At 42.9% G+C, this 72089-nt stretch overlaps 2 protein-coding genes and 1 pseudogene across 2 annotated transcripts; 2 read left to right on the top strand and 1 right to left on the bottom strand.

Annotated features, from left to right (window-relative positions):
- Positions 1 to 35563: 35563 nt before the first annotated feature.
- LOC135636368 (UDP-glycosyltransferase 73D1-like) lies at positions 35564 to 37042 on the top strand. Its single transcript, XM_065148056.1, has one exon. The coding sequence runs from the start codon at positions 35564 to 35566 to the stop codon at positions 37040 to 37042; it is 1479 nt and encodes a 492-aa protein (XP_065004128.1).
- Positions 37043 to 37291: 249 nt separating this feature from the next.
- On the bottom strand, positions 37292 to 48814 carry LOC135636648 (uncharacterized). The gene is made up of 8 exons (XM_065148523.1): positions 48607 to 48814; positions 48331 to 48508; positions 45065 to 45194; positions 44947 to 44975; positions 40711 to 43749; positions 39458 to 39562; positions 39193 to 39367; positions 37292 to 37763 (listed from the first exon to the last, which is right to left on the bottom strand). The coding sequence occupies exons 3-8, from the start codon at positions 45176 to 45178 to the stop codon at positions 37551 to 37553; spliced, it is 3675 nt and encodes a 1224-aa protein (XP_065004595.1). The 5' UTR covers positions 45179 to 45194; positions 48331 to 48508; positions 48607 to 48814; the 3' UTR covers positions 37292 to 37550.
- Positions 48815 to 49000: 186 nt separating this feature from the next.
- Positions 49001 to 50517, top strand: LOC135636367 (serine carboxypeptidase-like 34; annotated as a pseudogene).
- Positions 50518 to 72089: the final 21572 nt, after the last annotated feature.

Raw genomic sequence — 72089 nt, 5'->3', positions numbered from 1 at the left:
TATAATAATTCACTCGACTCATCGACTACGAACGTACTAGACCACTACGCCATAGTCCCCAGACGATACAGGGGAATCCACTCTGTTAGGATCAAGAGCACTAAGAGGGGGGGGGGGGTGAATTAGTGCAGCGGAAAACTTTCAATGATTAAAATTATGTTCATACGTTGAAATCTGATTCCGACGTAAAAGTCGTTTTGTGCAGATAATAACTTTGAAAGCTTAAGGAAACGTATTTGAAGTAAAGTAAGGAAGGTAGTTTGCAGTTAAGATAGAAATTAGAATGTAAGCGCAAACTGAAATATGATGTTCGTACGATAAAACCGATTTCCGTCTTAACGCCGATTCGGAAAATACTTAACTAAGAAACACGTTCGTAAATGAGCAGAAGGTAGTAAGCTACTGAGGAGGTTTACAGTAAAGATAAGATGCTCAAAGTAAATGCAAACCGAGATTTAGAGTGGTTCGGTCAGTCTTGACCTACATCCACTTTCGGCTTCCTCCTTCGACGAGATCACCGACGTCCACTAGAGGCCTTCCTTCAATAGGCGAAGGCCAACCACCCTTTTATAGTTTCACTCCTTTTGACGGGCTTAGGAGACAACCCTTATAGAATTTCTCTCCTCTCTTGAAAGATCAAAACTTGGAAGAAAAGAGGGAGGAGAACTTTTATACTTTACAACACTTTTGAGCTCTAAAATCATAGAGAAATATCAAGCTTTAGGTGGTTTGGGTTACCCTTTCATTGCTGAAAGGGTGGGGTATTTATAGGCCCCAACCAGTTTGAATTCCGAGCTCAAAACTATCATCTCCCAGAATTTCGAGCGGTTGCACTACCTGACTAGGGCGGTTGCACCGCCTAGTCTCGCTCGGAGACTGAGCCTAGGCGGTGCCACCGCCTGACTGGGGCGGTTGCACTGCTTGGCAGAGCTCGGAGACCGAGCTCAGGCGGTTCCACCGCTTGTCAGGGGCGGTTGCACCGGCCAGCCTAGCTCGGAGATTGAGCCCTGGGAGGTGCCACTGCCGACCCAGGTAGTGCCACCGTTGGCCAAGAAATCTGGGTCCGAATAGGCTGATCCATTCGGCCCAATTTGGGTCTGTCAAGGGCTCAATTGCCCCAAGATTAAGTCAATGGGATCACCTCCCATTTCTAACTTAATCATAGTGCTAACTACGATATTTCTTAAGACATTTACTGCAACTTGCTCCGGTGCGTCAATCGCTTCTTCCGGCGAGCTTCCGGCGAACTTCCGTCGATCATCCGATGAACCCTCGGTGATGCTCCTGCGGACTTCCGGCAAACTCCTGGACTTGCGACAATCCACTTGGCGAGTTTCGACGAGCTACTTTTGGCAAGCTCCTGGACTTCTCGGATTTGTTCCCGTAGAACCTTCGACGACCGTCCGGACTTCTATCGAACTCTCGAACTCCCAACGTGATCATAGTCTTAACTCCAGTGTAACTCCTATTGTATGTCTTACATCCATCGTAGTTAATCTTGCACACATAAAACAAAACTTCGATCGAGATAATTAATCCTAAGCAATTAACCAAGTTGTCCGGCATGTCATTGGTCCCTCGACGATTCGTCCGATTCTTCGGCGCATCATCCTCTTCTGCGACCTATTGCCCAATCGGCCAGTTGACTCTGAAACTCCGATATCCTTGGCGCAATACTCGCTCTTTTTGGCCCGATGCCCGAGTCCACGACCTGAAGCCTTCTATCGATACGTCGATCGATCCACCAGCTCGACGTCCAATCTTCTAACATGTTCCTCCGGCACAACATGATTTTTCCTGCTTTAATTGTCTCATCCTGATCGAAGCATCCTGCATCACTCAAAATGCAGATTAAAACATAAACACATATCAAGTGGTTTCATCATCAAAATACGAGATTCAACAATCTCCCCCTTTTTGATGATGATAGCCACTTGATGACGGAGTTAACCTGAACCGTCGGAGTTTAAACAAACTCCCCATGTCAATATGACATATTGATAGAACATTGAATTTAAACTGAATTCAAATCATTGCAATATTCATCATGAATACTTGCAACACGTCATCATGAACTTATACTTCTCCCTCTCCCCCTTTGTCATCAACAAAAAAGAACATCATACTTCTCCCCCTTTGTCATCAACAAAAAAGAGAAGTCCAACTATTCTTGTGTTTGGAATATAGGTTCAACTTATTGCATGACAAGCATAATTTCAGGTTTTATCATCATGAAATCTAGCAATTAAAGATGTGCAAGTTTGACATGTTTGCTTTTCATGCGATAGCAACTGTTTGCTTCTCTTTAGACTACAAGCTAGCAATTTTTACGATATGCAAGTTTTACTAAATACAAGCTAGCAAAGATTTTGAAAGCTAATGCAAGATAGTTTTCTTGTGTAAACTCATGATTCTTGCTTCCTTTGCAATGTTTGAGCTCGCAATTTTGCTTTCGTTGCAAAGTGCAAGTTTAGCATGTTTAGCATCTTGAGATAGGCAAAATAGAACATTTTTGCATTTTCTTGAGATTTCAAGCTAGCAATTATCGGTGATGTTCAAGATAGCAATTTCTTCTCTTTTGAGAAGTGGAATTTTTTCTTTCGTCTTGAATTGTGCAAGCTAGCTAGTTTGCCTCTTTTCATGATGTCCACGCTAGAAATTCTTGCTCCCCCTTTGTCATTGTCAAAAAGAAGGGAAGACCCTTATATCAATTTTCATATTATGACAAAGGTGAGTAATCATTCTTATTTCAAAATTTTATAATTGAGATAAACCTTAAATTCAAATTAAGGCAATTTTAATCATAATTCACATCATATGCAATACATCACATACATCATAATAAAAGGCATAAGTATTGCATGCATCATTTTAGCAACAAATCATAGCATTTCATCACATGGCGAGATATCAGCAAATAAAATTACGTTGCAAGTTCTTGATATCTTAACATAATTCAAATTCAAATATGACACTAATAGTATCAATTCATATATTTCTCCCCCTTTGTTATCAACAAAAAGGAGAACGATATAAACAAATTTTAAACATAAGTGCGGTAATGATTCATGCCATAACTAGGTTTATGTCATTTTTCAACAATGAGTGATAGGATATCAATTATACAAACATCTCAAGAAAAACATGACATGGAGATAGCTTTCATTAATTCTTCCTCTTTATTTGTTATTATCTTTTTACATGGAGGAAAGTCACTTGTGAGCTTACTCGAATGAAGTTAAAATTGATAAGATATTAAAGCACACTTCATTTTTACAAGGATCAAGATATGTGTGTGAATCAAATCCTTGCATGTAAAACTATTTCTCTAAAGATATAAGAAGGAATCATCAAATCCATTTCTCGAAAGATATTTTTCACATGATAAATCTATGAGAGATGCATTTGCTAGTTGATTCCATATTTCAAAAATCAATGATATAAATCAAACTCGATATGACATTTGTTTATTAAGTCTAGAAGAGAATAATGTATCGAGAAAATCTGATTGTTAGGATCAAGAAGATCCGAAAATGAAATTTAACACTTTCATGCATTCGGACAAGGTTTTGCTATAGATTTTCTAGTTCAATCATGAAAATAAAACATACTCATGATCATGAAAATTTTTGTATCCAAAACACATAATTTTCAACATGTTATTAAGGCATGTAATAGTGTAAAATCATCATGGCAATTAAGTGATTTGATCATTGAATCAAGAAAGTCCGAAAAATAATCTTAACAAGTTCATGCATTCAAGCACATTTTTGCCATAGTTTTTCAAATACACTCATGAAAATAACACATGCTTATCATCATGTATAACTTAAAATCTCATGCATAAAATTGTCAATCAAAATATTTAATATTACATCATTATGCATTTCTTCAAATCAGACATGATTTTATTTAATTGAAATCGAGAAATAACAATGGAAATCAACGTGATACACATTATTACTTCTTAGCATGATATTAAACTTCTTAATATTTTCATTAAGACATCAAGCATGGTTTTAATCAAAATCGAAAATAATCAAGATACACATTTTTTCTTCTTAAGAAAAAACATACATATGATCATCATTACATTTTGTTGTCTTTTCATAAGATATGCAATTTTCATGATTATTTTTAAAATTACTAGCATGATCATAATTTTATATTTTTATTTTTAAATATGTAATTTTCAAGAAAATTAATTCTAAACTAAATAAAAAAGAAAAATGCATCATGAAAAATATCATGTAATTTTGAAATAAATTAAAGGCATTTTAATTACCTCATCATTGAATGTCGTTAAGGCGTAGTTTGCCACTTCGCCATTCTTGATTTTCTCCTCATCTTCGGAGGAGCTCGATTCATCCCAATTTTTGTTCTTCTTCTTACGTTCAAAGCAAGTAGTTCTATTCTTTTTGCTTTTTAATTTTTATTTCATTTGTAGTTTAAGTTCACCATGACTTGAGCTTATGCTCGAGTGGTCTTCAAATGTTCTATGTGTTAGGATCGAGAGCACTAAGAGGGGGGGGTGAATTAGTGCAGCGGAAATCTTACAGCGATTAAAAACCAAAAGCTGCGTTCGTTCAAAAACTATTATGATGCAAAAGCAAATTCTCAGTTTGTATCTAAGTGCAGTTTGCGTCTAAGCGCAGATTGCGTCTAAGCGCAGTTTTGCGTCTAAGCGCAGTTTACGTCTAAACTCAGATTTACGTCTAAACGCAATTTTACGTCTAAACGCAGATTTACGTCTAAACGCAGTTTTACGTCTAAACGCAGATTTACGTCTAAACTCAGATTTACGTCTTAAACTCAGATTTACGTCTAAACGCAGATTTACGTCTAAACGCAGTTTTACGTCTAGACGCAGATTTACGTCTAAACTTTGAAACTTGTTTGTATACTCGCAGAAGGCAGTATGCAGTTGAAATCAAGATGTAAACGTGAACTGAAATCTGATGATTGAGCGAGGAAAGCCAATTTACGTCTGAATGCAGTTTTACGTCTAAATGTTGAAACTCGTTCGTAAAATCGTAGAGGAAAGTTTGCAGTTATCAATAGGATCAAAATGTAAGTGTAAACTGCAAAGAAGCTCGTTCGTAAAAGCACGGAAGACAGTTCTGCAGAATCAAACGTAAACGTAAACAGTAATGTATGAAAATACGAATTTACGTCTGAATGCAGATTCGGAAGAACAGCACTTAGAACTTGTTCGTGAAAGCGCAGAGAGCAATAGCAATGGAGGAGGTTTGCAGTAATGATAAAGTGCTCGAAAATAAACGCAAACCAGAGATTTAGAGTGGTTCGGTCAGCCTTGACCTACTCCACTTTTGGCTCCCTCCACCGACGAGGTTGCCGACGTCAACTAGGTGCCTTCCTTCAATGGGCGAAGGCTAACTGCCCTTTTACAGTTTCTCTCCTTTTGACAGGCTCAGGAGACAACCTTTACAGACCTTTCTCTCCTCACTTTACAACTGAAAACTTGAAGAACAGAAGGAGGAGACTTAAAGGATTTACAACACTTTTGAGCTCTTAGAATCACAGAAAAGATCAAGATTTCGGTGTAGGTCTGTATCTTTTCAGTGCTGAATGGGTGGGGTATTTATAGGCCCCAACCCAATTCAAAATTCGAGCTCAAAACGATCAAATCGATCAAATCCCAGAATTCTGGGATCAGGCGGTTGCACCTCTCGACTGGAGAGGTGGCACCGCCTGGCAGAGCTCGAAGACTGAGCTCTGCCGATTGCTTCTCTCTGCCAGAGCTCGAAGACTGAGCTCGATGGTTGCATCACCTGGCAGAGCTCGAAGACTGAGCTTGGTGGTTGCATCACCTGGCAAAGCTCGAAATCTGAGCTCGGTGGTTGCATCACCTGGCAGAGCTCGAAACTGAGCTCAGGCTGATGCACCTCTCTGCCAGAGCTCGAAGACTGAGCTTGGTGAATGCATCACCTGGCAGAGCTCGAGACTGAGCTCAGGCTGATGCACCTATCTACCAGAGCTCGAAGACTGAGCTCGGTGGTTGCATCGCCTGGCAGAGCTCGGAACTTGAGCTCTGGCGGTGCAACCTCTTGGCTGGGGCGGTTGCACCTCCCAGCCTCGCAGCCCTGGCGGTTGCACCTCCTGGCTGGGGCGGTTGCACCTCCCAACCCCACAGCCCAGGCGGTTGCACCTCCTGGCTGGGGCGGTTGCACCTCCCAACCCCACAGCCCAGGCGGTTGCACCTCCTGGCTGGGGCGGTTGCACCTCCTGGTGCAATCAGGGTCCGAATGGTTCACTCCATTCGGCCCACTTTGAATCTTTTCAGGGGCCCAATTGCCCCAAGATTAAGCTAATGGGATCACCTCCCATTTTCATGCTTAATCATCATGCTAACTACGATTAACTCTAAGACAACTTCTGCAGCTTTGCTCCGATGCGTCAATCGCTTCTTCCGGCGAGTTTCCTGCCAACTTCCGTCGATCAACCGATAACCCTCGGTGATCCTTCTGCGGACATCCGGCATACTCCTAGACTTTGCGACGATCCACTTGGCGAGTTCCGACGAGCTTCGCTTGGCAAGCTTCTGGACTTCTCGGATCTGTTCTCTCTGAACCTCCGACGACCGTCCGAACTTCCGTCGAACTCCCAACGTGATCATGATCTTGACTCCGGCGCAACTCCTGCTGCTTGTCTTACTCTCATCGTAGTTAATCCTGCACACCAAATCAAAACTTCGATCGAGACAATTAATCCTAAGCAATTAACCAAGTTGTCCGACATGTCATTGGTCCCTCGACGCTTCGTCCGATTCTTCGGCGCATCGTCCTCTCGTGCAGCCTATTGCCCAATCGGCCAGTTGACTCCGCAACTCCGATATCCTTGGCACAATACCCGCTCTTCTTGGCCCGATGCCCGAGTCCACGGCCCGAAGCCTTCTGTCGATACGTCGACCGATCCACCGGCCCGACGTCCAATCTTCTGACATGTTCCTTCGGCACAACATGATTTTCCTGCTTTAATTGTCTCATCCTGATCGAAGCATCCTGCGTCACTCAAAACGCAGATTAAATCATAAACATATATCAAGTAGTTTCATCATCAAAATACGAGATTCAACAATCTCCCCCTTTTTGATGATGATAACTACTTGATGACAGAGTTAACCTTAACTCCCGGAGTTTAAACAAACTCCCCCTATCAATATGCCATATTGATATAACCTTGAATTCAAACTGAATTCAAGTCATTGCAATATTCATCATGAATACTTGCAACACGTCAACATGAACTTATGCATAAACTTATGCATCACATGTCATGTCATCAACATACTTCTCCCCCTTTGTCATCAACAAAAAGGAGAAGTACTATAATCAAGTGTTTGTGTGTGATATTGGTTCTTCTCTTTGCATGAAAAACATAGTATCAAGTTTTATAACATATAAGATAGCACTTTTGGTAATGTTCAAGATAGCAAGTTCTATATCATGCAAGCTAGCAAACTAGAGATGTTCAAGAAAGCAACTCTTGCTTCTTGATATATGCAAATTTGTCAAGTTTTGCTAGAAGTGCAAGTTAGCATTTTTGCCTCTTGAGATAGGCAAGATAGCACATTTGCTTCTTTTGAGATAGCAGCTTTTCGCTTCTCTTTAGACTATGAGCTAGCAATTTTTACGATGTACAAGTTTCACAATATACAAGCTAGCAAAAAACTTCGAAAGCAAATGCAAGATAACTTTCTTGTGTAGGCTCATGATTATTGCTTCCTATTGTAATGTGCAAGTTGCAAGTCTTGCTTCTTGAGATAAGCAAGTTAGCAATCTTTGCTACTTACGATAGGCAAGCTGGCAATCAAGTTTTTGCATCTTCTTGACTTGTGCAAACTAGCTATCTCCCCCTTTGTCATTGTCAACAAGGGAAAAACCCTTTACATCAATTTCTAAATCATGACAAAGGTAAGTAATCATTCTTATTTGTGCATCATTATAGTTTCAATGCACAAATTCATTAACATTACATTTCAAAAAATTTATGCATGATACTGAAAAATCAATCATCATCATGAGCATATCAAACATGATATTCAAGCATTCATGATATATCATTTTGGCAGCATGATCATAGATATTCAAATGATGGTATCTAGAATTCATTACATCCTATTATGCATGATCATTAACTCCTCATTTGTATTTCATGCATTATTTCATTTCATCTCATAAGGAATATCAAGAAGAGTTATTGGATGATGAGATAAATATTTTATGAATACACAGAATATCATAAGTGTTTCATGTATTCATATTATCACATGAAGCATATTATCATTTTTAAGATTCATAACATGAATAACGTTATTACTATTTCATCAAAATCAGTTTCGAGATTCACATAATATCATGAAATCATTAATCTCGATAAAATGGAAAAAACATTTTCTTTTTAAGTGATTCTTTTAACACATCATAAAAAAGAAAAACTCATTCATAATTCAAGTGATTTACAAGATATCATAAATGAATTTATCACTTGTATTTCACCAAAATCGAGAACTCTTAGAGATAGAAAATGATTGAAGCATTTAATCTGATTGAAGAATGATTCATATTTAAAGTGTAGCATTTGTCAAATCTGAAATTATCAAGTATAACTTTAATATTTTCATTGCAACATTAAGCAAGGTTTCATTGAACATAATTTTGAATGATTCTTATAGATGCCTAAAACTTCTTTAATTTTAATTTATGATTGACTTTATAATAGCATGCTCAAATCTTTATTCTTATGTCAAAACCATACATTATATTTAATAAACAAAGATAATGAAAAATATCAAGCCTTCCAGACAAAAGCCATGTATCGTCATTGAAAAGCAATATGAAAATCATCAAAATATACATTCTTGCTTACATAAGATTAATCTCACTAGGTGTAAAATCATTAGATTTCTATCTTGCATTAACATAAGACATGCAATTTTCATTATCATTTTCAAGATTACAAGAATGATCATATTTTTGCATTTTCATTGTTAAATTATTAAAAACATAATTTTCAACAAAATTTAAAGAAAAAGAAAAGTGCATCATGAAAAGCATCATGTAATTTCGAAGTAAATTAGGGGGATTTCGATTACCTCATCATTGTAGGCTGTTAAGGCGTAGTTTGCCGCCTTGCTTTTGTTGACTTTCTCTTCTTCGGAGGAGCTCGATTCATCCCAATTTTTGTTCTTCTTTTTGCGTTTAAAGCAAGTAGTTCCATTCTTTTTGCTTTTTAATTTTCGTTTCATTTTAAGTTCACCATAACTTGAGCTTATGCTCGAGTGGTCTTCAAATGTTCTATGTCCCAAATCCTTCCTGTTCTTTGGAAGGTTGGTTTGTTCATCATTGTCCTCATCACTTGAGTCATCGCTCAAGTGGCATTCATTTGTCCAGAGTTCCAAATCCTTCCTGTTCTTTGGAAGGTGGTTCTCAAGTTCTTCACGTGCATTGCACGTCATTTCATATGTGATCAATGAACCAATTAGTTCTTCAAGTGGAAAATGGTTCAAGTTTTTCGATTCTTGAATAGCAGTTACTTTTGAATCCCAAGTTTTAGAAAGTGAGCGCAAAACTTTGTTAACGAGTTCAAAATCCGAAAAGCTTTTACCAAGTGATTTTAAACCATTGACGACATCCGTAAAACGGGTGTACATGTCAACAACGGTTTCGCTTGGTTTCATATGAAAAAGCTCGAAATCAAGCAGTAGAATATTAACTTTCGAGTCTTTGACTCTACTAGTTCCCTCGTGCGTGATTTCAAGAGTGCGCCAAATATCGAAAGCCGTTTCACACGTAGAAATCCGATTGAACTCATTTTTGTCCAATGCGCAAAATAAGGCATTCATAGCCTTTGCGTTTAAAGAAAAATTCTTCTTCTCCAAAACCGACCATTCGTTCATCGGTTTGGAGGGAAGTTGAAAACCGTTTTCAATGATATTCCATAAATCCAGATTTAGAGAAATTAAGAAAACTCTCATTCGAGTTTTCCAATAAGTGTAGTCCAATCCGTTAAAGAACGGTGGACGAAAGACCGAACAGCCCTCTTGAAAAGTCATTTCTCTCGGGTGTAAATCCGAAATGAGAAAAACCCCGCTCTGATACCAATTGTTAGGATCGAGAGCACTAAGAGGGAGGGGGGTGAATTAGTGCAGCGGAAATCTTACAGCGATTAAAAACCAAAAGCTGCGTTCGTTCAAAAACTATTATGATGCAAAAGCAAATTCTCAGTTTGTATCTAAGTGCAGTTTGCGTCTAAGCGCAGATTGCGTCTAAGCGCAGTTTTGCGTCTAAGCGCAGTTTACGTCTAAACTCAGATTTACGTCTAAACGCAGTTTTACGTCTAAACGCAGATTTACGTCTAAACGCAGATTTACGTCTAAACGCAGATTTACGTCTAAACGCAGATTTACGTCTAAACGCAGTTTTACGTCTAAACGCAGATTTACGTCTAAACGCAGATTTACGTCTTAAACTCAGATTTACGTCTAAACGCAGATTTACGTCTAAACGCAGTTTTACGTCTAGACGCAGATTTACGTCTAAACTTTGAAACTTGTTTGTATACTCGCAGAAGGCAGTATGCAGTTGAAATCAAGACGTAAACGTGAACTGAAATCTGATGATTGAGCGAGGAAAGCCAATTTACGTCTGAATGCAGTTTTACGTCTAAATGTTGAAACTCGTTCGTAAAATCGTAGAGGAAAGTTTGCAGTTATCAATAGGATCAAAATGTAAGTGTAAACTGCAAAGAAGCTCGTTCGTAAAAGCACGGAAGACAGTTCTGCAGAATCAAACGTAAACGTAAACAGTAATGTATGAAAATACGAATTTACGTCTGAATGCAGATTCGGAAGAACAGCACTTAGAACTTGTTCGTGAAAGCGCAGAGAGCAGTAGCAATGGAGGAGGTTTGCAGTAATGATAAAGTGCTCGAAAATAAACGCAAACCAGAGATTTAGAGTGGTTCGGTCAGCCTTGACCTACTCCACTTTTGGCTCCCTCCACCGACGAGGTTGCCGACGTCAACTAGGTGCATTCCTTCAATGGGCGAAGGCTAACTGCCCTTTTACAGTTTCTCTCCTTTTGACAGGCTCAGGAGACAACCTTTACAGACCTTTCTCTCCTCACTTTACAACTGAAAACTTGAAGAACAGAAGGAGGAGACTTAAAGGATTTACAACACTTTTGAGCTCTTAGAATCACAGAAAAGATCAAGATTTCGGTGTAGGTCTGTATCTTTTCAGTGCTGAATGGGTGGGGTATTTATAGGCCCCAACCCAATTCAAAATTCGAGCTCAAAACGATCAAATCGATCAAATCCCAGAATTCTGGGATCAGGCGGTTGCACCTCTCGACTGGAGAGGTGGCACCGCCTGGCAGAGCTCGAAGACTGAGCTCTGCCGATTGCTTCTCTCTGCCAGAGCTCGAAGACTGAGCTCGATGGTTGCATCACCTGGCAGAGCTCGAAGACTGAGCTTGGTGGTTGCATCACCTGGCAAAGCTCGAAATCTGAGCTCGGTGGTTGCATCACCTGGCAGAGCTCGAAACTGAGCTCAGGCTGATGCACCTCTCTGCCAGAGCTCGAAGACTGAGCTTGGTGAATGCATCACCTGGCAGAGCTCGAGACTGAGCTCAGGCTGATGCACCTATCTACCAGAGCTCGAAGACTGAGCTCGGTGGTTGCATCGCCTGGCAGAGCTCGGAACTTGAGCTCTGGCGGTGCAACCTCTTGGCTGGGGCGGTTGCACCTCCCAGCCTCGCAGCCCTGGCGGTTGCACCTCCTGGCTGGGGCGGTTGCACCTCCCAACCCCACAGCCCAGGCGGTTGCACCTCCTGGCTGGGGCGGTTGCACCTCCCAACCCCACAGCCCAGGCGGTTGCACCTCCTGGCTGGGGCGGTTGCACCTCCTGGTGCAATCAGGGTCCGAATGGTTCACTCCATTCGGCCCACTTTGAATCTTTTCAGGGGCCCAATTGCCCCAAGATTAAGCTAATGGGATCACCTCCCATTTTCATGCTTAATCATCATGCTAACTACGATTAACTCTAAGACAACTTCTGCAGCTTTGCTCCGATGCGTCAATCGCTTCTTCCGGCGAGTTTCCTGCCAACTTCCGTCGATCAACCGATAACCCTCGGTGATCCTTCTGCGGACATCCGGCATACTCCTGGACTTTGCGACGATCCACTTGGCGAGTTCCGACGAGCTTCGCTTGGCAAGCTTCTGGACTTCTCGGATCTGTTCTCTCTGAACCTCCGACGACCGTCCGAACTTCCGTCGAACTCTCGAACTCCCAACGTGATCATGATCTTGACTCCGGCGCAACACCTGCTGCTTGTCTTACTCTCATCGTAGTTAATCCTGCACACCAAATCAAAACTTCGATCGAGACAATTAATCCTAAGCAATTAACCAAGTTGTCCGACATGTCATTGGTCCCTCGACGCTTCGTCCGATTCTTCGGCGCATCGTCCTCTCGTGCAGCCTATTGCCCAATCGGCCAGTTGACTCCGCAACTCCGATATCCTTGGCACAATACCCGCTCTTCTTGGCCCGATGCCCGAGTCCACGGCCCGAAGCCTTCTGTCGATACGTCGACCGATCCACCGGCCCGACGTCCAATCTTCTGACATGTTCCTTCGGCACAACATGATTTTCCTGCTTTAATTGTCTCATCCTGATCGAAGCATCCTGCGTCACTCAAAACGCAGATTAAATCATAAACATATATCAAGTAGTTTCATTATCAAAATACGAGATTCAACACTATGTCCCAAATCCTTCCTGTTCTTTGGAAGGTTGTTTTGTTCATCATGTGCATTGCGCACCATTTCATATGTCATCAATGAACCGATAAGTTCTTCAAGTGGAAAAATATTTAAATCTTTTGTTTCTTGTATTGCCGTTACTTTTGATTCCCAAGCTTTAGAAAGTAATTGTAAAACTTTACTAACAAGTTCAAAATTTGAGAAACATTTGCCAAGAGCTTTTAAACAATTGATGACATCCGTGAAACGGGTGTACATGTCAACAATGGTTTCGCTCGGCTTTATTTGAAAAAGCTCGAAATCATGCATCAAAAAATTTACTTTAGAATCTTTTATGTTAGGGTCAAGAGCACTAAGAGGGGGGGGTGAATTAGTGCAGCGGAAATCTTTCGACGATAAGAAAACGTTCGAACGATAAAAACGATTTCGGTGTGAAAGCTGATTCTAAGATTACTTTAACTTAAGATCAAGTGAGATGACGTTAAAGTCAATCTATGAAGGCAGTTTGCAGTTATGATGAAAATCAGAATATAAGCGCAAACTGAAATACGACGTTCGTACGAAGAAACTGATTTACGTCTAAATACTGATTTGTAAATCACTTGATTAGGCGAGATGCAGGTTAAGCAAGGATATAAAGGCAGTTTGCAGTTAAGATAGAAATCAAAACGTAAACGCAAACTGAAATATGATGATCGTACGAGAAAACTTATTTACGTCTAAACGATGATTCGGAAAGTGCAAAGCTTAAAACCCGATCGTATATACGCAGAAAGCAGTAAGCTTTAGAGGAGGTTTGCAGTAAAGATAATATGCTCAAAGTAAATGCAAACCGAGATTTAGAGTGGTTCGGTCAATCTTGACCTACTCCACTTTTGGCTTCCTCCACCGACGAGGTCACCGACGTCAACTAGAGGCCTTCCTTCAATAGGCGAAGGCCAACCACCATTTTACAGTTTCACTCCTTTTGACAGGCTTAGGAGACAACCCTTACAGAATTTTCTCTCCTCTCTTTACAGCTCGGAACTTGGAAGAAAAGAGGGAGAAGAACTTTTGGCCTTTACAACAATTTTGAGCTCTAAAAATAACAGAACAAGATCAAGATTTCGGTGTTAGTTCGTTGCCCTTTCAGTGCTGAATGGGTGGGGTATTTATAGGCCCCAACCCAGTTCAAATTTGGAGCTCAAAACTGTCAATTCTCGGAATTCCAGGATCAAGCTGTTGCACCTCCTGATTGGAGCGGTTGCACCGCCTGGCAGAGCTCGAAGACTAAGCCTCTGGGCTGTGCCACCTCCTGTCAGGGGCGGTTGCACCTCCTGCCAGAGCTCGAAGACCGAGCTCAAGCAGTTGCACCTCCTGACTGAGGCGGTTGCACCGCTCAGCCAGTGCTCGGAGACCAAGCCCAAGCGGTGCCACCTCCTGTCAGGGGAGGTTGCACCGCCCAGTCTCGCTCGGAGACTGAGCCCAGGCGGTGCCACCGCTTGGCTGGAGTGGTTGCACCACCCAGTCTCGCTCGAAGACTTAGCCCAGGCGGTGCTACCTCCTGGCTTGGGCGGTTGCACCTCCTACCAGAAATCAGGGTCCGAATGGGTTGATCCATTCGGCCCAATTTGGGTTTTTCAAGGGCCCAATTGCCCCAAGATTAAGTTAATGGGATCACCTCCCATTTCCAACTTAATCATTGTGCTAACTACGATTTTTCCTAAGACATTTACTGCAACTTGCTTCGGTGCGTCAATCGCTTCTTCCGGCGAGCTTCCGGCGAACTTCCGTCGATCATCCGATGAACCCTTAGTGATGTTCCTGCGGACTTCCGGCAAACTCCTGGACTTGCGACGATCCACTTGGCGAGTTCCGACAAGCTTCTTTGGCAAGCTCATGGACTTCTCGGATTTGTTCCCGCAGAACCTCCGACGACTGTCCGAACTTCCGTCGAACTCTCGAACTCTCAACGTGATCATTGTCTTGACTCCGGCGCAACTCCTGCTGCATGTCTTTCTTCCATCGTAGTTAATCCTGCACACTTAAAACAAAAATTTGATCTAGACAATTAATTCTAAGCAATTAACCAAGTTGTCTGGCATGTCATCTGTCCCTCGACGCTTCGTCTGATTCTTCGGCGCATCGTCCTCTCTTGCAGCCTATTGCCGAATAGGCCTGTTGACTCCGCAACTCCGATATCCTTGGCATAATACCCGCTCTTTTTGGCCCGATGCCCGAGTCCACGGCCCGAAGCCTTCTGTCGATACGTCGACCGATCCACCGGCCCGACGTCCAATCTTCTAACATGTTCCTTCGGCACAACATGATTTTCCTACTTTAATTGTCTCATCCTGATCGAAGCATCCTGCGTCACTCAAAACGCAGATTAAATCATAAACATATATCAAGTGGTTTCATCATCAAAATACGAGATTCAACATTTTACACTACTTGTGCCTTCGTGTGTGATTTCAAGAGTGTGTCAAATATCAAAAGTCATTTTGCACGTAGAAATCAGATTGAACTCATTTTTGTCCAAATCGCAAAATAAGGCATTCATAGCCTTTGCGTTTAAAGAAAAATACTTCTTCTCCAAATCCGATCATTCGTTCATCAGTTTAGAGCGAAGTTGAAAACCGTTTTCAATAATATTCCATAAATCCAAATTCACAGAAATCAAGAAAACTCTCATTCGAGTTTTCCAATAAGTGTAGTCCAATCCGAACGGTAGACGAACAACCAATAAGCCCTCTTGAAAGCCATGAAGAGCCATTTCTCTTTGTTGAATCTCGGATTTTGATGCTGAAACTAATTGATTGTGTTTAGATATTTAACTGCATTTTGAGTGATGTAGGTCTACTCGATCAGGATTAGACAGTTAACGTAGGAGGAATTGACGTTGCGTCGGAGGAGATCACGTTAGGATATTGGATTGCAGAAGGCTTCGGACGTTGGGCATCGGGCCAAGAGGAGAATTGCGCCAAGGATATCGGGGTTGCGGAGGTCAACCACCGATTGGGCAACAAGCCGTAAGAGAGGACGATGCGCCAAAGAATCGGACGAAGCGCCAACCAATGACGTGCCGGGCAACAGAATGTCAATTCGCTTTGTAATAATTGTCTAGATCGGAGTAGAGTTTTGGCTTGTGTGTGCAGGATTAACTATGATAACGACGAAGACATAAAGCGAAACAAAGTGTCGGAGTCAAGCACGAAGGATTTGTTGTGAGTTCAAGAGTTCGACGAAAGTCCGAAGGTTTGTCGGGAATGCTGCCGGAACTAGTCGAGAATGAGTAGGGAGCTTGCCGAATGGTTTTTCGAAAGCTTGCCGGAAGGTTCGTTGGAAGTTCGCGGAGCTCGCCGAGAAAGATCGGAGCTTGCCGAAGAAGCTCATTGGAACTCGCCAAGATCAAATCGTGAAGTCTAGGAGCTTGCCGGGAGTCTGTAGAATGGTTTCCGAGAGTTTGTCGGAAGACCGTCGGAAGTTCGCCGGAAGCTCACCGGAAAAAGTCTTGACTTGCGGACCTTGTAATAGCTTAGAAAATATCTTTAAATTCGTAGTTAGCACGTTAATTAGGGTTAGGATTAGGTGTTAATCCTATAACTCAAGTAGGGGCCAATTGGTTCCGAGTTCGAACTGGTTTGGGCCTAGTTTGGAGCCCAACAAGTGAGCTGAAATAGTGTAGGCGGTGGCACCGCCAGATTAGGCGGTGGCACAGCCTAGAACCTGAGAACCAAGCGGTGCCACCGCTTGGCTGGGCGGTGGCACCGCCAGTACACTATCAGTGTCAGACACTGACAGGCGATGGTACTGCCGGCATTGGGAACCAAAGAGAATTCAAATTTTGGAGCCCAAATTTGAATCCTCTTGAGGCCTATAAATACCCCTCAAATGTCAGCTGAGATCACAACTTTTTTAGAAGCAATAGATTAAGAAAAAGGTCTTAGAAAAGTCTTAGCAAGTCTTGTTTTCAATTTGCTTGAGTGTTCACCTCCTTCTTTCTTACTGAAAATTTGTAAGAGGGTGAACCGCTTTTAAAGGTTGTAAGAGGGGTATTTGTCCTTCCCCTTCAAGAGATTTGCTAGTGGAAGGTGGGAGCCTCATCGAAGAGGGCCTCGCAAGTGGATGTAGGTCATTTGATCGAACCACTTTAAAATTGGCGTGATCTCTGGTTTGCATTTTCTTATTGCTATTTACATTACTGCAAACCTTCTTACGTGCTTTATTTCCTCATTACCTTTACTGCACACCTTTACGAATACACTTTCAAGTTAATTACTTTCGAGTTTGATTTTTATCGTATGAAAGATTTTTCGAAACCAACGTTTTAATCCGCTGCACTAATTCACCCCCCCCCTCTTAGTGCCCCTCCGATCCTAACAATTGGTATCAGAGCTCGGTATTTCTCATTTCGGATTTACACCCGAGAGAAATGGCTCTTCATGGCTTTTAAGAGAGCTTATCGGTTTTTCGTCCACCGTTGTTTAACGGATTGGACTACACTTATTGGAAAACTTGAATTTGGATTTATGGAATATCGTTGATTTCTATGAATTTGGATTTATGGAATATCGTTGAAAATGGTTTTCAACTTCCCTCTAAACCGATGAACGAATTGTTAGATTTGGAGAAGAAGTATTTTTCTTTAAACGCAAAGGCTATGAATGCCTTATTTTGCGCTTTGGACAAAAATGAGTTCAATCGGATTTCTATGTGCAAAACGGCTTTTGATATTTGGCGAACACTTGAAATCACACACGAAGGAACTAGTAGAGTCAAAGACTCGAAAGTTAACATTTTATTGCATGATTTTGAGCTTTTTCAAATGCAACCAAGCGAGACTATAGGCGACATGTACACCCGTTTCACGGATGTCATCAATAATCTAAGAGTACTTGGTAAATCTTTTTCGAATTTTGATCTCGTAAGCAAGATCTTAAGATCCCTTCCAAAATGGTGGGATCCTAAAATAACCGCAATACAAGAAACAAAAGATTTAAATATTTTTTCACTTGAAGAACTAATTGGTTCGTTGATGACATATGAAATGGTGCACAATGCACATGATGAACATGATGAACAAAATCACCTTCCAAAGAATAGGAAGAATTTGGAATTCCGGACAAATGAATACCACTTGAGCAATGACTCAAGTGATGAGGACAATGATGAACTTGAACTTCGAACACTAAATCTTAATAAGTTTATTAAACAAAAATCTAAAATAAACAATGAACTTGAACAGAGGAAGAGGCCAAAGAAGAGGAAGGCAACCAAGGATGAATCAAAAACTTCCAAAGGTGAAACGGCGAATTGGGCTTCGATGAGCTTCGACTACAAGGTAAGTAACTCAACTCTCCTGAATTATTTAGAAATTACATAATACTTTTCATGAGTTATTTTTAATTTAGTTTAGGATTAATTACATGAAAATAAAAACATTAGAAATAATGCTTATCATTCAAGTAATTTTGAAAATAATCATGAAAATTGTATGTTTATGATAAACAAAATGATTTTGATTAAAAATGCCTTATGAAATATGATATCATGCCTAATAAATTTAATTTTTAAGCTATGCATGATGATGATGAGTTTTGGGTAATTTATAGTTTATTGATTATTGATGATTTACACAATGATCTTTTACAATTTATGGATTATCGATTTATATCATGATGAAAGTTGCTTTCGAAAATGATGCCGGGCTTTTGTATGCAAACTAAGCATGAAAAGATAGATTCACCTAAAAAGAAAAATGTATGACTACAACAAATAACAAATGATTTTGATTGAAAATACTTTATACTCAATGAAACCATCATAGATGAATATGCTTTATGTTTAATAGTTTCTTTGGCTTATATGCTCTATCATGATAAATATTTTGAAAATAAATTAAATCATGTTTGATTTGAAGTAATGCATAATGATCATGCTTAATGATGCATTTTTTGATTTGACATAAAAGTGACTTTAAAAAATGATGTATGTTTTGATTTGACATAAATAAAATAGGCATGCTTATATGAAATAGTGAAGTGTCATGCTTGACAATTGTATACTTAATGATGCATAAAGTTGTAATGAAAATATTAATATTTTAATACTATGATTTGATGATTTTATGCATGATATTGTAAAGTTATATATAATGATGCATAATGATGAAATTGTGTAATAAAAATATTAAACATTTTGAAACCATGTTTTAGTGAAATGCATATTGATCATGCTTAATAAATCTCGAAATTATGCATGATGAATCTTACGATTTATGGATTATTGATTTTTACCATAATGAAAGTACCTTATTGATATTTGTTGAAATAAAACTCTTTCAGTTTTAAACATGATACATGTTTTTATTTGGCATAAATGAAACAAAATCATATATTTTGAAACAATCGAAAAGAGGAAACCATTCTTGAAAATTATTTTGCTCAATCTTATTGATTTTGATGAATCCATTTGTATCATCTTTGTGAATCTCTTGGATTTTGATAATGATTTTGATGATTTAAATTTGAATAAATTTTTATCGAAATCACGATCTTGATCTCTTGAAATTTATAACATAAAATCCTTTATGAATCAAGATTGTTTTCTATTTAAAAGGAGATTTGTCGAAATGTTTCATAGTCTTTTAGTATTCATGATCTTGATAATTATGTTTTGAAACTTTATGTAAACCAAGAATATTCATCATGATTCTCTCTTTGAATATTTAAAGAGGAGAATGTTCTAGATGAATCATGATTTTGATGATTGAATATTTGATGTGCATGAATTGAGATCTTGCTCTCCTACTGTTCTTTTTGCTATTCACCAAAAGGAAAACTAATTCTAATAAACCATGATATGCTATATGAATTTTATTATATTCATGAAGTAATATCTCATCACTAATTTTTGTTTTTATTCCTTCATGTGATGATATGAATGTATGAAACACTTATGATATGATTTTTTATACAATTCCATGTATTCGCGAAATATTTATCTCATCACCCAATTAATTCCTCTTGATACTCCTAATGTGATGAAGTGAAATTATGCATGAAATACAAATGGGGAGAAGTTTTGATCATACATGATAGGAAACATTTATGATTTGCAATGATATGTATGCAATACTTGTGCTTTCTAATTATGATGTGATGTATTACATATGATGTAAATCATGATTTAAAATACTATGAGTTGTTGCTAAAATGATGTATTATAAATATTGATTTAATGTTTTGTATTATAAATACTCTAAATGATGAATGTTTGGTATCATGATCAAAATGTTGACAAATAGTTAAAAATTTTAGTATCATGTATGATATCCTCATAATGTTGATCGATTTATTCAATGTCGTGCATGAATGAATATAAGGTTTTTGAAAATGTGCATATTCTAATTTGAAAATATGATGATGCACAAATAAGATTGATACTTACCTTTGTCATAATTGATGTAAAGGGTCTTCTCTTCTTTTTGACAATGACAAAGGGGGAGATAGCTAGCTTGCACAAGTCAAGAAGATGCAAAAACTTAATTGCTAGCTTGCCTATCTTAAGTAGCAAAGATTGCTAACTTGCTTATTTCAAGAAGCAAAAGTTGTCTTCTTGAACATCACTATCTTGCCTATCTCAAGACGCAAGACTTACAACCTGCACATTACAATAGGAAGCAAGAATCAATAGCTTACACACTTCAACAAGAAAGCTATCTTGTATTTGCTTTCAAAATTTTTGCTAGCTTGTATGTTGCAAAACTTTGTCACTTTTTCAAACACTTTGCTAGCTTGCACTTTGTAAAGGAAGCAAAAATAGCACTTCTCAAAAGAGAAGAAAGAACTTACTATCTTGAACATCACAAAAATTTGCTACCTTGCATGATGTAAAATTTGCTAAGATCACTATCTCAAAAAAAAAAAAAACAAATGTACTATCTTGCCTATCTCAAAATACAAAACATGCTAACTTGTTACAGAAGCAAAATTGCTAGCTCAAACATTGCAAAGGAAGCAAAAATTTGCTAGCTTGCAACTTGCATATCATAAAAATTGCTAGCTTGTAGTCTAAAGAGAAGCAATTAGTTGTTATATCAAAAAAAGCAAACATGCTAAACTTACACATCTTTAATTGCTAGATTGCATGACGATAAAATTTATGTTTTTCATGCAATGTATGGAACTTTTTATCTCTAAACACATAAGAGTAGGAACTTCTCCTTTTTGTTGATGACAAAGGGGGAGAAGTATATTGATGACTTCATGCATTGAATTGAATATTTTATATATATTTGCATGATGGTTTAAATATTTTTCATAACATGTGAATAATGTTACTTGGATTTGGGATAATCTAAGTGTTCTATCAATGGCATATTGATAGGGGGAGTTTGGTTAAACTCCGGAGACTTAAGGTTAACTCCGTTAGTCATCAATTAGTTGTCATCATAAAAAAGGGGGAGATTGTTGAATCTCGGATTTTGATGATGAAACTAATTGATTGTGTTTAGATGTTTAACTCCATTTTGAGTGATGCGGGTCTACTCGATCAAGATTAGACAGTTAACGCAGGAGGAATTGACGTTGCGCCGGAGGAGATCACGTTAGGATATTGGATGGCAGAAGGCTTCGGATGTCGGGCATCGGGCCAAGAGCGGAATTGCGCCAAGGATATCGGGGTTGTGGAGGTCAACCGCCGATTGGGAAACAAGCCGTAAGAGAGGACGATGCGCCGAAGAATCGGACGAAGTACCAACCAATGACGTGTCGGGCAAGAGAATGTCAATTCACTTTGTAATAATTGTCTAGATCGGAGTAGAGTTTTGGCTTGTGTGTGCAGGATTAACTACGATAACGACGAAGACATAAAGTGAAACAAACTGTCAGAGTCAAGCGCGAAGGATTTGTTGTGAGTTCGAGAGTTCGACGAAAGTCCAAAGGTTCATCGGGAATGCTGCCGGAACTAGCCGAGAATGAGTAGGGAGCTTGCCGAAGGGTTTTTCGGAAGCTCGCCGGAAGGTTCGTTGGAAGTTCGCGGAGCTCACCGAGAAAGATCAAAGCTTGTTGAAGAAGCTCATTGGAACTCGCCAAGATCAAATCGTGAAGTCTAGGAGCTTGTTGGGAGTCCGTAGAATGGTATCTGAGAGTTCGTCGGAAGACCGTCGGAAGTTTGCCGTAAGCTCGCCGGAAAAAGTCTTGACTTGCGGACCTTGTAATATCTTAGAAAATGTCTTTAAATTCGTAGTTAGCACATTAATTAGGGTTAGGATTAGGTGTTAATCCTATAACTCAAGTAAGGGCCAATTGGGCCCGAGTTCGGACTGGTTTGGGATAAGTTTGGAGCCCAACCAGTGAGTTGAAATAGTGTAGGCGGTGGCACCGCCAGATTAGGCGGTGGCACCACCTAGAATCCGAGAACCAAGCGGTGGCACCGCCCAGCACCCGAGAGCCAGGCAATGGCACCGCCAGTACACTATCAGCGTTAGACACTGACAGGCGGTGGCACCGTCGGCATCGGGAACCAAAGAGAATTCAAATTTTGGAGCCCAAATTTGAATCCTCTTGAGGCTTATAAATACCCCTCAAATCTCAGCTAGATCACAACTTTTTGAGAAGCAATAGATTGAGAAAATGGTCTTAGAAAAGTCTTAGCAAGTCTTGTTTTCAATTTGCTAGAGTGTTCACCTCCTTCTTTCTTGCTGAAAATTTGTAAGAGGGTGAACCGCTTTTAAAAGGTTGTAAGAGGGGTATTTGTCCTTCCCCTTCAAGAGATTTGCTAGTGGAAGGTGGGAGCCTCATCGAAGAGAGCCTTGCAAGTGGATGTAGGTCATTTGACCGAACCACTTTAAAATTGGCGTGATCTCTGGTTTGCATTTTCTTATTGCTATTTACATTACTGTAAACCTTCTTACGTGTTTTATTTCCTCATTACCTTTGCTGCACACCTTTACGAATACGCTTTCAAGTTAAGCACTTCCGAGTTCGATTTTTATCATACGAAAGATTTTCCAAAACCGACGTTTTAATCCACTGCACTAATTCACCCCCCCCCTCTTAGTGCCGCTCCAATCCTAACACTCTCGGGTGTAAATCCAAAATGAGAAATACCGGGCTCTGATACCAATTGTTAGGATCAAGAGCACTAAGAGGGGGGGGGGGGGTGAATTAGTGCAACAGAAAACTTTCGACGATTAAAACTGCGTTCGTATAACGGTTAGCTCATATGATTTCTACACGAGTCTTGCTCTAATCGGATTCTCTCAAAGAACTCTTTCTCTCTCAATCCGAATGACCTTGGCCAAGGATTTGCCTGAGCAAGAACACATGAGATATTTCTCTTATGACACCAAGAGTAGATGATCCTCTATCGATACTTAATTGCCCTCATAAGGTTAGCTGCTACTCTCGATAACCGGTTGTGCTAGATCTAGAACTTCCAAACCTATAAGTCCAATATCAAAGAATGAAGTATTCATATAAGACATCCTTGGTGTCTCAAGTCTAAGGACCAAATACACCACTAGGATGACGAAATTATTGTCTAATAACGAGATATCATCAACCATCCAGTATTCCGTGAGCGGATCAATTAGTGAACTTATTCTCTAATAAGCACCTACATTTAACCGATGCTCCCTTTGTTTGCAACAAGAAGAAACTGTTGACCACCTCTATTTTGCTTGTGATTATACAAAATGGATATGGAAGGAGATTCTCCAGCGATTTGAACTCAATAGACTGCCGCAACCAAACTTGCACCAAGAACTAGGCGACCTTATGCAATGTTTCTCAAGAAAAGGGCCTCTTACACAACTGGCAAAGGTTATTTTCAGATGTGCTATTTGGTGGATGTGGAAGGAGAGATGTAATAGAATCTTTGAATGTCAACACACAAACAATGCTCAGCTCTTGAAAGAGATTATTAGAGACTCAAGATCCTGTATGGAGCATGAACTCAAAACCGAGCACTTCACCCGAAGAGAAAAAGATATTTTTATCAAATTTAATTTTGCTATTAGCTAAAGATCTTGGGAATGATGCCAAATAATGTACCCACAGATAGTTATAGTCTACAGCATGTGTAGTCATAACTATCGCATTAGCACTCTATGAGTTACTTGGCTTTGTCTATGACTTGTATAGATAAAGCTATTTGTAGAAACTTTACACATAATGAATTTTACTTTTACTTAAAAAAAAAATAATAAGCACCTACATTGTATTCTTAGTGTCCCTACATGAATAACTATGAGACCAGTCACCTCTATCATATGGATGGCTATATAGCACACTATTCTATCTAGTTATCTCAATGTCCCTCTTAAGTAACCTATGATCGGGATTATTAGGGTCTGTGTTTAAAGGCGAATCGATCTTATTATCATGATCTCATCACAATCCGATTCTCATTGCACAAATCCATGTACATTACAATATATGTAACAAGAAATATAAAGTGAGAAAAATATCAAATAAATAATAAGTAAAAAGGGTATGTATCATATCACATGTGTCATCACTCACATGACGGGCTTGTAGGGCACCTATGACTAGCACCTAGGCTGAGCCCATGCACTCCCTAGTCATGCATCTCGATATGAAGACCTAAGGGTTGCACCTAGGTTGAGCCCAAGCAATCTCTAACCGTGCACTAGGAGTGAAGACCCAAAGCCTGCCCCTTGGCTAAGCCTATGCGCTCTTGAGCCATGCACCTCAGTGTGAAGAATCGAGGTTTGCACCTTAGGCGAGCTAACATGTTTTTTCAACAATAAGCAAGGAAGCCACTAAAAGATGTTGGAAAATCTTGGGGCAACATCAAATGCATAGCGAAAGAACAAAAAATAAAATCTTCAATTTCCCAAAGATTTGTTCGTTATTGTGCGAAGATTGGTGTGCAAAATCCATAAAACTTAAAACTACGTATAGAGTAGATTGTATTACCTAAGGAGATCGTATATCCCTGAATCCTTGCAGATCTCTAGGAGAGGGTGAAGGAGGTCAAGCGCCCTCCTCTCTAGCGGTGATCCACACAATAGGGCTACGACGACGCTTCTCAAAACTCCAGGCCTTAAGGTGGAGAGGGGGGAGGAGAATAAGAGAGGCAAGCAAAGGCTCTATAGCCTATGAACCACTGAATCCCTCCTATTTATAAAGGTCCCCTATCAACTTAACCCTAATGGATCCTCCCCTATTGGGTATTAGATCTTCATCCAACTACCCAAGCCTCTTAGATTAATGGATCTCTATCCAATAATCTCTCATGTGCTTTTATTGGATTTCATCCATGGGATCCAATAATTCAAGGGCTTATTGGATATCCAATAAGATAGGGGGTCCGACGGATATCTCATATCCGAATCTCTACTCATCACAACGCCTACCATATGTGTATGACCCTCTAGGCCTAATATCGAGCTGGCCATAAGTCATACCTATCAGAACTCCTTCTGACTCAATGAATATTATCTCCATAATAATTCACTCGACTCATCGACTATGGACGTACTAGGGCACTACGCCGCAGTCCCCAAACGATACAGGGGAATCCAATCCATTTGACCTGTCTATCCTTAGTTACCATGTACCTATAGTCCCTCATCCATCTAATATCCCAAAGACCGTATACCGAGCATGGTGCTGTCAAATCCATATCGTTTTTTCTCAAGTCTTGCTCTAATCGGATTCTCCCAGAGAACTTTTTCTCTCTCAATCTGAATGACCCTAGCTAGGGATTTTTTTTTTTTTTTTTTTGGTAAGTAAAGTAAAATTCATTATGTGTAAAGTTTCTACAAATAGCTTTATCTATACAAGTCATAGACAAAGCCAAGTAACTCATAGAGTGCTAATGCGATAGTTATGACTACACATGCTGTAGACTATAACTATCTGTGGGTACATTATTTGGCATCATTCCCAAGATCTTTAGCTAATAGCAAAATTAAATTTGATAAAAATATCTTTTTCTCTTCGGGTGAAGTGCTCGGTTTTGAGTTCATGCTCCATACAGGATCTTGAGTCTCTAATAATCTCTTTCAAGAGCTGAGCATTGTTTGTCTGTTGCCATTCAAAGATTCTATTACATCTCTCCTTCCACATCCACCAAATAGCACATCTGAAAATAACCTTTGCCAGTTGTGTAAGAGGCCCTTTTCTTGAGAAACATTGCATAAGGTCGCCTAGTTCTTGGTGCAAGTTTGGTTGCGGCAGTCTATTGAGTTCAAATCGCTGGAGAATCTCCTTCCATATCCATTTTGTATAATCACAAGCAAAATAGAGGTGGTCAACAGTTTCTTCTTGTTGCAAACAAAGGGAGCATCGGTTAACATGATAGATACCTCTTCTTTTCATATTGTCTATTGTAGGTAGTTTATTGAGGAGGGCCTGCCATGTACATAAGGAGTGTCTTTGTGATCCCGGTCGATCCCATGTCCAACTGCTTGGGACCCACTTGTTATTTCTTTGCCTAATTTGATTCCATGCGGATGTGGCACTAAATTTACCATTGTCATGAGGCCAAATAAGTATATCTGAAGAGTTGTTCCTGATTCGAATAGCTATGATAGTCGGCCAAAGTGATAACATTTCAGGAGAAATAGGATTAGGGAGACACCAAGTACCGTTAGCGATGAACTCGGAAACCTTCCAATCTTTGGGAGCCCCAAGATCTTTTCGTATTCTGTCGCCATATAATTGAAATATACTCTTCCCATTCACCCAAGGATCGTACCACATATTAGTACTAGTTCCAGAAGAGATTGCATACGAAATGTGTTTGATTAGCCAATTCCTTGCCTTTAAAATTCCTTTCCAAGCTGCAGAGTGGTATGTTCTTGTTGAAATTTTCCATATTGATTCCTTTGAGAGATACTTAGCAGAAACCCAATGTGACCATAAGGAACATTTGTTTTGCAAAAGATCCCACAATTGCTGTACCAAACATGCTTGATTCCAATCTCTAGTATTTCTCAAATTTAGCCCCCCTTCATCTTTCGGTTTGCAAATACTATCCCAATTTACCATATGCATTGCCTTATCATTTGTGCCATTCCAGAAGAAGTTCATTAATAACCGTTCAATATCTTGGAGAAGTCCAGCAGGCAGAAGAAATGCATTACACCAATATATAGAGTAGGAGTGCAATACCGAACGGATGAGTTCGAGTCGTCCTGCTTTTGATAGAAACCTATTTTTCCAAGAAGAAATTCTATTCTTTATTTTTTGCAAGATAGGTTGACAGTGGGTTTTGTGAATGCCTGTGGATATGAGCGGGAGACCCAAATAAGGAACTGGCAAGCTTCCTTCACTAACCCCCAAAGTTTGTGAAATAAAGACCTTATCCTCAACGTAAGGGCTCATATATACTTTACTTTTCGCATGATTTAACTGAAGTCCAGAAACCATACCAAAGTCATTCATAATAGTAGCCAGGTTCTTTACTGAAGTTGGTTCATTTTGGAGAAAGATAAGTAAGTCATCTGCAAATGTTATATGTGATATATGAACAGAACCAGCACTGGGTACCTTAATGCTGTCATTTAAGACTGCGTGTTCCAACATACAGCTAAGTCCTTCCATCGCAATAGTAAAGAGATACGGAGAGAGTGGATCACCTTGTCGGATGCCATTCGTGCTCCCAAAAAAACCAATAGGTGAGCCATTAAAGAGTATCGAAAACTTTGGAGTTTCTAGGCAAGATTGAATCCAATTAATCCATTGCTGTGGGAAGTTCATATCAAGGAGCATCTTATAGATAAATTTCCTATTAACTGAATCAAAGGCTTTCCTTAGATCAGCTTTAATGCAGATTTTTGTCCCTCTTGCTTTTGAATGCAAATCTTTGACCAAGTCATTAGCAAGCAAAATGTTATGATGTATACTTCTCCCTTTGATGAAAGCAGCTTGATTTGGGCTAATGATCTTGTGTAATACCTTTTGCATTCTATTTGCCAATACTTTGGAGATGATCTTGTATATAAAGTTGCATAATGATATGGGTCGATAGTTCTCTAGTGAATCAGCCCCTGCATTCTTCGGAATTAAAGAAATAAAAGTGCAATTCATCTCTCTAAGAATATGACCTGAAGAGAAAAAATGTTGGCAAGCTTTGATCACATCATTTCCAATAATAGACCAAGCAGTTTGGTAAAATTCAGCTGGAAATCCATCTGGACCTGGGCTTTTGTGCTTTGGTGACTTAAAGACAACACGTACAATTTCGTCATCTGTAATTGGGGCATTGAGGATTGAAATAGCTTCCGAATCAAGTTTTCTAGTCGGCTCCACATGAATGTTATTAGGTTTCCCAGCTTGATTGAGTAAGGAATAAAAAAATTGCTCTGTGTGTGCTTTAACCTCATCTAAATTCTCAATAAGATTATCATCTTTGTCTCTGCATTTGCTGATACGGTTAACAGCCCTTCGAGTAGCAATTGAAGCATAGAAAAATTTAGTATTGGAATCCCCTAGTGTAAGCCAATGCTGTCGAGACTTCTGCTTTGCAAAACTTTCCTCCTGTTTTAAGGCTTGCATGAAGTTATTTCTGGCTTCCGTCTCTTTGTAGATAATATTTTCATCATTTGGCTGAAGTTGCAGCTCATGTTGCAATGACATTAGTTCCTTTCTGCAAAATTGAACTCTGGTGGTAATATTGCCAAAGGTATTTGTATTCCACTCCTTTAGTGCTGCTTTACAGGCTTTGAGCTTTTGACATAAGATGTAAGGAGGAGATCCATGCACATTAACATTCCAAGCAGATCTGATAACATCAAGAAATTGAGGATGAGTACTCCACATGTTAAAAAATCTAAACGGTTTCTTGCCTCTTGGTGTCGCTTTTTCTGCGTGTATATACATTAAAGAATGGTCAGAAAACAAAGGAGCACCATACTCAAGAAGTGAATCTGGGTAAACTGTTAACCATTCATGGTTAATCAAACACCTATCAAGTCGAGCCATTATTTTTCTGTTAGCAGCACCTTGATTACTCCAGGAGAGCTAATTACCCACAGATTTCATATCAAACAATGCTGCAGTGTCAATGTAATCATTAAAACTTTGAAGCTGACTTTCTGAAAGTTGTCTACCCCCCACTTTTTCATTTGTGTACCGAACAGTATTAAAGTCTCCAAGAACAATCCAAGGTACATTGCGACAGCCATTTACAATATTAGTCAAGTCAGACCAAAGAGTATTTCTTTCTTGCATACTGTTTGAAGCATATATACCAGTGAAATTGAATTGACAGCCATTCTTTTTATCCTCTACCTTAAGATGAATGAATTGATCAGTAGCAGAAATAAACCAAGCATTAATAGAGTTAGGATTCCATAAGACCCATATTCTACCAAAAGTTTCATTTGAGTCATTGGTAAACAGTTCTGCGTCCGGCCATATTAAATTCTTTTGAGCTTGAACGCGCGATTGTTTAATTTTCGTTTCCACTAGAATAACAATATCACATGCGGCAGACTTGATTATTCTGTTGAGCTCCCGACATTTCTCCGACTTATTAAGTCCGCGAACATTCCAGCATGTTATCTTCATTAGTAATAAACAAATGAAAAGGTAGTAAGGTATTCATCCTACGACTTTGGATGGATTGTACCATCCTTTTTCTTATCCTTCGGTTTTGTATTTTCTTCCCGCACAATATCCTTACCTTTTATGGCTTTATTCCTATATTTATCCACTTCATCTACAGCTTGCAGATTTTTAAACTTTAAAGTACCTTGAATCATGTGGTCTTGATTGGCAGGGTTTGTTGAAGCTCGATAAGATTGTTGCAGCACAATATCCTGGATAGTACTTGTTGGAGCAGCGTGGCTAGAGAGGTTTGTTGGGGCATGAGTTTGTTGAGTCGGAATATCCTTGTTGGCGATGTTTGTTGTGGCCTGAGTTTGTTGAGGAAGAATATCGTTGCTGGCGAGATTTGCTTGGGCCTGAGTTCGTTGAGCTATTGTGGATGGATCCGATGATATTAGAAGAGATGAAGTTCCTGACTTATGTTTCTCCTGTCCACTAGTACCATGGGAAACCTCTGTTGTGGAAGGCTCTGACATTATAGGAAGAGATAAAGTTTTGGAATTGTCCTTCTGTCCGCGGTGCTTTCCTTGCGAGTCGGAATGCTCAATAGTTTTCGCCACCATCTGTGCTACTGCCATTAGAGAAGAATCACTTAGTTGCTGAGGTGCTTGACGTGGTCGATAGACCTTTGTGGTTGGTTGTGGGGTTTGCTGACAAGCTCCATTTGCATGACCAAAAGATAAGCAACGCTGACATCGTTGTGGCTTCCAGGAATATGAGACATGTACCTTCCGAGTGTTCCCGTCAAGATCGCGATAGAAAACTTCATTAGGAAGATCTTCATCGGAAGAAACCAGCACACATGCTCGTGCAAATGCTAATCTCGTCTGAGCTGCTGTTGCTTTGTCGATGTAGAGTGGCTGTCCCAGAGTGCTGCATAACTTTGCAATAAAACGTCGACTCCAAAGATGTAGAGGCAGTCCTTGAAAGGATACCCATAATGGAATAGACTGTAGGCTATCTAACTCCAAACGGACATCAGGAGACCAACGTCGTAAAATCATTGGATGACCGCGGATAGTCCAGAATCCTTCGAGGATTCGTTGCAAATCTTCTTCAGAGTATAGCTTGCAAACAAAGAATCCGTTCTCCAGCATATGAAGATCAAATGACGATATTCCCCATCGAGTTTTGATAAATGAGGATAATGGGAAATAAGATGTTTTGAGACCTACCACATAGCCAACAATCGCCATTGACCATGTCTCAATAAGCTCTGCTGAATCAGCAGTCTCGTATACAGCAATCTTCTTATCAGCCTGAACTTCTGGCGTAATGAATTCCAAGCTTAGATCTGGACTTCCAACCGGAGCCTTGAATAGGCTAGTCCAAGGCCGAGGGTCATTGGAAATTAGAGCAGGCTGCCGCGATCTAGAGCGCGACCTGCTTCGATGCTGCTTCATCGAAGGAGTTTCTCTCTGGAGAGGATATGGTGGAGGAGCAACTTGAGGGATAACGGTAGGGAGTCTTGCCATCGTTTCAACCCTCCCGCCACCATCGCCAGCCCTAGGGGCCGTCGATGCCATGTTTGATCCCTCTTCTGGTCACCGCTACAGAATCGTCACCATAGGGAAAAGTCACCGCTGCAGAATTTCAGATCGTCGCTACAGTACCGTCGCCCTAGATCTAGTCGCCGCTGCAGTGTCGTCGCCGCTACAGTACCGTCGAATCAGATCTGATCGCGCTGCAGTGTCGTCGGCGCTACAGTACATCGACCTAGATCTGGATCTGGTCGCCGCTGCAGTGTCGCCGCCGCTACAGTACCGTCGCCCTAGATCTGGTCGCCGCTGCAGTATCGTCGCCGCTACAGTACCGTCGACCTAGATCTGGTCGCCGCTGCAGTGTCGTCGGCGCTACAGTAACGTCGACCCAGATCTGATCGCTGCTGCAGTGTCGTCGGCGCTACAGTACGTCGACCTAGATCTAGATATGGTCGTGTCGCCCTAGATCTGGTCGCCGCTGCAGTGTCGCCGCCGCTACAGTAACGTCGACCCAGATCTGGTCGCCGCTGCAGTGTCGCCGCCGCTACAGTACCGTCGCCCTAGATCTGGTCGCCGCTACAGTGTCGCGCCTCGCCGCTACAGTGTCGCGCCTCCCGCTCCCTAGCTAGGGATTTGTTTGAGTAAGAACACATGGGATATTCCTCTCATGATACCAAGAGTGAATGATCCTCTATCGACACTCAATAGCCCTCGTAAGGTTGACTGCCACTCCCGATGACCGATTGTACTAGATCTAGGACATCCAAACCTATAAGTCTGGTATCAAAGAATGGAGCACTCATACAGGATATCATTGGTGTCTCAAGTCTAAGGACCAGATACACCATTGGGACTACGGAATCGTTGTCTAACAATAAGGTATCATCAATCATCCATCATTCCGTAAACGGATCAATCAGTGAACTCATTCTCCAATGAGCACCTGTACTGTATCCCTAGTGTCCCCACACGAGCAGCTATGAAACCAGCTGCATCCATTATATGGACAGGTATATAGCACACTAGTCTATCCGGTTATCTTTATGTCCCTCTCAAGCAACCTATAACCGGGATTATTTAGAATTTATGTTTAAAGGCAAATCGGTCTCATTATCGTGATCTCAACACGATCTGATTCCTATTACACAGATCCAAGAACATCATAATATATACATACATATATGTAATAGTCAATATAAAGTGATAAATACTAAAATAACTGCATGTCAAGTCACACATGTCATCACTCACGTGATTGGCTTGTTAGGCACCTGTGACTAGCAAAAGAAACATACACAAGGTACACCTCGAATACCCTGACGAGAGATATATGTTACGCCTCTACGAGACATCGGGGGGGGAAGAGAGAGAGAAAATGATAGAGGATATTTTGGTACCACCCAGCTAGCAGCCACCTTAGATTATACGTGGCGCAACTCTAATTAAAGTAGTGCACATATCTCTAAGCAGCACGAAATGACACAAAATGATTCGGGAAAGGCTACATCCTGAAGCGACGTAGCACTACTCAAAAGTGACATCGCCCAGCTCCGAAGTGGTGCACAGTAAATCCATGCCGTTCAGAATCAAGTGACACTTGCCAATGAGGATACAATCTTGCAAGACATGGGGTCGGAAGGATGGCCTCGAAGTAGACAAATCACCCACCGAAAATATCAATGGATGCCAGTAAGCACATGGGGAGTCGACTCCCTATGGAACGTATAAAAATCACCCCCAAGTAGATGTTGGGGGACAGGACTCACTATCTACAAAAATTGACTTAAGCTTTGGAGGGGTCAAGCCGAAACTCTCCTCTCCAGCCTTGACCTATTGTGCAAGGACTTAGGACCAAAAGCCCCTCGCAGATTCGTCGAACACCCTAGGAGACGACAACCACAACTTTTCATCCCTTCTCTGTGAAGCCTTCGTTACGAGTAACCACCCGGATGACCTTACAAAATCGGGACCGAACCAAGTCATGCAACTTCTCGAGCCATGGCATAAAAACTCACAACAAAGATAATAAAAATATGTTAAGTAATTTTTTTATAAAAAAATCCTAAGTTTGTATTATTTCCTATAGAGTATTTCGTTTTTAATTTATTCCTACATAATACCCTTCCTAATCATTTTTACTATTTTAATTTTGGTCTTTGCCTTGTTGTAGTGGTTTTAGCCATGCCTTGGCCATCTATGCCTTATCGTGTTGCAGGTCATCATGTCCATCTTTATTACCTTTCTAGAATCACCCTCATGACGATACTATTGTTACACCAACCTTCGTTCTATTATAATGATATTCGCAACTACAAATAACCTCCACAACGTGACCCCTGAGACCTCCCTCCCTCGACTTGTCCCCATCTATGCCTCCCATTTGGGGAGGGAGATCTTGAGGGTGAGATTATGGGTGTCAAGGATGATGATTAGGGATCGACCCCACAAAGTTGACTTTGGTCTCATTGTGCACCTACCCTCCACATCACCTAGGTAGGCGGATACAGCTTATCGCACTGGTTGACTACGCAAGGTTGCAAGCGACATCGATAAGTAGGAGAGAGGAGGTCGTGAAGACTATGATGGATGTGACGTGGAGGTGTTTAGTGGTGATCACAAGGGAGGTGATAGTGATACTAAGGCGGCAAAGTGACAGGTGAAATCGCATGACAAAGCCTGGTTAAAAAAGAAATAGGGGCCTTGTAAGACGCTCCTTCACTAGTTTTTGTATACTGAGGACAACATACTGGTCGAATCAACTGTCCTTTTTATTTATTTTATTTGTTTATTTATTTATTTTATTTGAGGAAAGATGAACGCATACGGTGCTTGCACATGTGAAGGCCCCATGTTCAAGTGCCCACAAAACAGAGCACAACATAAAGTAGAAGATTTATCCCACATAAGCACATGTTTCTCCCCGTTTTACGGTGCTGCCGACAAAGAAACTCATTTGTAGTGCTTTCAACCTTTGTTTCTCTTTATTGATTGCTATTGTCGCTTTACACATACCATTGTGAAGATTTATCTCTATCCCATATAGAAAGAAAGAAGACATGATTTATTTGATTTGATATAATTTTATTTTTTTATTTCTCTTTTATATTTAAACCACTAAACGGGCTAAATAAATGGATCTACAAATTATGTTATTTTTCTTCTCCATTATATATATGATTGGTTGATGTCACTTTTTTTTTATTTTTAGTAGGGACGCTTTCAAAGATAATTGACTTCCTCATATCACTCTTTTTTTTTTCTCTTATATCTTTCAATTATTATCCTCCTTTTTTAGAGACAATAGAAGTATTAATTATAGATTACCCAATATATTTAGACAGTATTAATATCACAGTCTTTGTACTTAAAAAATTTATATTGGGATCACTATTAATTCTATAAATTAAACAAATAACTCATTTTCCCTAACGTCATCATCAATTATTTTGATGAAAAATATAATACGTGACACCACGTGTTAGAACAGTACGAAAGTCATAGCGAAAAATATAATTTTAATATCCCTTTTGTTTTAAGCGATGAGTAGTTTGGTGAATGTGCCATGGAGAGGAGTTGGATGACTAAAGTTGACATTCGTGAAGGAGGTGATGATGAGGCCAACGAAAGCGAAAACTCCTATGAAGCAACATAGGCCGATAGTGAGAAACACAAGGAATGCATCTTCATGGGAGCCTCCGCTAATTGAACGCGATCATTCAGAGGCTCAATGTTACCATCGTCCAAAGGTCAATGATGAGGAATGCATCAGCGGTGAGAGGCGCTCGATGGTTTCTCACGTGAGTTGGATCGGTTCAGTGAGGAACTGGTTCAGTTGATTGAGCCCAAGTCTGACTCAATTTTGAGTTAGTTCTCACATAACCAAAAAGATAGAAGAAAAAAGGAGATAAGACCTTATTCCCTTTCCCTTATCCCCCCTCTCAAGCTCTCATTCCCTTGCTCTTTTTTTACTCCTCGCTCTCTCCGGTCCCCTAGGGCAGGCGACAAGCGGTGATAGTGTGTCGCAAGTGGCGACGTAGGTTGCAGGATTACGGCATGAAACACTCCTGTGTGCAATAGTGCACTATGTGAACACGATCGAGCGATTGGTGCATGACGATTTTTCACATGAGTCAAAATATTAAAGCTGCTGCATTCCTAACCGTTAGCCTCTAAAGGCAGTGATGACACTGAGCATCTCGATGGTAATCACTCTCACTACACTAAGTAACATGGCAAGTATACCTCCCCTTCTTCATGGGAGCTTTCGCATTTGTTGACCATCCAATCTCATCTTGCTCCTCTTCGTGACGGACGACATACTCACCAAACTATTTGTTATTAGAAATGGAAGAGACATTAAAATTATCTTTTTAACTACCACCTTTACATCGATCTTGATATCATGTGTTGTGTTCTTTGTCAATACAGTTAATGATATTATGATAAATAAGAATATTTATTTTATTTTCAGAATTATAAGGATCTTAATATAATTTTTTTAAGTATAAAATTTACTATACTATTAGTGTTCGTTCTAATATAATATGTAATTAGCTCGACAATAAACAGATTAAATTAGAGGACGCACGCTAATGGTAAGTGCCACTCGCTTCCGTGATGCATCGATCAAGGAAGCTACTTGGAACTCGTGACCTCGGTCTGTTGTTTGTTTTGCAAGCAGTCTTCGCCGATCCCTTGTGCTCGCCGCACAACGAAGGCAGGCAGCCATGGAGAGCAGCATCGCCGGTCGTCGGGACCTCCACTTTGTTCTGATCCCATGGCTGGGCACGAGCCACACGATTCCCATGATCGACATCGGCCGCTTGCTTGCGGAGCGCGGCGGCGTCACGGTCACCATCGTGATGACGCCGGCCAATGCCGCCCAGCTCAAACCGACCATCGATCACATCGCCACCTCTGGCCTCCCCATCCGCTTCGTCTTCCTCCCCTTCCCCTCCGTGGAGGTGGGCCTACCGGAGGGCTGCGAGAGCATGGACAGCCTGCCTGCCTTCGACATGATGCCGAACCTCTACGACGGATCCAAGCTTCTGCGGCAGCCATTGGAGGAGCTGCTCCGTGAGCAGGCGCTTGCCCCGAGCTGCATCATCTGTGGTGCCTACTACCCGTGGACTCCGGCGGTTGCTCGTGTGCTCGGCATTCCATGCTTCGTCTTCCACGGCTTTGGCTCCTTCGCACTCTTTTGCATGCACAACCTCTACCGTTACAGGCCCCATGAGCGCGCGTCGTCGCCGACCGAGCCCTTCCTGCTCCCGGGCCTGCCATTTCAGTTCGAGATCGCCAGGCAACAACTACCAGTTCATTTCCAGTTGTTGCCTCATTTCATGGAGATGTGCAACGAAGTACGAGAGGGCGAACTCTCCATGGACGGTGTCCTCGTCAACAGTTTCGACGACCTGGAGCCAGGATATGCCGAGCGCTTAGCGGCGGCCTCGGGGAAGAAGGTGTACACCATCGGACCGGTGTCGCTGTGTTATAGATCAGGGAGGTTGGACATGGCTGATAGGGGTAAGAAGCTGTCGGTGGATGCTAGCTGGTGCTTAGATTGGCTTGATTCGATGAAGCCACGGTCCGTGATCTACGTCAGTTTCGGTAGCTTGGGCAGCCTTGCGTCTGAGCAACTGATGGAGCTGGGATACGGTCTGCTCGCCTCGAACAGACCCTTCATCTGGGCCATCAACGGCGTTGAAGCAGTGGAGGAATGGATGCAAGAGAAGCTTGAGAAAGGGGGAGTTGACCCAAAGTGTCTCTTGATCCGGGGGTGGGCGCCGCAGGTGATGATCCTGTCGCACCCGGCGGTGGGTGGTTTCTTGACGCACTGCGGGTGGAACTCGACGCTGGAGAGCGCGAGTGCGGGCGTGCCGATGGCGACATGGCCGCTCGTCGCGGAGCAATTCCTCAACCAGAAGTTGATCGTGGATGCGGTCGGGATCGGAGTCGCGGTCGGCGTCAAGACATCCATGCGGCGGCCGGAACAAGCGGCGGAAGAGGGAACCGCGGTCAAGAGGGAGGAGATTGCGGAGGTTGTGGAGAGGTTAATGGACGGAAGGGAGGAGGGAGAGGAGAGGAGGAGGAGAGCCAAAGAATTCGCCGCGAAGGCAAGCAAAACTGTGGTGACGGGCGGTTCTTCCTATGATAACGTGACACGGTTGATCCAACTCGTAGCAACACAAAGGAGTAGGAGATGAATCACCCAACTTGTTTGCCTTCGCTAGTAATGTAGTCTTGTGTGGGGTATTACACGTACTCTTTGCCTCAGTAATCCTTGTTCTTGGCTAACATTACAGTCTCTCTTCAATGGATTGAAGTATGCAGTATCAATCGCATTTGGTTCATGTCCATTTTATTTCGTGTATGCTGTGGACCAAAACAAACCGACAGATTTCGCATGTACTCAACTGATTGATGGCAAGGAACAGATCAGTTGCAGTCAGAGCTCAGACAACGCAAAACTTACGACAACAATTCACGTTCAAAATCATACATTTCCTGTTCTACATCGGGGGTATGCAAACTCTTACGACAACAATTCACGTTCAAAATCTTGCAATTCCTGTCCTACATCGGGTTCCTGCATACGTCACATTACAAGGAAAAAGAACCCTTTGGGTTAGCACTAAACTATGCTCTAGCATTGTTACAAAACTTCTGAGAAGCTCTGAGATATTATCTTTGGAGAGAAGGATGGACAACCATCTACCAGCTCCGTGACACAAAGAACTCATAGTCCGGATGCCTGTTCGCAGATCTTTGATCGCGCTTATGAACTACTGCCCTTGCCATCACAGATGCAGTTTGCTTGAGTGTCCTCAGCCTCTCCTTCAGTAAGTCGGAGGTGTTGGAAAAATGTGCTTCTTCAGACTGAAAACCCTTCAGATCCATATCCCTTGGCTGAAACCAATTCTCCCCCTGCATTCAGAGAATGCATGCACATTGAGAAACAATGTTGTGGGAACTTACACAAACCATAGCAGACATTGAGAAACATTGTTGTGGGAACTTACACAAACCATAGCAGGTAACACAGTATCACAAATGTGTTTTTCTTTAACAAATAGAAGTACAAATTACTTTGTTAAGCACTGAACTACTCTTCTGTCATGGAAATTTTGGTTCGTTTCTCAAGTTTGAACTAGAACTGCAAATATGGCGATGGATCTTCCTCCAGCCAACCTTACAGATTTCCGGGCAAGTTCCTCCTTGAACTAAAATTTTCTTGTTTGAAGACTTACCATGTATAGAAGATTAATGTCAGATTTATAGTCATCATAATCAAGACCAACCAAAAAGGAGTCTATCTAAATTTTCATGCCAACAGAAAAGCGCAACAATTGAGCAAGGTTTTCCTGGATAGCCAACAATACAGTTAAAACATGGCCAGAGGACAAACAAGGGCTAGAATGCACATTGCAGGTGAAGAATTAGATAGCCAACAATACAGTTAAAACATAAAAAATAAAATATTTTAAAAAAATTGCTGGATCCACTAGCTTCGCTATCCATAGTAGTTTCTTCATCTCGCTCTCCCTGGCCTTTCTGTTCTACGGTTAGTACAATTTTCAGATGAGCTCCCTGCTTCTCATAGAACCCAGAGGGTAAAAGAGCATCTACTCTTTCCCATTTTCAAAATCGCTTACCATTCTCTCTTCTTTTTTATTCATCACAGTCTTTCACCAATTCAACCTCCTCATTTGTCTTGGTCTCTGCACCTTACTATTCTTAATCCAATAAAATCAAATGCTTAATTGTTTTTTACCTCTTCAACATCCCAGTTTTGTCATCATCTCTGCACCTAAACATAGTCAAAGAAAAGAAAGTGCTTATTCTCTTCGGCTAGAATTTTTACTTTTTTGTTTGAATACTAAACCACAGGCAAACAATTAAGTCACTACTATATATTCTATTAGATCCTTATTGGTATTGCATGTGATATATGCATTGCATAAGCTATCGATGGTTCTATTGATGATAAAGTTATTGCTTCTTTGACAAGATCAATATTTTGTGTTTGATGATAACATGGTGGATATGCAGATGCTAATTCAATACCTAAATTTTCTACATTGTGTGCATCCCTTCACCAACAAGAGCAGTTGCCGAAAATAGCAGCAGGAACAAATGAATAAAATAACTTAAAACTACATTGCCTAATGAGGGCAGCTTGAAGCCTCCTCGATCATAGCTAAATATAACAAAGCACAATTAAGCATTGTGCAGTTTGAGGCAGGCCTTCAACCTGACATTTAGTGCAAAAGAATTACCTTAATCTCATTCTGATCTAAAAAGAGTCTTTTGAGTTCAAAACAATAATATTATAAAAAATGCAGAGCAGACGTGCCTTATCCCTGTACGTCTGCAGACCTACAACTGGAGAAACTACATTTGTGAAAGCACCTGGAACACACGCCGAGGCACTTTGATGAACAAAATGACCCAGAGAGTGATATGTCAAAAAAGCAGCATGAAAATTTCCATCAGGTATACGGTATATAGGATACCATGCCACACAGTACCTGAAAGGAAAAGAATACAACTTAATTGTAGAAATCAGTCTGAAAAAGGTTCGATCATTTTGAACCAAAAGAGTATTATAATAAACAAACCAAGAAGCAGGATGAAGGTCATGCAGGTTAAGAGATTCCAGCTTCAAGGGATCTCCAAATATGCGGCTAGCAGGTAATTTATCTCCAGATACCAGTTCCTTGATCCTGAATTAAAAGAGAAAAATAGATATGAGACAAGAAAGGTTAGGCACCTCTAACACAGCTGGTGCAAAACTAGACATGGGATCAACAGGTACAGATCCTGCAGGCAACCTACATGTAAGCCATCTGAACATCGAAAAGATGTTGGAAATTATCAAACTTACAGGTGAATCCACGAAAGGAGAGACATGGTGTGCTTTTCCATTTACTTATATCAGTGAATGAATTACACACATTTCTTTTCAGGAAACTGCTGAATCCTTGGTTCCATTTCCAACATGAGTCGTGGATTATATACTCATGATATAAACTAATTTTCAGGGTAAAAAAGCAGTATAGAAATCTCAGATAATCTCACAGTCGTAACTTTGTAAGTACGCATTTAATAGAACCAGATGAGACAATAACGAAACATCAGACTCTTTTCTCAGTGTTTAGGATATAAAAAAAAATGTAATTCACATTTCCATGGTGAGTCAGGCATCATGAAACAGTTGCATGGTTAGTAAATTTTCTAGTTATCAGCCAAACTTCATGAGGACTTTTATGCACCTTCTTACTGGTATCAAATCTCATCTTCCATGCATTCTGAGCATAAAATAGATGTGATATACCTACTTAGAGAACAACAAGATCAACTGAGAAACACAACTAATGTGTTCCCTATAAACAAGATCAGTTGAATAACATTTTTAACAAGGGACCTGAAAGAACCTTCAGGTTAGAACGCATCAAGTCCTAAAAAGTTTGTGCTCCATTTACTGATTCAATATTTGAATATTTTGAAAAATGATCAAGTTAAAGCAACAATATGGGACTCAATATATCTCTACAACAAAAAGATTAACCAGTTATTAAATAGTTCAAAACCAATTTCAGAATGTCCCACATATGATCTACCTCGACTGGAAAACAAAGCTTTGCTGGAGAAATAATAGGAACATAGGATGATCAGTTTTCTGATTCTCTTTTTGAGATCCTAAAGCATGATGTTGAACAAGTCAGAGATGGTAGGGAGGATGGAAGCATATTAGCAATGCTAACAAAGAAAAAAAGAAGTTCCAAGGAAACATTCAAAAAACAAATACTCTATAAGAAAATTGATCAATTATCGGATGATAAAGAAAATGTTATAAAATATAATGACTTACTTCTCATACAATGGACGTCGCCAAGGAGGCTGGTCAGATTCAAAATATTCAAAAAAAAGCTCCGCATGATCCATGTGAATGCTTTTATCAAAAATCTCCTCTGCAGCAGAAGAAGATGATTCTGATAAGCAAGCATTTGTGTCCTTAAGAGGTTGGGGCAATAACATCGATAAGTTTGGGAAAGAGCCCAAATATTTTTCTCTCTTATCTTCCTCACAAGTTATGGCTGCCTCTCCACTCCTATTGCAATATCTGGCACTCCTGGATTTTCCAAATAATTGAACAGCAGAAAGATAAGGTACAAAATATGCAGTAAACTCAGAACGACCATTATGTTGCCTTCTAGAATTGCAATAATCGTGTGCCCTCACTTCCAACCCAAAGCAGCCAGGCTCTTCATACCACTGCCAAATGCTCTTCAAGGCAATGTTAGGAATCTGATGGCAGCAAAAAGAGTTACTTATTAGTTGTTCTGGAAAACAACTGCTGCAGCCTCTGCTATGTTGTGTTTTTCTAATGACTGGGGAGGCAAGAAAAAGAAATTTCTCGAAGTTAGCACATGGACGGCCAGTTACCAATTGAACAACTTCTGCCATGGTCTGCAATTTGTAGGCATCATTAACAGCTTGTATTATCTTGTCTAATTCAGTTGCAACACTGTTAAATTCCTTGTCTTTCATTTCATTTGTTTGGAAATTGATCTCAGCATGTAGATCAGAAGCTTCAGCTGAACGAGGGCAGCTGCTCAACTTTTTGATCAATTTACTAGCTCCAGGATTTGAGAATTCTCCATCCTTGGAAACAGAAAATAATTTATTCAAACTTGAACCCACCAGTCCATCAGCATTTGGATATGATCGATCAGTAACTGCATCATCCGTGATAGAAACCTTTACAAAATAGCCCGTATCTGAATATACGGAATCTTTTCTCCCCACTGGGACCCACTTCTGTATCAGATTCCCAGCACTGCTTGACAGGCTGCTAGATTCTCGGTACTTTGTAGGACCAACTTCGGAATTACCTTCAATCTGCCTGTGACCAATCTGATTCATTGTTGTTGGAGTTTGGCCAATTTCACTATGAACAGCTGGCAAATCCATAAGACAAACTCCATTGCATGTGTTTCTTGGTGGCGTTGCCTCCTCAGTATGCACATGTATTTCCTTCTCTGGTTCTGGTTGACAACAGTCATCAGTTGGCTTAGCCAAACATCTTTGGGAAAAGCTATTGTTAGGTGATCTAAATCCTATGTTGTGGTCTTTATCAACAGCTGTGAATGATGAATTCCGCAAACATTCTTTTTGCTGAACATGATGCTTCAAGGCTTTGTCCATGTCACTCTTACCAGTATGAGATCCACTAGTATTACATTGATTTGCATGTTTCACAGCTGAACTAGATTTGCTTTTCACACTATTTACTGAGTTTCCAACTGCGGATTTAGATAGAGGTTGAACTGTCTTATGACAATTGGGTGCTGCTTGGCTTGCCTCTATCTTAAATGTATCATCTGGACAAGGGTATCTGTAGGTTGTTCCACACTGTTTTTGCTTTAGCCCAACAAATTTATCAAGTTTCATTTTTGTCTTGGTTTCCTTGGATGAAACCTCACCATGAGGAGACAAAACATTGACATTATTAGGTTTAGAAGCACCTTCCTTCCTTTCAATCTTCTGGACCTTCTGCCATATGGAGTAATTATTATCTTTACCTGTGTGACCATGATTGTTTGCAGTAAAATATCTGTTTGTTCCATTTAAACTACCATTGCCAATAATTCTTCTAGACCTTCTACCTCGCTTTCCAGCTATAACAGGATGGAAGTCATCGTTGCTGCCAGCCTGACTGCTGCAATCAGCTCTTTCAGTACTGCTGCAAGCATCAAGGACATCGTTTGACAAATAGGCATCACTGGTGTAACAGTTATTTGATATGTCAGTATTCACACTACATAAATTTACAGTTGTGTGAGATGAGGATTCATGTTGTATAAGCTCTTTAGAAGGTGAAAATATTTCACCTTCTGAAGAACTCGGTTGACTTTCATCCTTGACAGGTGACCGCATCACAGTGTCATCACTAGAGTTCTCGCCAATATCACTGTTAGAACCATCAAAAGATGAATCGACCACGGAATTATAATTATCCATAGAGATGCTTGAGAAATTATCATGAAAAATGTTGTTTTCTTTAAAAACTACTTCTCTAGTGCTCCCATCAGATGAAAATGGAACCATTACTGCATCTTTAATTGTGCTTGATAAATCCAGATAAGCTGTAGTGTTGCATCTGAATTCATCACGAGCAAATATCTGAGGTGAAGAAACTGGTTCAAAATCATCCATCTCATCGCTGTAAGATGTACATGACAATAAGGTTGTTGAACAGTCAATGAATTCAACATTATTTGCGCTATCATGCTTCTCTACAGTGACATCAGTAAACAACAAATCAGGGGGTGTTGCCTCATCTGACAATTTAATATCTAAAACATGTTTGGCTGAAGAAGATAGACTACTGCTTTCAGATGTTTCAAAAGCAGATGCGCTATAGTTGTTTTCCTCACATTGAACATTTGAGTCAGTCAAAACCTTTCTGGATGCAGTTCGTTTATACTGCTTTCCTTTTTTTTTCCCTTTCTTTCGTGAATTTCTTTTAACTCTCTTGTCCACCTTTGGAATAGCACTGACCAAAAAATCTGACCCAACTGCACTTGGGTTATCACAAACTGAACCAGAAGAATTACCTGATATTAAGCAGCCAGGAAGAGAAGTAGTTGAACTGTCCAGAGAATTGGATAATTTGTTCCTGGTGTCAGACTGGTCCAAACTACTTGCCTCACTGGAAATGCAAGATGAATTTAACATCACAGGATCCTTGAACACATGTGGAGATGGTGGCTTGGAATTTTCCATATTAGAGGAAGATATAGATTCAAAATTCTTTCTACAAAATTCGCCTGGCAAGAGTGAAGGAAAAGGTGACACTTTCCTGGATGCATGAGTGTCAAGGAAAATGATTGTCAATAAAGGCAACCTGACAAGCAATTGTAGAATAGAATCAATAGATGTCACATTCTGAATTAAGAAGGAAAATGCAAAATTAATATATACAGAGAGATAAACATAAAAGGTCAAAATATAGCACAGGCCATTGTCATCTGTTAAAAACAGAAATTACCGAGGTAGGAAGTATAGGATTAGCTGCAAAGAGCAAACCAAATACTAATTACATAACGAACTAGACAGCATTTGAAACATCTGAAAAAGAATTCTAAAAGAACAGAATTACAGGAGAGCAAATGTAGTAAGTTTGTCAACCCAAGTCAACAAGCAACTTATGCACCTGCTGCTTTTTTAGTTTCAGATACAAAGCAAGTGCCAGGTCCTTTAAAAAATTCCTACACCTTCCTAGAGATAACATATCTATGATTTATTGGTTATTATGAATGCATGGTACTGTATTTGACATTTAAAATCTTCAACAAGTGTCTTCGACTTTTCTTTTTAAGGACTCCCGAGTCTTTTAGTCTTTAACATGAGTAAAAGGAATCCTATGACTGGGGAGAGTCCAGCAGAGAGTGAGTGACAGAGGGAGAGAGAGATTTCCTTTCTCTTGTAGATGCCTCATGCAGATAATTGGTCAGCATGGGCCCCGTGCCAATCAGCATAAACTAAATGCATTGCATAAGTGTTATTGGAAAACCTCCACCAACACATCATCCAACATTGACAGCTTATATGCACGAGATGTGCTGATAAATACACCTCAATATGTCAATATGGTAATCCTTAACTAAAATGCAAGCATTTATATTATTTCTTTGTACTTTCTTTGAGTCCTCCAACCGCATACCAAATCCTTTAAACTATGCCTCTCAAGAGGTGATTATCCAGGAAAGACTAGCTATCTAGGGGTTTAAAACATTTTGAATCAAGGAAATTCTTTGTTCCTTCTTGATTGTAATATGACTTTGAATCACGAGGAAAGTTGAGTCCATAGAAATCCACCTAATGCAAGAACGAAATTAATAATTTTATCTAAAATGTAGAAAAATAAATGCCACCCAAACTTTATAAAAAAATGACAAAGCCTTGGTATGACCACTTTGAAAATATCAATAAGAACCAAACACAAATGGGAGAACAAAATTCAACAGAGATCAGAGTGGTCCAACAAACAAAGTCAACATGGCTAACGTGGTAAATAATGTGATGACAAAAGCAAAATTACCTCTGTTCAGAACTCCTAAAGTCGAATTCCTGAAGAAAAATGTGTGCATGCATCGTCAGAAACCTATGACATGAAAAGAAGCATTTAAAACAATATTCCACACAACAAAATCACCAACCTTTGAACAAGACTGGTAATTGTTCTGATCTATTGATCTCCTAAAGGTACTACAGATTCTCCTGTCTGCAGACTTTTTGAAGATACTGTCTGTCCTCCCATGTTCATAGGGCATTGTCAATCGTGCCTGTCTATACACAAAGAGATTAACTAAATGCACAGAAACCAATAAGCAATGTCACTTAACTAAAACAGCAGAAAAGGTCAACAAAATATCTAAGATCACAAGCACACAATGGAGGAAAATTGAAAAGTTAAATATTCTTTAAGAAAATGTGTATGTTAGGCTATTTGTCAAATTAAGGACATCTCTAAGAAGTTTTAAATTTGAAAAAGAGCAGTACATGATTCTTTTGTATCAAGCAAATTAGATTTTGCCTGCATAGTGCTTCCTTTTGTATTAACTGCTTCTTCATCAATGCTAAAAAAAGACTAGATAATTTAAAAAAATCCAAGAAATTGGATAAACCTGTATTGTATCATTAGTGAGTGCAATTTTATTCAACTATTGCAATGACAGCTTTAGGGTTTTCATTTCAAAATTTTGGCAGCAGAGAATTAAATTTTTGAAAAATAAAATCAATTAACCAATAGTTACTTGAATTTGTGTTCCTTCTGTATTTTGATTGCGATTTAACAGCTTGGACCTCCAAAGTGAACCTACATACTTGGGATGTCATGCAAACAAGAATATTATTAACATGATAGGACAAAATGAAAAATTCAAATGTAAAAACTATTTTGGGAAAAAGATTAGTAAAAAAAGTGAAAACAATTCTATAGTCTACGAAGTAGGTTTTTACTGACTATAGGAACATATTGATGCAGTATACAAGACATATTTGTATATGGTTTAGTAAGTTCTAAATAATATTGCTACAACTGGAGAGGTTTCCAATGCACTGCATTTCAATTGACAAAACAAACTTCTTCATGGTATCCCAAATCAAAGTGCATGAAAGATAATTCTTCCATAAAACAGCCAACAATTTGCTCAAATATACAGAAGATAAGGCCATTATGATTGTTATCATTAAGTCTCCTAGAAAATACATGTAAATTATCACTAAATTACTAATAAAAGAAGATGCCATGAGATTCGAAAAAGTTGTTTACTCTTCAATGAAACCAATATTTCCAGTTAACCCATGCAAAAATTCTCATGATAATCTCATGCTATTATCACTAAATTTCTAATAAAAGAAGATGCCACAAGACTTGAAAAAGTTGTTTACTCTTCAATGAAACCAATATTTCCAGTTAACCCATGCAAAAATTCTCATGATAATCTCATGCTATTATCACTAAATTTCTAATAAAAGAAGATGCCACAAGACTTGAAAAAGTTGTTTACTCTTCAATGAAACCAATATTTCCAGTTAACCCATGCAAAAATTTCTCATGATAATCTCGTGCTAATTGCCACAAGGCACATACCCTTCTCTTTGACATGCAATAAACAGACAACGATCAACCAAACATGCATACAAATAAAGATGCACCATCAGCATGAATCATAAACCCTGGAAACAGCTTATCATGCCCATTCTCAAGCTACATAGGATGTCATGGAAAGGAAAATTAAGCTACATTTTACAATAATAAGTTCCTTCTTTTTCAGGTAAAATCACAGTCCATCAAGACCGCAATTTAGCATGAACTTCATTTTAGGGATAAAAAAAAAAGACCCAAAAATGAAAGTAGTACTGAAAGCAAAGGCCTATAGGAAAAGACAAAAAAGCAGCTCAACTCATCCATAATTTTCCAAGGTTAAACGATGTTACTGCCATTATCATACTCCAAGATCAGAAGGATACTGAGTAATATTGACTTATGATGAAATGCCAGGATATGTATACTCAAATTCCATATGTACAACTCCACGTTGAACCATTCAGATCATCACCATATAATATAAAATTATAGAAAGAATAAACCGGTTAACAAATAATCAGTAATGAGTGTACTGGTCTGATTGGTCGATTGTGTAGATCTTAAAAAGGTAGAAAATATTCAATTGCAATTCAACTGTTAAAAGCAAGGTTTGGTCACTAGCACAACCCACCCTGATCCTAGTCCTGTGAAATACTTGCCTATGCCATTCCACAAGGCTGTGCTAGCCAACACATTAAATTCTCCAAAATTATATCACCTTTGCATGCCATTCCAAAGCCCTGTTGGCACTATGTTTATTGATTTGCATAATGATCTTTGATCAAAATTCATGTTTCATCTATTCATAAATAAGTGTTCCACAACAAAGGAAAACCAGCCGAACCCTGGTAAGGAAGCAAAATCAAGTCCAAACTGTCATCTATATTTTAAGATGCATTGTAGAAAATTATACAGGAGAAGAATTGGTCAACATGAGATGAGCTCTTAGGCCAAAAATACAGGGAAATAGAGCATGAAAGAACGGAAATACGAAGCCTGTAGCTGAAAAGAAGACCTAAGTTCCAAAAATCGAATTCCCGACCAAGAACCCATCGGTCACAGTCTTCTTAACAAAGTTCATACATCAGAGGGAAGAAGATGAGGGAAACCAAAATGAAATTCCTGACGTGCAACGATGTTCTTTAAGGAAAGATAGCCAACTATGCCATTAAATACCACACGCAAAACAAACTATTTACACCGCAGAATGAAACCTCCAGAGAACTATCTTCCCCAATTTTTACATACACATGAATTCGGAAAGAACGTCGAATGAAAGAAATCTCAACATTTCAGAAATCTTCGATTGGGAGGAGCGTGCACAACGTCGGAAGCATGACAACAAACTGCAAACTCTAACCACAAAACCCCCACTGCCCTATAGCCAAAGGCACCCGGACCGGCAGAGAAGAAAAAGAAGGCTTAATCGTCCCTCCCACGTAATCACCTCAATCAAAAATCCAGGATTGACGCATAAATTTGAAGAACAGGCAACAGAATTGAAAAGATCGAGATGACTACATACAAAAGAGCGCGATAACAACCACCGACCGGAGAGACTCCACCGCAAGCATGCGCGCGCCGGGCAAAGCAACGCGGCGGATACAAATCATTTCCGATCGAACAAGAAAGAGACGGAAAGGGGAAGATCAAAAAGGAAAGGGATTAGGAAAGGGAAGAAAGACAGCCTGTTTTACTAAGAACAGTAACAATCGGAATCATCGCACTCGATATAGGAGAAGCATTTACTAACTTTAGAGCACGGGAACGCCAGAATCCTCGGGCTGGAGGGAACCCAAATTAATCCAAGACAGAGAGGAGAGGGGACGAGACCTGCGAGCGCATCCGACAGCAGCAATAGCAACGGCGGCGCCGGACTTCCTTGCTCCACCCGTTTCCTCTCTCCTTCCTCCTTCGGCGATCGCGGAAGAGAGAGAGGTGTTCCTCCTCTGGTGCGTGCAGTGTCGTTTTCGCGACCGCGAACTCGAAGCGCAGAGAAGAGGGCGACTGGCTGCGGGTAGGTGAGAGAATAGAAGATATTATCACGAGAAAGGGGGAAGAGAAACCGGGGGGAGGAGATCGAGGGTGCCCGAGGCCGTTAACCACTACCACTGTTGTCATTGGAAGGCGCCGGGACCCATAGCTGGGCTACGCGACCCACCGGATTCCGATCCGGGTATGGGAGTACAGGAAAGAACTCTGGGACGGGGGAGCGCAGGGGAAGCGTGGGGGGAGTGAACGGTCGGATCTCAATGCACAGGTTGATGCGTGCAAGGAAACTGCTTTCTTTCCGTTGCGGCTCCCTCCACCAAGCTATAAGCCCCCCCCCGCAAATGCCGCGTCATGTCATGAGTCACCCAATCGACCCGTTCGATGTGCGCTGCATCGGCGAGGCGCGACAACAAATTGACATGTATTAATCCTAACCGGTTTAATTTAACCCAAATCAAACCGGATAATCACAGGTTCGAGTGTAGGAGTACTTCTTTTTGCATGACGGGAAATGAATCAATCACTCGATAGGATGAAGGAGGTGCGATTTCGGGGAAAGGGGGACGATACGAGCGATGCGGGATCACACGAGAGACGCATCCTCACAAGTTGCGTGAATCGGCCTCTGTTATGATACGAGATGAGAAAAAGAATGCTGGAATGAACCACAAGATCGGCGCCCTTTTGATTGGAGAAGAAGAATATAACAATATTCTTCCCCTCAAAACAGAGAATAAGCTCGTCCACAATCCCCTCCGCAACCAAGATTCTTCCCCTAATCTCTCTCTCTCTCTCTCTCTCTCTCTCTATATATATATATATATATGTATATATATATATATATAAGCTATAAGAAAACCTCAAGAAAAGAAGTGCAGTCAAATCAAACACATTCATTAATCATGGCTGCCTTCGCCTCTAAATCTCACGCACTCTGCGTTTGGGCCACTCGAGAAAGGTCCTGTACGAGGAGGAGGAGGAACAGGAACAGAAGTTTGATCTCGTCAGCCGGCTTCCCGGCAGCCGGAGGTGAGCTTCCGGCAGTACTCAGGGTACGTGACGGTCCACGAGTCCCACGGCAGAGCGCTATTCTACTGGTTCTTGGAAGCCACCCAAGACGTGGAGAAGAAGCCCCTCCTTCTGTGGCTTAATGGAGGTGGGGGAGTCTCTTCTGCCGACTGACGGCGTCGTTGCTCGGACTGATATCGATCGCTGTGTTATGTTCGGGGCCTGGTTGTTCTTCCATCGGCTATTGGAGCGGTGGAGGAGCTCGGCCCGTTCTTGATGCAGAAGGGTGTTCCGGAGCTCGGGCTCAATGAATATTCCTGGAACAAAGGTAAGCAAGCATGCAACAATAGTTCCTAGTAAGGATGCAGAGATTCAAAGTTTGTTCTTTTCTGTGACACTGATCCAAATCACAGAGGCAAATTTGCTGTTCCTCGAGTCTCCGTTTGGCGTTGGATTTTCCTACACGAACACAAGTTCCGACTGCGATAGCGCTGGCGACGAACTCACTGGTAAGTCCGACGATTAACCCTGTCATTGATGACAATATAATCTTTGATCTTCTCACTGCGTTACGGCAATCGACGCGCATGCTTTTCTCTTGAACTGGTTTAAGAGGTTCCCGCAGTTCGAGTCCCACGAGTTCTACATCGCTGGAGAAAGCTACGCAGGTAGAAAACCGCACCATCTTCTTCTCCTCCTACCGTCGATCCTAACGGTTTTGTTTGCTCAGGGCATTATGTTCCACGACTCGCTGAGAACATCTACGAAGCAAACAAGAAGAGCAAGGAGGAAGATCGCATAAACCTTAAAGGATTCATGGTACGAACAATATCTGTTTGTGAATCTCGTGTTGCTGGCACTCGAAACCTTTGCAGATGATGGGGTTTTCTTGTCTCGGTTCAGATCGGGAATGCGGCAATCGATGAGGAAGCGGATTCTGCCGGCTTGGTGGATTACGCATGGTCTCATGCAGCTATCTCTGATGGCCTCTATCATTGCATAAGGAGACTTGCAACTTGATTCATGTTGCGGGAGACAACTGTATGCCGTGGCCTCGGGGTCGACTCGGCTTGGTTCGGGTCTGAATGCGTGGGGATCTGACGCGGCGCTCCTCGGGGCAGCTGGGGTGGTCGGTCACGGTGGTCCGGATGGGATGTAGCGTGGGGGTGAAGCCTCGTCGCGGCGCCTGGAAGATGCGACCTCGCCTTCGTTCTTGCACACAGGTCGGGTCGGAAGCTCGGCCCGACCCCTCCGACGATCAAGTCAGATGATGTGGAAGAGAGTTTTTCCCATGAAGAAGTGTCCTCCCCCTTCGTTTAGAACTCGGGGGTATTTATGGGGTAGTTTAGTGTTACCTGATGTGCTTGCCTGCGGGAGGCAGGATCGTACCTCTGATGGCGTCTGACGTTGCGTGGAGAACCGAATTGCCGCAGGGTATGGGTGAGCTTCGGTCGTCGTCCTCCTCTGCCTCGGTCAAGCGCGCGGGGTCAGACAACGATGAAGTCGTTGTTTGAGAGCGGACGACGTCAGCCCTCCTCCTCAGACAGAGTGGCGCCCAGGTGAGGCCGACGTCGTGACACGTCATGTCGCCATTATTACCCCTATCATATTCCCCCCCCCCGAAAGAAGCTATGCGTCGGTTATTGCCATTGGGGGGGGGGGAGTCCGAGACATGGCTTTGTCCCTTGGTGCTGCAGTAGTCTCTAGCGACATGAGGTCGAGCTCGTCTCGAGTAGGCAAGCGGGAGTATAGAGCCGAGGAGGACGACGCAGGCGGGCTGGCCGCGTAGGCGTGTCTCGGGAACATGGGGCCAAGGAGCATGACGCGGGCGGGCTGGCCGCGCAGGCGTGTCTCAGGGAGCATAAGGCTGAGGAGCACGACACAGGCGGGCTGACCGCGTAGGCGTGTCTCGGGAAGCATAGGGCCGAGGAGCATGGCGCAGGCGGGCTGGCCGCGCAGGTGTGTCTCGGGAACATGGGGCCAAGGAGCACGACGCGGGCGGGCTGGCCGCGCAGGTGTGGTCTCGGGCATTATGCGGCCGAGGAGTACGATGCAGGCGGACAGACAGCGCAAGCATGGTCGCGATGGTCATGCGACCGAGTAGCACGACGTAAGCGGACAAACTGTGCAGGCGTGGTCGCGACGGTCATGCAGCCGAGTAGCACGACGCAGGCGGACAGACCACGCAGGTGTGGTCTCGGGCATTATGCGGCCGAGGAGCGCGGCGTAGGCGGGCTGGCTGCGCAGGTGTGGTCTCGGGCATTATGCAGCCGAGGAGCACGACGCAGGCGGGCAGGCCGCACAGGCGTGTCTCGGGAAGCATAGGGCCGAGGAGCATGGCGCAGGCGGGTTGGTCGCGTAGGCGTGTCTCGGGAACATGGGGCCAAGGAGCACGGCGCGGGTGGGCTGACCGCGCAGGTGTGGTCTCGGGCATTATGCGACCGAGGAGCACGACGCAGGCGGACAGACCGCGCAAGCATGGTCGCGATGGTCATGCGGCCGAGTAGCACGACGCAGGCGAACAGACCGCATAGGCGTGGTCGCGATGGTCATGCGGCCGAGTAGCACGACGCAGGCGGACAGACCGCGCAGGTGTGGTCTCGGGCATTATGTGGCCGAGGAGCACGGCGTAGGCGGGCTGGCCGCGCAGGTGTGGTCGCGACGGTCATGCGACTGGGTAACACGACGCAGGCGGACAGACCGCGCAGGTGTGGTCGCGACGGTCATGCGGCCGAGTAGCATGACACGGTCTGGCGGCCCGAGAAGTCACTTGCTTGCTTAGCGGTAGCGGGAGTTTCCAAAGCTACCGTATTTGATTTCCTTTCTGAGGGGACTGGTTGCTTTTGCCGCACGCTTTCGGGTATTGAGATCGAGGCGTCAGGGCGTTGCCGCTTCAGTGGGGCTGCCACGTTAGGCTCTCATTAAGGCGGGCCGTCTTTTGGCGTTTCTGACGTGATGGTTACGCACGTACGTAGGTGGGCTGCCGCCCATTCTCGGGAGGTGAAGGGGCGCTGGTTTTGGTGGGATATCCTCTTTAAATAGCGAACGCCCAGCTTCGCTTTTATCTTTCGCCGCTGAGTTTTCTTCTTCGAGTCTTGTCGTTCCCTTCCCAGTCTTCTTCCTCGCCTCCCGCGTCGTCTTCCCCCTCCCCGTAGCATCTTCCCGTTAAGGTCAGTCAAAATGTCATCCTCTTCTTCTTCCTCTTCTTCCCCTTCCTACGTAGCTGGGGGGAATGCCCTCCGACATCCCCCGTGGAATCCTCTGACGGGGAAGCAGCGCGGGCCTTGGAGGCCCTGATGTGGCCGCACGACAATGACTCCACCGTGAGTGGGTCACTATTGGGGGGGCTCCGGGAGCGTTACAGCATCCCGAAGAACCATATCCTTAGTGCCCCTGAACCGGGACAGCGGGCAAACGACCCGATCCCGAAGGGTTTCGCGCTGACCCTAGATGCCCTGGAGGCGGGTCTGCATTTTCCCCTCCACCCCCTCATCGTAGCCTGTATCTCTCTCTGGCGAATTTCGTCGTCTCAGGTGGCGCCGAACTCCTGGCGTTACCTAGTGGTATTCCTGGGGGAATGCTACTATGCCAACATCACCCCTGCTCTCAACCTATGCCTCTCCAAAGGTTCGGGGGGTTACTTCCTATCTGCCCGGACGGGCTTTCGAGTCGGGGGGGCTCCTTCCAGTAATAAGGGATGGAAGGGGAGGTTTTTTTACATTAGTTGCGCGAAGGACTGGGGTTTTGGGGTTCGGTGGTCTGCGAGGGCGGTCGACAACACCACCCCAAGCTTGAGCGAAGCAGAGCGCCAAGACCTGGGGAGGCTCAGGGAGATTCTCCCCAGCTCCCAGGCTCTCCGGAGCATGACCGAGCAGTGGCTAGTAGAGGCGGGTCTCAGCCCGATGCCACTGGGTACGTCAGTAACGTTTGGTTCGGGTGTTCGCGTGGTTCATCCTTGGTACTAACTTTTCTTGTCTCTTATAGAAATGGTGAAGCTCCGGTCACTCCTCGGGGGCAACGCGTCGCAAGCTCCTCCTCTAGCACCGCCAGCCGACTCGCGGCCCGGCACGAAGGATGCCCCACTGGAGATCGAGGTCGGGCGCCCTCGGAAGAAAGCGAAGATGGCACCTTCAAAGGGGGCTGAGGTGGGCCCTCGTCGGGGCGAGGCCGGGCCTAGTCGGCGGGAGGCTGGGAAGGGTCCGCACCCTCCCTTTGTTCGTGACCTGTGCCGCTTGCCAACCGGGGACGAGGAGTCGTTCCTAACACAGCTGGTGGGCGAGATCTCGCTCGGGGAAGCCAGTGACCCTCTGGTAGCCCGCTGGGGAGGCCTGTCTCGGGGGGACAGAGTATGGGCCGGAGGGGACGCCTCCGCAGCATTCCTCCGAGGCACACTTCATCCCGACATGGCTCGGGATTTGTACACTTTGCCCTCGGAGGCTCTGCTCAGCAAGTCGGCCAAATCCATGATCTGGGTAAGTACTTCTCTTCTCTTTTCGTTCGGGGCTGTTTGTCTTTTGCTGACCCGTCTTCTCTTTTACAGGGCCTTCATTATGCGACGGCCCTGATGGACAGGGTGCGTGACGCCGGCCGGGTCATCGGGGGCCTTATTAGCCGTAACGCCGAGCTCCACCGCCAAGTAGAGGAGGTCCGAGCCGGGGCCAGTCCAAAGGCGGTGGCGACCGCCGAGAAGCACGCGACAGAATCTGAGGTGGAGGCGGCTCACCTCAGGTCGGAGCTCGAGGCTTCTAAGAAGTCGAACAAGGAGCTCCAGAAAACAATAAGGGTGGAGCGGGCCGAGCTCCGCCTGTTGAAGATGGAGGCGGGTGTCCTCAGCAAGAGGCTGGAGGAAGCGAAGGCCGAGGCGAGAGCGGCCTCGGAAGCGCTGGCAGAAGAGGCCCGTCTTCGACCCGTCAGGGAGGGGGAGCTCCTTGAGGTGTATAAAAAGTCTGAGGGGTTCGAACTCGGGCTAACGCGGACAGGGCGGGTGTCCTTCAAATATGGATACCGAATCGCCACGTCCCGCTTTCGCGCTCGTCACCCCGGCCTCGAGGTGGAGGAGGATCCCTTCACTTCTCACCCCGAGGATCTGGAGATTGATATGCCTGAGGACGTCCCCTTTAACGACCGCCTGGATGCTCCATTGTAATAAGGAAGGGTCCTGTATTTTTTGGTTTCTAAGGTGCTAGTCAATTCTGTAAGTCGGAGTCGAGTCCTGTAAGTTGAGTCCTGTAAGTGGGTTTTTTTTTGGTAAGTTCTGAGAGATCTTTGGTTAATATTTTCCTTTGTTTTTTTGCCGAAAACATGGAACGACCAGAACCATGACCTTTGGTAAGTTCTGGTAAGTGGGTTTTTTCTTGAATAAAAGAAAACTTTTTCTCCTCTCGTGTGTCGCTTTCTTCTTCTTTCCTTTGGGCAAAAAATTTCTTCTCCTTTAGACGAAAATTTTGAAGGTTCTGGTCGTTCCATGTTTTCGGCAAAAAACAAAGGAAAACTTTTCTTCTCGTGGCTTGCCCGACTTCTTCCTCTTCCTTTGGACGGAGACATCTTCCCTCAGATGAAAAACTTCATTTAAACGAAAAACCTCTTAAGGTTCTAGACGTTCCATGTTCTCGGCAAAGGAGAACCGTCCATTGTCGCGAGCCGGTATGTACCCGGTCGGATCACCTCGATGACCCGATAAGGTCCTTCCTATTTGGGGGCCAGCTTCCCCCTTGCTCGGGTCAGGTCGCTGACCTCGGTCTTTCGTAGGACTAGGTCGTTTAACTTAATTGGTCGGGGTCGTACCTTCTTGTTGTAGACCCTTGCGACGACCCTTTTATAAGAGAGGGCCTTCACGTGTGCGTCGGCGCATCGCTCCTCGAGCACGTCGAGGCTGGCTCAAAGTCCTTCGTTCGAGACTTTCTCGTCATAGCCTCCTGTCCGAAGGGTGGCAATAGCTACCTCGGGCGGCAGGACAGCTTTGGTTTCGAATGCGAGGCTGTAAGGGGACTCTCCAGTCGCGGTCTTGGGGGTGGTGCGTAGCGACCATAAGACTCTCGGGGGTTCGTCCGTCCAGGCCGATCGGGCTGCGGACACTCTTCTTTTGAGCCCGTCTAGAATGAACCGATTGGTTACCTCCGCAAGCCCGTTCGTCTGAGGGTAGGCCACCGAGCTAAACCTTAGCTGGATGCCGTGGCTAGCACAGAACTCCCGGAACCTTTTACCAGTGAACTGAGGCCCGTTATCTGTAATGATGGTTTTGGGCAAGCCGAACCGAGTCACCAGGTTCCTCCATACGAACTTTTCTATTTGCCGCTCCGTGATTGTCGCTAGTGGTTCTACCTCGACCCACTTTGTGAAATAATCCACACCCACGACGATGTATTTTCGCTGCCCCGAGGCTGGGGGGAAAGGGCCGAGGAGGTCCAAACCCCATTGCGCGAATGGCCATGCGTAGTCGATGGGGGCGAGCGAGACCGCGGGCTGCCGGGGTGTGCGGGCGTGTTCTTGGCACGAACTACACCGTTGCACGTGGGCCTTCGCGTCCCAGCACATGGTCGGCCAGTAGTAGCCTTGGCGAAGTATTTTGTGTGCTAGGGTTCGCCCGCCAATGTGTTCCCCGCAGACTCCCTCATGGACCTCAGCTAGAACTGTCTAAGCTTCGTCGGGCTCCAAGCACCGTAGGAGGGGGTATGTGAAAGACCGCTTGTAGAGCCGTCCACCCACCTTGGTATACCACGCATGCGTGCGACGCAGGCGTCGGGCCGTCGCTTTGTCGGGCATAAGAGTCCCGTCCCATTTGAAGCGCAGCAATTCTTGTACCCAAGTGGTAGGTGCGCCACCCGAGGTTACCGTTGCGATTTCGATGGCACGAGCAGGCAGCTCCTCGACCTCGAACCCGACTTCGGGGGCTGGCTTTGATGCTAGTTTAGATAGCGCGTCGGCTCACTCGTTTTCTCCCCTCGGGACGTTAGATAATGTAAAATGAGGGAACTTGGCGGTCATGTTTCTTACCTGTGCCAGGTACTTCGCCATGGTCGGGTCCTGGGCCTCGTATCCCCCGCTTAGTTGCTCGGCTATCAACTGCGAGTCGGTGAGGACGTGGATGGCGACCACCTGCATTTCGAGGGCCAACCTGAGTCCTGCTAGGAGCACCTCGTATTCCGCCTCGTTGTTAGTGGCCTGGAACCCGAAGCGGAGGGAACGCTCGAACGACCGCCCGTCGGGGGCTTGCAACAGCAGCCCCGTGCCGATGCCTTTTGAGTTGGCCAATCCGTCGACGTGCAGGACCCAGGCCTCGGGAGGTAGTTCGAGACCTTCGTCCCCGATCTGGGTTAATTCTGCGATGAAGTCAACCACGGACTGGGCTTTGATAGCGATCCTGGGCACGTATTGTATGTCATGCTCGCCGAGCTCCACCGCCCATTTGAGAAGACGTCCTGCAACATCAAATTTAGACAAGATCTGCCGAAGCGGCTGGTCAGTAATGACCTCCACTGGATGAGACTAGAAGTAGGGGCGTAGCTTTCGGGCGGATAGCACGAGCGCAAGTGCCAGCTTCTCGATCGGTGGGTATCATTCCTCGGGCCCGTTCAGGACGTGGCTGACATAGTAGACTGGAAGCTGTTCGCCGGAATTTTCCTTGACCAGGACGGAACTGACTGCGTGCTGGGTGGCAGCCAGGTAGATGCCTAGCTTCTCCCCAGGAGAGACTGAGGCAAGTCAGGGGAGGTTGGCCAAGTGTTGCTTCATTTGCTTGAGGGATTCCTCGCATTCTGCCATCCATTGAAAATTTTTCGGGTTCTTCAATGCTCTGAAGAAGGGGAGGCAGCGATCACCTGATCGGGCAAGGAAACAGGACATGGCAACAAGCCTCCCGTTAAGGCGTTGTAGGTCTTTGATCGTCCGAGGTGACTACATATTGATGATCGCTTGGACTTTCTCTGGGTTGGCGTCAATTCCCCTTTCGTGTATAATGAACCCAAGGAACTTCCCCGAGGTGACGCCGAAGGCACACTTTGCGGGGTTGAGTCGCATGCCGAACTTGCGTAGCGTGGTGAATGCCTCGGCCATATCGACAGGGTGAGCTCCTGCTTCTTGGCTTTTCATAATCATGTCGTCGACGTAAACTTCCATGTTCCGCCCGATCTGGTGGGCGAACATCTTGTTCACAGTTCTCTGGTACGTACCCCCGGCGTTCTTCAATCCGAAGGGCATGACCTTATAAAAGTAAACCCCTTGATCGGTGAGAAAGGCCGTATGCTCTTGATCTTCGGGTGCCATTCTGATCTGGTTATATCTTGAGAAGGCGTCCATAAATGAGAGGCGGGCGTGTTCGGCCGTAGCGTCGACCAACTGGTCGACCTTTGGAAGGGGATAGCAGTCCTTCGGGCATGCATTGTTGAGACTGGTGTAATCAACGCACATCCTCCAGCTTCCATTAGCTTTCTTGACGAGGACTACATTGGATAGCCACCGCGGGTATCTGGCTTCTTCTATGAAGCCTGCCTCTAGGAGTCGACCCACTTCTTCTCGTACGACCAACTGCCGATCGGGGGCTTGCCGTCTGGGTTTTTGCTTTACCGGGCGAGCGTCGGGTGAAATACTGAGGTGATGCTGCGCGACCTCCGGGTCGACACCCGTCATGTCAGATGGCGACCAGGCGAAGACGTCAGCATTCTTCTGTAGGAGGCCGACGAGCTGTCTTCGTTCTTGCTCGGGTAGCTCTGACCCGATCTTAACCGTTTGCTCCGGCCGATCCTCTAGTAGTGGCACGTCGATGGTGGCTCCCCTCGGCTCAGGATGGGGGGCTGGCGTCTTCGTCTCCCGGGGGTCCGCCAACGGTGGTTCGACCCTGGCCTTCTTGTGTAATGAAACGACGGTCAGGTAGCAGCGCTTGGATTCTCGGGGACTTCCCGCGACCTCTCCGGTCCCGGCGTGGGTCGGGAACTTCACAGTCTGGTAGTAGGTTGAGACGATGGCTCTGGTTTTGTTGAGGGTCGGTCGGCCGAGAATGGCGTTGTATGCAGCGGGGAGGTCGATTACCAAGAAGGTGGTCATCACTGTCTTCGACCTCGGCGGGGCTCCTAGGGTCAAGGGTAGAGTGATCGCCCCTAGCGGCGAGATTGATTCACCGGTGAATCCGGTGAGTGCCGAGAACATCGGCTTCATGTTATCTCCGGACAAGCCGAGCTTTTGGAAGGCGTCAAAGTAGAGTATGTCGGCCGAGCTCCCGGTATCGACCATGATCCTTCTTACTTGTGCATTGGCTATTCTGGCCGATATCATGAGCGCATCGTCATGTTCGGTTTGTTCGGATGTCCCGGCAGGGAAGCTGACATTAGGCTCGGGCTCGTGCCCGGGAGCTTCGGCCGGAGCGGCTCTGGCGTACGCCTTTCTTCTGGTCATGGAATCCCCACCAGACGCGGGGCCGCTAGCTATTACGTCGATGTGTCGTTCGATGGGACCCTCCGGGCGCGGTGAGGGTTCCTTGTCCGGTCGGAGGTACTGGCCGAGGTGTCCCCTACGAATGAGCTCCTCGATCTGCCTTTTTAGCTCCCGACACTGTTCAGTGTCGTGTCCATGTTGTCGGTGGAAGCGGCAGTACTTTGATTGGTCCGCCAGCGCCCGCGGACTCCTCATCGGGTAAGGTTCTTTGAGCAGTCCCTTTTCCCTTATGTGGAGGAATATTTCCGTTCGGGTCGAGTTCAAGGCTGGGAGAGGGGGCCTCGATGTCGGCGGGTCGGATCTGTCCAACCTACGCCGAGATGCAACGGGTTGCTGCTGCCGGGGCGGCTCCGGCTTGATCCTCTTGTGTACCTCGCGTCTCCCGGCCATCCACGTCTCTGCGGCGACGAACTGGCTCGCCCGTTGGAGCATCTCGGGTACTATCGTGGGAGGTCGCTACGCTAGAGACCAGAAGAACCTGGAGGGCCACAGGCCTATCATGAATGCTTGCATCCATAGAGAAGGGTGAGCATCCGAGAGCCCTCAGATCTGCGTCGTAAAACGGTTCACGAAGTGGGAGAGGGGCTCGTCCTCCCTTTGGTTGAGTCCGAGGAGCAACGCCACGGACGGCTTCGGACAGGCGTAGGCGAGGAAGTTGAGCTCGAAGTCTCGGGCGAGCTGATCGAAGGAAGAGATGGTCCCGGTCTTCAGGTCGCTGTACCATGCATGGGCCGGTCCCCTCAAGGTCATTGGGAACGCCCTACACATCAAGGCGTCAGAAGTCCCATATCCATTTGGGCGCGAAACGCGGGGTCAGTGGCGTCGTCATAGGCGTCTAGGGATGGGAGCCGGAAGTGTGGTGGAATCACTTGATCTTTATATTTCGGGTGTGAACGGGGACCCTTAGTATCCGTCCGCTCCGAGCTCCCCCTTTGACCTGCGAACCTCCTGCTGTACTTCGTTGAGGCGTTGATTGAAGAGGCGCAACTGGGCTCGCAGGGCGTTCGTCGAGTCAGCGGATGGCACCTCGAGCTCCGGGCGACTCGACGTGCCTTCGGCCTCTCGGTCCCCGAGCTGGGCTGTTTGGTTTCGAGGCGAAATAGGGCGCTCGGGGAGTGGCGTGTGCATCCAAGCGGGGGGCTCACGCTGTTGCAAAGGCTGGGTTGCATGTGGGGGCGTCGGTTGGGAGACAAGCGGGATGATAGTATGCACCACGCCCGCCAATGCTTGGACTTGGTGAGCGAGATCGTGGAATGCTTCGGGCGAAACAGGCGGCGGGCCGACGGGGGCATCGGGTGGCGACAGACTCGGGTCATTGAACAGCCGGCAGTAGTGCTCCGACGTCATGGCGGGGCGTTCGTCTCGGAGTTCATCGCGCGGGGGGTGATCTTCTGGGGTGCTGACCGGATGCGACCCCATGGCTGCGGGTTCGCCAGAGTGGATCTGCTGATCGTTCGACATTCGGGGGCCCTCTTTCTAGCGCAAAAAATGTTGCGGGAAACAACTGTATGCCGTGGCCTCGGGGCCGACTCGGCTTGGTTTGGGTCCGAATGCGCGGGGATCCGGCGCGGCGCTCCTCGAGGCAGCTGGGGTGGCCGGTCATGGTGGTCTGGATGGGATGTAGCGTGGGGGTGAAGCCTCGCCGCGGCGCCTGGAAGGTGCAACCTCGCCTTCGTTCCTGCACACAGGTCGGGTCGGAAGCTCGGCCCGACCCCTCCGACGATCAAGTCAGATGATGTGGAAGGGAGTTTTTCCCGTGAAGAAGTGTCCTCCCCCTTCGTTTAGAACTCGGGGGTATTTATGTGGTAGTTTAGTGTTACCTGATATGCCTGCCTGTGGGAGGCAGGATCGTACCTCTGATGGCGTCTGACGTTGCTATTGACATTGCGTGGAGAACCGAACTGCCGCAGGGTACGGGCGAGCTTCGGTCGTCGTCCTCCTCTGCCTCGGTCAAGCGCACGGGGTCAGACAACGACTTCATCGTTGTCTGAGAGTGGACGACGTCAGCGCATGTCGAGTCAACATTATTGCCCTCCTCCTCGGACAGAGTGGCGCCCAAGTGAGGCCGACGTCATGACACGTCATGTCGCCATTATTACCCCTATCAATTCCTGTGATCTTTTGCTGGATATGCTATACGAAACCTACAGTGTCAACTTCATCTACGACATATATGCGCTTGTATATCTGTATAAATACGGAGAACATCTCAATGAGAAATATAGCTTCTTCTATAATTTCTATCTTCTTTCTTATTTGTTTAATTCTTTACAGTGCTGCTTGCCTAGAGCAAGCTCTCTTATCGTTGTCCGACGCTGACGCTGACGCTGCCACTTTGTGTTGGTACCTCTAGTATTGTAGACACTAGTGCTTCTTCCCTCACTGAAGCTACTGCTCCATCCTCGCCATCATCCTCGCTAGCAATAGCAAACCACCTCTCTGCCATCGCTATTGATCCGATCTCCAGATCTAATTCCGCTAAGACTCTACCGTTGACCACCGAATCACTACTGATAGATCTCCCCATCGTAGCCCTTGTTCATGCCAGAATTCCCTTATTTCACTGGTATGCTCGGTGGCCTGTTCTCTTCATTGTCAACCAAATCGTAGCTTCATTCACCGCTGCCAGTGTTCTCCTACCAAAGATGACGACTTTTCTTTGAGGCCGCCTATCATTTCCTATGCCTCAGCGCACCTCCAACAACATTAATCTGAAGCAACAAAGGCATTCTTCCTCTCTGTGGCACATCTTCTGCTTCTTCCTCTCTACGCTGGTTCCTGCAGACCGATGGAGCAACGACCAATTCTTCATAGTCATCCTCACTCTAGTTGTTACCTTCCGTCGCAGCCCTACGACCGCTTCCTGGTCGGAGTCCACCGCCTCCCCTTAGGTCGTAACCGCAACCACTCGACCATCCCTCCTCGCGGCGACGTCTTCGCCCCTCAATCGCATCACAACAACTTCATCTCAAACAATACTTGGTGAACAGCGATTGTCTTCTTCTCTCCGCCACCACAGCCATTCACTGCAACCTAACGCTGTTAGGATCAGGGTCGACACTAAGGGGGGTGGGGGGGGGGTGGGGGGGGGGTGAATTAATGCAGTGGTAAAAACTATGACGGTTTAAAAGGTTTCGTACGATAAAACCATTTCCGACGTAAAACCGTTTTCGAAAACTTAACTTAAATTGAAAGCATACAGAAGTGTAGTTTGATGTAAAGCAATGGAGGCAGTTTGCAGTTAAGATAAATAACAGTTTGATGTAAATCAAACACATTTCGTATGCAATCTCTTCTGGAACTAGTACTAATATGTGGTACGATCCTTGGGTGAATGGGAAGAGTATATTTCAATTATATGGCGACAGAATACGAAAAGATCTTGGGGCTCCCAAAGATTGGAAGGTTTCCGAGTTCATCGCTAACGGTACTTGGTGTCTCTCTAATCCTATTTCTCCTGAAATGTTATCACTTTGGCCGACTATCATAGCTATTCGAATCAGGAACAACTCTTCAGATATACTTATTTGGCCTCATGACAATGGTAAATTTAGTGCCACATCCGCATGGAATCAAATTAGGCAAAGAAATAACAAGTGGGTCCCAAGCAGTTGGACATGGGATCGACCGGGATCACAAAGACACTCCTTATGTACATGGCAGGCCCTTCTCAATAAACTACCTACAATAGACAATATGAAAAGAAGAGGTATCTATCATGTTAACCGATGCTCCCTTTGTTTGCAACAAGAAGAAACTGTTGACCACCTCTATTTTGCTTGTGATTATACAAAATGGATATGGAAGGAGATTCTCCAGCGATTTGAACTCAATAGACTGCCGCAACCAAACTTGCACCAAGAACTAGGCGACCTTATGCAATGTTTCTCAAGAAAAGGGCCTCTTACACAATTGGCAAAGGTTATTTTCAGATGTGCTATTTGGTGGATGTGGAAGGAGAGATGTAATAGAATCTTTGAATGTCAACACACAAACAATGCTCAGCTCTTGAAAGATATTATTAGAGACTCAAGATCCTGTATGGAGCATGAACTCAAAACCGAGCACTTCACCCGAAGAGAAAAAGATATTTTTATCAAATTTAATTTTGCTATTAGCTAAAGATCTTGGGAATGATGCCAAATAATGTACCCACAGATAGTTATAGTCTACAGCATGTGTAGTCATAACTATCGCATTAGCACTCTATGAGTTACTTGGCTTTGTCTATGACTTGTATAGATAAAGCTATTTGTAGAAACTTTACACATGATGAATTTTACTTTTACTTACCAAAAAAAAAAAAAAAAAAGTGGGGGGTAGACAACTTTCAGAAAGTCAGCTTCAAAGTTTTAATGATTACATTGACACTGCAGCATTGTTTGATATGAAATCTGTGGGTAATTGGCTCTCCTGGAGTAATCAAGGTGCTGCTAACAGAAAAATAATGGCTCGACTTGATAGGTGTTTGATTAACCATGAATGGTTAACAGTTTACCCAGATTCACTTCTTGAGTATGGTGCTCCTTTGTTTTCTGACCATTCTTTAATGTATATACACGCAGAAAAAGCGACACCAAGAGGCAAGAAACCGTTTAGATTCTTTAACATGTGGAGTACTCATCCTCAATTTCTTAATGTTATCAGATCTGCTTGGAATGTTAATGTACATGGATCTCCCCCTTACATCTTATGTCAAAAGCTCAAAGCCTGTAAAGCAGCACTAAAGGAGTGGAATACAAATTTTTTTTTTGGTAAGTAAAAGTAAAATTCATTATGTGTAAAGTTTCTACAAATAGCTTTATCTATACAAATCATAGACAAAGCCAAGTAACTCATAGAGTGCTAATGCGATAGTTATGACTACACATGCTGTAGACTATAACTACCTGTGGGTACATTATTTGGCATCATTCCCAAGATCTTTAGCTAATAGCAATATTAAATTTGATAAAAATATCTTTTTCTCTTCGGGTGAAGTGCTCGGTTTTGAGTTCATGCTCCATACAGGATCTTGAGTCTCTAATAATCTCTTTTAAGAGCTGAGCATTGTTTGTGTGTTGACATTCAAAGATTCTATTACATCTCTCCTTCCATATCCACCAAATAGCACATCTGAAAATAACCTTTGCCAGTTGTGTAAGAGGCCCTTTTCTTGAGAAACATTGCATAAGGTCGCCTAGTTCTTGGTGCAAGTTTGGTTGCGGCAGTCTATTGAGTTCAAATCGCTGGAGAATCTCCTTCCATATCCATTTTGTATAATCACAAGCAAAATAGAGGTGGTCAACAGTTTCTTCTTGTTGCAAACAAAGGGAGCATCGGTTAACATGATAGATACCTCTTCTTTTCATATTGTCTATTGTAGGTAGTTTATTGAGAAGGGCCTGCCATGTACATAAGGAGTGTCTTTGTGATCCCGGTCGATCCCATGTCCAACTGCTTGGGACCCACTTGTTATTTCTTTGCCTAATTTGATTCCATGCGGATGTGGCACTAAATTTACCATTGTCATGAGGCCAAATAAGTATATCTGAAGAGTTGTTCCTGATTCGAATAGCTATGATAGTCGGCCAAAGTGATAACATTTCAGGAGAAATAGGATTAGGGAGACACCAAGTACCGTTAGCGATGAACTCGGAAACCTTCCAATCTTTGGGAGCCCCAAGATCTTTTCGTATTCTGTCGCTATATAATTGAAATATACTCTTCCCATTCACCCAAGGATCGTACCACATATTAGTACTAGTTCCAGAAGAGATTGCATACGAAATGTGTTTGATTAGCCAATTCCTTGCCTTTAAAATTCCTTTCCAAGCTGCAGAGTGGTATGTTCTTGTTGAAATTTCCCATATTGATTCCTTTGAGAGATACTTAGCAGAAACCCAATGTGACCATAAGGAACATTTGTTTTGCAAAAGATCCCACAATTGCTGTACCAAACATGCTTGATTCCAATCTCTAGTATTTCTCAAATTTAGCCCCCCTTCATCTTTCGGTTTGCAAATGCTATCCCAATTTACCATATGCATTGCCTTTTCATTTGTGCCATTCCCGAAGAAGTTCATTAATAACCGTTTAATATCTTGGAGAAGTCCAGCAGGCAGAAGAAATGCATTACACCAATATATAGAGTAGGAGTGCAATACCGAACGGATGAGTTCGAGTCGTTCTGCTTTTGATAGAAACCTATTTTTCCAAGAAGAAATTCTATTCTTTATTTTTTGCAAGATAGGTTGACAGTGGGTTTTGTGAATGCCTGTGGATATGAGCGGGAGACCCAAATAAGGAACTGGCAAGCTTCCTTCACTAACCCCCAAAGTTTGTGAAATAAAGACCTTATCCTCAACGTAAGGGCTCATATATACTTTACTTTTCGCATGATTTAACTGAAGCAAATGAAAAAGAAATACTCTTTGGTCAATTCAATTTCACTGGTATATATGCTTCAAACAGTATGCAAGAAAGAAATACTCTTTGGTCTGACCTGACTAATATTGTAAATGGCTGTCTCAATGTACCTTGGATTGTTCTTGGAGACTTTAATACTGTTCGGTACACAAATGAAAAAGTGGGGGGTAGACAACTTTCAGAAAGTCAGCTTCAAAGTTTTCATGATTACATTGACACTGCAGCATTGTTTGATATGAAATCTGTGGGTAATTGGCTCTCCTGGAGTAATCAAGGTGCTGCTAACAGAAAAATAATGGCTCGACTTGATAGGTGTTTGATTAACCATGAATGGTTAACAGTTTACCCAGATTCACTTCTTGAGTTTGGTGCTCCTTTGTTTTCTGACCATTCTTTAATGTATATACACGCAGAAAAAGCGACACCAAGAGGCAAGAAACCGTTTAGATTCTTTAACATGTGGAGTACTCATCCTCAATTTCTTGATGTTATCAGATCTGCTTAGAATGTTAATGTGCATGGATCTCCCCCTTACATCTTATGTCAAAAGCTCAAAACCTGTAAAGCAGCACTAAAGGAGTGGAATACAAATACCTTTGGCAATATTACCACCAGAGTTCAATTTTGCAGAAAGGAACTAATGTCATTGCAACATGAGCTGCAACTTCAGCCAAATGATGAAAATATTATCTACAAAGAGACGGAAGCCAGAAATAACTTCATGCAAGCCTTAAAACAGGAGGAAAGTTTTGCAAAGCAGAAGTCTCGACAGCATTGGCTTACACTAGGGGATTCCAATACTAAATTTTTCTATGCTTCAATTGCTACTCGAAGGGCTGTTAACCGTATCAGCAAATGCAGAGACAAAGATGATAATCTTATTGAGAATTTAGATGAGGTTAAAGCACACACAGAGCAATTTTTTTATTCCTTACTCAATCAAGCTGGGAAACCTAATAACATTCATGTGGAGCCGACTAGAAAACTTGATTCGGAAGCTATTTCAATCCTCAATGCCCCAATTACAGATGACGAAATTGTATGTGTTGTCTTTAAGTCACCAAAGCACAAAAGCCCAGGTCCAGATGGATTTCCAGCTGAATTTTACCAAACTGCTTGGTCTATTATTGGAAATGATGTGATCAAAGCTTGCCAACATTTTTTCTCTTCAGGTCATATTCTTAGAGAGATGAATTGCACTTTTATTTCTTTAATTTCGAAGAATGCAGGGGCTGATTCACTAGAGAACTATCGACCCATATCATTATGCAACTTTATATACAAGATCATCTCCAAAGTATTGGCAAATAGAATGCAAAAGGTATTACACAAGATCATTAGCCCAAATCAAGCTGCTTTCATCAAAGGGAGAAGTATACATCATAACATTTTGCTTGCTAATGACTTGGTCAAAGATTTACATTCAAAAGCAAGAGGGACAAAAATCTGCATTAAAGCTGATCTAAGGAAAGCCTTTGATTCAGTTAATAGGAAATTTATCTATAAGATGCTCCTTGATATGAACTTCCCACAGCAATGGATTAATTGGATTCAATCTTGCCTAGAAACTCCAAAGTTTTCGATACTCTTTAATGGCTCACCTATTGGTTTTTTTGGGAGCACGAATGGCATCCGACAAGGTGATCCACTCTCTCCGTATCTCTTTACTATTGCGATGGAAGGACTTAGTTGTATGTTAGAACACGCAGTCTTAAATGGCAGCATTAAGGTACCCAGTGCTGGTTCTGTTCATATATCACATATAATATTTGCAGATGACTTACTTATCTTTCTCCAAAATGAACCAACTTCAGTAAAGAACCTGGCTACTATTATGAATGACTTTGGTATGGTTTCTGAGTGGAATACAAATACCTTTGGCAATATTACCACCAGAGTTCAATTTTGCAGAAAGGAACTAATGTCATTGCAACATGAGCTGCAACTTCAGCCAAATGATGAAAATATTATCTACAAAGAGACGGAAGCCAGAAATAACTTCGTGCAAGCCTTAAAACAGGAGGAAAGTTTTGCAAAGCAGAAGTCTCGACAGCATTGGCTTACACTAGGGGATTCCAATACTAAATTTTTCTATGCTTCAATTGCTACTCGAAGGGCTGTTAACCGTATCAGCAAATGTAGAGACAAAGATGATAATCTTATTGAGAATTTAGGTGAGGTTAAAGCACACACAGAGCAATTTTTTTATTCCTTACTCAATCAAGCTGGGAAACCTAATAACATTCATGTGGAGCCGACTAGAAAACTTGATTCGGAAGCTATTTCAATCCTCAATGCCCCAATTACAGATGACGAAATTGTATGTGTTTAAGTCACCAAAGCACAAAAGCCCAGGTCCAGATGGATTTCCTGCTGAATTTTACCAAACTGCTTGGTCTATTATTGGAAATGATGTGATCAAAGCTTGCCAACATTTTTTCTCTTCAGGTCATATTCTTAGAGAGATGAATTGCACTTTTATTTCTTTAATTCCGAAGAATGCAGGGGCTGATTCACTAGAGAACTATCGACCCATATCATTATGCAACTTTATATACAAGATCATCTCCAAAGTATTGGCAAATAGAATGCAAAAGGTATTACACAAGATCATTAGCCCAAATCAAGCTGCTTTCATCAAAGGGAGAAGTATACATCATAACATTTTGCTTGCTAATGACTTGGTCAAAGATTTGCATTCAAAAGCAAGAGGGACAAAAATCTGCATTAAAGCTGATCTAAGGAAATCCTTTGATTCAGTTAATAGGAAATTTATCTATAAGATGCTCCTTGATATGAACTTCCCACAGCAATGGATTAATTGGATTCAATCTTGCCTAGAAACTCCAAAGTTTTCGATACTCTTTAATGGCTCACCTATTGGTTTTTTTGGGAGCACGAATGGCATCCGACAAGGTGATCCACTCTCTCCGTTTACTATTGCGATGGAAGGACTTAGCTGTATGTTGGAACACGCAGTCTTAAATGACAGCATTAAGGTACCCAGTGCTGGTTCTGTTCATATATCACATATAACATTTGCAGATGACTTACTTATCTTTCTCCAAAATGAACCAACTTCAGTAAAGAACCTGGCTACTATTATGAATGACTTTGGTATGGTTTCTGGACTTCAGTTAAATCATGCGAAAAGTAAAGTATATATGAGCCCTTACGTTGAGGATAAGGTCTTTATTTCACAAACTTTGGGGGTTAGTGAAGGAAGCTTGCCAGTTCCTTATTTGGGTCTCCCGCTCATATCCACAGGCATTCACAAAATCCACTGTCAACCTATCTTGCAAAAAATAAAGAATAGAATTTCTTCTTGGAAAAATAGGTTTCTATCAAAAGCAGGACGACTCGAACTCATCCGTTCGGTATTGCACTCCTACTCTATATATTGGTGTAATGCATTTCTTCTGCCTGCTGGACTTCTCCAAGATATTGAACGGTTATTAATGTACTTCTTCTGGAATGGCACAAATGAAAAGGCAATGCATATGGTAAATTGGGATAGCATTTGCAAACCGAAAGATGAAGGGGGGCTAAATTTGAGAAATACTAGAGATTGGAATCAAGCATGTTTGGTACAGCAATTGTGGGATCTTTTGCAAAACAAATGTTCCTTATGGTCACATTGGGTTTCTGCTAAGTATCTCTCAAAGGAATCAATATGGGAAATTTCAACAAGAACATACCACTCTGCAGCTTGGAAAGGAATTTTAAAGGCAAGGAATTGGCTAATCAAACACATTTCGTATGCAATCTCTTCTGGAACTAGTACTAATATGTGGTACGATCCTTGGGTGAATGGGAAGAGTATATTTCAATTATATGGCGACAGAATACGAAAAGATCTTGGGGCTCCCAAAGATTGGAAGGTTTCCGAGTTCATCGCTAACGGTACTTGGTGTCTCCCTAATCCTGTTTCTCCTGAAATGTTATCACTTTGGCCGACTATCATAGCTATTCGAATCAGGAACAACTCTTCAGATATACTTATTTGGCCTCATGACAATGGTAAATTTAGTGCCACATCCGCATGGAATCAAATTAGGCAAAGAAATAACAAGTGGGTCCCAAGCAGTTGGACATGGGATCGACCGGGATCACAAAGACACTCCTTATGTACATGGCAGGCCCTTCTCAATAAACTACCTACAATAGACAATATGAAAAGAAGAGGTATCTATCATGTTAACCGATGCTCCCTTTGTTTTTTTTTTGGTAAGTAAAAGTAAGATTCATTATGTGTAAAGTTTCTACAAATAGCTTTATCTATACAAGTCATAGACAAAGCCAAGTAACTCATAGAGTGCTAATGCGATAGTTATGACTACACATGCTGTAGACTATAACTATCTGTGGGTACATTATTTGGCATCATTCCCAAGATCTTTAGCTAATAGCAAAATTAAATTTGATAAAAATATCTTTTTCTCTTCGGGTGAAGTGCTCGGTTTTGAGTTCATGCTCCATACAGGATCTTGAGTCTCTAATAATCTCTTTCAAGAGCTGAGCATTATTTGTGTGTTGACATTCAAAGATTCTATTACATCTCTCCTTCCACATCCACCAAATAGCACATCTGAAAATAACCTTTGCCAGTTGTGTAAGAGGCCCTTTTCTTGAGAAACATTGCATAAGGTCGCCTAGTTCTTGGTGCAAGTTTGGTTGCGGCAGTCTATTGAGTTCAAATCGCTGGAGAATCTCCTTCTATATCCATTTTGTATAATCACAAGCAAAATAGAGGTGGTCAACAGTTTCTTCTTGTTGCAAACAAAGGGAGCATCGGTTAACATGATAGATACCTCTTCTTTTCATATTGTCTATTGTAGGTAGTTTATTGAGAAGGGCCTGCCATGTACATAAGGAGTGTCTTTGTGATCCCGATCGATCCCATGTCCAACTGCTTGGGACCCACTTGTTATTTCTTTGCCTAATTTGATTCCATGCGGATGTGGCACTAAATTTACCATTGTCATGAGGCCAAATAAGTATATCTGAAGAGTTGTTCCTGATTCGAATAGCTATGATAGTCGGCCAAAGTGATAACATTTCAGGAGAAATAGGATTAGGGAGACACCAAGTACCGTTAGCGATGAACTCGAAAACCTTCCAATCTTTGGGAGCCCCAAGATCTTTTCGTATTCTGTCGCCATATAATTGAAATATACTCTTCCCATTCACCCAAGGATCGTACCACATATTAGTACTAGTTTCAGAAGAGATTGCATACGAAATGTGTTTGATTAGCCAATTCCTTGCCTTTAAAATTCCTTTCCAAGCTGCAGAGTGGTATGTTCTTGTTGAAATTTCCCATATTGATTCCTTTGAGAGATACTTAGCAGAAACCCAATGTGACCATAAGGAACATTTGTTTTGCAAAAGATCCCACAATTGCTGTACCAAACATGCTTGATTCCAATCTCTAGTATTTCTCAAATTTAGCCCCCCTTCATCTTTCGGTTTGCAAATGCTATCCCAATTTACCATATGCATTGCCTTTTCATTTGTGCCATTCCCGAAGAAGTTCATTAATAACCGTTTAATATCTTGGAGAAGTCCAGCAGGCAGAAGAAATGCATTACACCAATATATAGAGTAGGAGTGCAATACCGAACGGATGAGTTCGAGTCGTTCTGCTTTTGATAGAAACCTATTTTTCCAAGAAGAAATTCTATTCTTTATTTTTTGCAAGATAGGTTGACAGTGGGTTTTGTGAATGCCTGTGGATATGAGCGGGAGACCCAAATAAGGAACTGGCAAGCTTCCTTCACTAACCCCCAAAGTTTGTGAAATAAAGACCTTATCCTCAACGTAAGGGCTCATATATACTTTACTTTTCGCATGATTTAACTGAAGCAAATGAAAAAGAAATACTCTTTGGTCAATTCAATTTCACTGGTATATATGCTTCAAACAGTATGCAAGAAAGAAATACTCTTTGGTCTGACCTGACTAATATTGTAAATGGCTGTCTCAATGTACCTTGGATTGTTCTTGGAGACTTTAATACTGTTCGGTACACAAATGAAAAAGTGGGGGGTAGACAACTTTCAGAAAGTCAGCTTCAAAGTTTTCATGATTACATTGACACTGCAGCATTGTTTGATATGAAATCTGTGGGTAATTGGCTCTCCTGGAGTAATCAAGGTGCTGCTAACAGAAAAATAATGGCTCGACTTAATAGGTGTTTGATTAACCATGAATGGTTAACAGTTTACCCAGATTCACTTCTTGAGTTTGGTGCTCCTTTGTTTTCTGACCATTCTTTAATGTATATACACGCAGAAAAAGCGACACCAAGAGGCAAGAAACCGTTTAGATTCTTTAACATGTGGAGTACTCATCCTCAATTTCTTGATGTTATCAGATCTGCTTAGAATGTTAATGTGCATGGATCTCCCCCTTACATCTTATGTCAAAAGCTCAAAACCTGTAAAGCAGCACTAAAGGAGTGGAATACAAATACCTTTGGCAATATTACCACCAGAGTTCAATTTTGCAGAAAGGAACTAATGTCATTGCAACATGAGCTGCAACTTCAGCCAAATGATGAAAATATTATCTACAAAGAGACGGAAGCCAGAAATAACTTCATGCAAGCCTTAAAACAGGAGGAAAGTTTTGCAAAGCAGAAGTCTCGACAGCATTGGCTTACACTAGGGGATTCCAATACTAAATTTTTCTATGCTTCAATTGCTACTCGAAGGGCTGTTAACCGTATCAGCAAATGCAGAGACAAAGATGATAAT

Source organism: Musa acuminata, chromosome BXJ3-4, assembly GCF_036884655.1.
Source record: "Musa acuminata AAA Group cultivar baxijiao chromosome BXJ3-4, Cavendish_Baxijiao_AAA, whole genome shotgun sequence".
Taxonomy (NCBI): Eukaryota; Viridiplantae; Streptophyta; class Magnoliopsida; order Zingiberales; family Musaceae; genus Musa; species Musa acuminata.
The sequence above is the reverse complement of the archived record's forward strand: the minus strand, read 5'-3'. Positions and strand labels throughout refer to the sequence as shown.

Excerpts from the sequence above, each read along its gene's own strand:
- LOC135636368 (XM_065148056.1), top strand. The coding sequence starts at position 35,564 with ATGGAGAGCAGCATCGCCGGTCGTCGGGACCTCCACTTTGTTCTGATC.
- LOC135636648 (XM_065148523.1), bottom strand. The coding sequence starts at position 45,178 with ATGCCCTATGAACATGGGAGGACAGACAGTATCTTCAAAAAGTCTGCA. Across the intron at positions 44,976-45,064 it reads ATTACCAGTCTTGTTCAAAG|GAATTCGACTTTAGGAGTTC; the intron begins GTTGGTGATTTT and ends ATTTTTCTTCAG. Across the intron at positions 37,764-39,192 it reads TGCAGACGTACAGGGATAAG|GGGGAGAATTGGTTTCAGCC; the intron begins GCACGTCTGCTC and ends CTCTGAATGCAG.